Source organism: Hyaena hyaena, unplaced genomic scaffold (assembly GCF_003009895.1).
Source record: "Hyaena hyaena isolate Hyena2069 unplaced genomic scaffold, ASM300989v1 scaffold_1076, whole genome shotgun sequence".
NCBI lineage: Eukaryota > Metazoa > Chordata > Mammalia > Carnivora > Hyaenidae > Hyaena > Hyaena hyaena.
In genome coordinates this window covers 313483-385571 of record NW_024081712.1, presented here as the reverse complement: position 1 = coordinate 385571, position 72089 = coordinate 313483, and the positions used below count along the sequence as shown (strand labels likewise).

The 72089-nt window shown below is 36.8% G+C and overlaps 1 long non-coding RNA gene across 1 annotated transcript; it reads right to left on the bottom strand.

The window, feature by feature from the left end:
- Nucleotides 1-43397: 43397 nt before the first annotated feature.
- On the bottom strand, nt 43398-63019 carry LOC120223974. The gene is made up of 3 exons (XR_005526433.1): nt 62831-63019; nt 47359-47482; nt 43398-43624 (listed from the first exon to the last, which is right to left on the bottom strand). It is a non-coding gene; the product is annotated as an uncharacterized LOC120223974 (long non-coding RNA).
- Between the last annotated feature and the right edge of the window lie 9070 nt (nt 63020-72089).

Here is a 72089-nt window from a genome sequence, read left to right as displayed (position 1 = left end):
ATTTAAGATTTTATTATCACACATATCCTGTCTTTAGCTATCTGAGTGGACAGCCCAATCAAGAATGATACGGATTTCATCATCTCTTCCTTGTTGTGCAATTTTAATAACAGCTCCAGTAGCAATCCCACTTTGTACATCAAGAATGCAGCAGCTGGATGCACAGTTAGATGAAGCCATCCAAAGTTAGAATATTTCCTTCTTTTTCTAATTCCAAATTGTTTTTGCAGAGTAAATGAGCTCCATTAGACATCGTGGTCAAGAATCTGCAAAAAGCCGTACCTCTTTTTCAGCTACGTTGAAAATTCTCCAAAAAAAGTATCTAAGGGACGATGGTGGAATTACAAGTATACTTGGTATTAATAAATGGTTCCCACATCTTTATAGGTTTGAAAGAGGCATGAGTTAATCTAGCCTTCCTCTTTGAATCAGAGACCAAGTGGAGACCTGTGGGGTTTCTTTTCTGATAGATATCATTTCATGATTCCTTCTCTACTTTGACAACTAGTCTAAGCTTTTTTTGCCCCGGCTATTATAATATCATTTTAATGGTTTTACCTAATTCCTTCTTTCACATAGTCACCACGAAGCTTTTGAAAAATGCAAATTTGATCACAGTTTCCCCCAATTTAAAATCTTTCAGAGGCTTCTTATTATCCTTAGGCAAGAGCACAAAGTCGCTGGCAAAGAAAGTTTTAAATGATATTACTTTTGTAGTCTCACCTCTTGGTCTGGTGGTAGATACACTTAGATAGCTTCAGGCGATTTTACACTTGTTTCTACCGAATCTGCTTCTCTACTTAGGGTCTTTCTCGTCTTACCCCTTTAAAAGATATATGAAAACACATCTTTTTAGGATTCAGTATAGTCCTAAGACTTTCCTTTCTGATGAGTTTCCTGACCCCATGGAAGATATAACCACTCTCTTCTTTTGCCTCCCTGTGTACAAGTCTTTCATGTGTCTGGTAATATATTGTGGTACAAATTGTTCACAGGTCCATAGTCTCTCTACAGACCTAATTCTTCATATTTAATATGTGAATCAGGTGTCTTTTTCTTTTTATGCATACTGATGTCTGAGAATCACTGACAGTTTTAGAGATCAATAAATGTCTGCCTTGCTCCTACTGTGGTTGATCACAAGCTCAGTTTGGGGCGGTGGTGTTCAAACTTATTGAATATAAGAATTGCCCAAATATGGATAATATTCAAATTACTAGAACCCCTAAGTAAATCAAATTTCTGATTCAAGAATACTGAGGAAGGAATCCAAGAAACTGTAATTTCTTTAAAAACATTTTTTTAATGTTCATTTATTTTTGAGACAGAGAGAGATAGAGCATGTGCAAGGAAGGGGCAGAGAGAGAGGGAGACACAGGGTCCAAAGCAGGCTTCAGGCTCTAAGCTGTCAGCACAGAGCCTGACGCGGGGCTTGAACCCATGAACTGTAAGATCATGACCTGAGCTGAAGTCAGACGCTTAACTGACTGAGCCACCCAGGCACCTCTAGAAATCTGCCATTTCTACAGGTACTCCAGAGAACTCTGATACAGATGTAGGAGGAACAAAATTTAAGGAAAATGACCCTTCCAGGTATTTATTGCTGCATCACCAGCTACCCTTGGTGGCATAAACAAACTACTTAGAGACCTAAAGAACAACTTCTATTATGGCCATGGATTCTAACGTCAAGAATTTGTATAAGACACAGCAGGAATGACTTGTCCCTGTTCCTTAACATCTGCAGTCTCAGCAAGGAAAACTCAGATATCTGAGTGACTTGAATGGCTGAGGGCTGGAATAGATAGGCCATAGGATCTCTTGCATTGTGGGTTTCTCACTTCCAGGCCTGTCTCCTTGGTCAGAATGACTCAAAGGTTGTGTTCGGCTGAGACTGTCAACAAGAGAAACTACGTGTGGCTTGGACCTCTCACAGCATAGCATCTGGGTTTGGAGAGGGACATTCCAGGGGAGCACACATTCAAAAGAACTAGACAAAAGCTATATGGCCTTTTATGACCTCACTTCGCTTTCCTATTTTTGCATGGCTTGGGCAATTGCAAGTCATTCAGATTCAAGGTTTGGGAATATAAACCCTACCTCTCAATGAGAGAAGTATCAAAAATATTGGAGGCCATGTTTTAAAGCTGCCACACTGATTTGAACTTTCTTTTTATATATGTTCTCTATTGGATCTGTAAACTATTTGAGGATAAAGATGGTGTCTTATTTAATTTTGAGATCTTGGGACCTCAGACAAGCCTTGGTACTTAATATAAACCCAGTAAATACTTGTTGCTTTTAACATATCTAAAGGTCAACAACTATAACCCTTCAATTACTGGGCATTATGGGGTATTGATCTAAAGACACTTTTTCAGCAAGAAATTCTTTATAGAAGACAAGAGACTTGCCTCATAAAACTTGGCTGATTGATTTTTCATTGCTGCATAAATCTCACTTCCATCATTTCATGACTGTGTGATTGTGGCAAATTCCTTTAACTCTCTACTCTGTTTACTTTCACTCATCTCTGATGTGGAGAAAACAGTCAGAGGTTTGGTGTAAAGATGAAATGAAATAAGGTTCTTTAATAATGAATAGTGTCACTCAACCAACTATTCATGTGGACAAACAGTTAAATTAGTGCAAGGCAATCTCATAAGATTTGTTTGTGTGTATAGATATGCACATACATGCTGATGTATAAGTAGTTTCAGAAAAGTATACTTTTTAGTAAAGCATAATATAGATTCAGCAAAATACACAAATTGTAAGTGAGCAACTCAATGAATTTTTACAGTGAACATTTACCTAGACAGACCATGTGGATTAAAAAAATGTTTTTATATCCAAGAAGCTTCTTTTGTCCTTCTACCGGTCATACTCCATCTTCTACTTTATTAGTCTTCTGACTTCTGCCACCACAAATTTTTTTTGCCTCCTTTTGAATTTTATATACATGGAGTCATGTACTGCATACTCTTCTATTCCTGTTCTTTTTTTAAGGTTTTTTTTTTTAATGTTTATTTACTTTTGAGAGATAGAGAGAGTGAGCATGAGCGGGGAGGGGCAGAGAGAGAGGGAGACACAGAATCTGAAGCACGCTCCAGGCTCTGAGCTGTCAGCACAGAGCCTGATGTGGGGCTTGAACTCACGGACCGCAAGATCATGACCTGAGTCGACGTCAGACGCCTAACTGACTGAGCCACCGAGGCGCCCCTCTTTTATTCTTGTTCTTGTACTTATAGGCACATATACGTATTCATTTTGAGGGGTATAGTAGATGAATTTCTAAGCTATAGAGTAAGACAATTTTCTGTTTTACCTTGCTGTTCTGAAGTAATAAACATACACACATATATGTACACATGCACATATACGTATATCTGAATATGTGTGTAAATATGTGTATACCTGGGCAAAAATCTCCTGTTGACTGTATGTATTACAAATATCTTTCCCTTCTTAGTGCCTTGCTGTTTTACAACTGTAAATGAATAGAAGTTCTTAATTTTAATAAAGATCAATTTTTCAGTCTTTTCCTTTACAGTTAGTGCTAGTTGTGTCATGTTTAAGAAATCTTTGTCTAGATTAAGATAATGGAAATATTCCTCTACGTTTTCTTCTAAAAGATTTGTTATTTAGCTTGAAAGGTAAAGTTTAGGTCTGCAGTTCCTTGGAATTGATTTTTGTCTATAGAGCATTGTAGAGGCCATTACTTTTGTCCTATATGGATTGACAATGAACTCAGCACCAATTTTTGGAAAGATTATCCATTTCCACACTGTAACTAAGCAAGTCTAGTTTTAGACTCTATTTTGATTAATGGGTCTAATATCTATCTTTGTCCCAATATCATACTGTATGTGTCTTAATTATGAGAGCTTTAGAATAAGTCTTAAACCCACCTAGTTTTTTTCTTATTCAGGATTATCTTGATCATTCTCAGATCTTCATATTTTCATGTAAATTTTAGAATTAGCTTCCTGATTTCCACACACATACACACAAATCCTACTGGGATTTGATTGAATTTTTCTTAAATGTATAAGTTAACTTGGGTAAAATTGACATTATTACAAATTAAATGGTATCCTAAGTATGAAATATCCATCCATTGATTTAACATCTCATAGTTTCCATCAGTAATGTTTTATTATTTTTAATGTAAAGACTTTTCTGTATTTCAATAGATTAATTTCTTTTTTAAATATGTGTTTACATTTTATTTCTTTATTTTTAAATATAATTTATTGTCAAATTAGCTAACGTACAGTGTATAGCATGTACTCTTGGGTTCAGGCATAGATTCCCATGACATCACTTATATACAACACCCAGTGCTCATTCCAACAAGTGTGCTCCTCAATGCTCATCACCCATTTCCCCCTCGCCCCCATCAACCCTCAGTTTGTTCTCTGTATGTAAGAGTCTCTTATGGTTTGTATCCCTCTCTGTTTGAAACTATTTTTCCCTTCCCTTCTCTCATGGTCTTCTGTTAAGTTTCTCAAATTTCACATATGAGTAAAAACACAAGGTATCTGTCTTTCTCTGACTATTTCACTTACCATAATACCCTGCAGTTCCATCCATGTTGTTGCAAATGGCAAGATTTCATTCTTTTTCATTGGTGATCAGTATTCCATTGTATGTATGTATGTATATATATATATATATATATATATATATATATGTGGTATATATATATACCACATCTTCTTAATCCATTCATCAGTTAATGGACATTTGGACTCTTTGCATACTTTGGCTATTGTCCATAGTGCTGCTATAAACATTTGGGTACATGTGCCCCTATGAATCAGCACTCCTGTATCCTTGGATCAATTCCTAGTAGTACTATTTCTGGGTTGTAGGGTAATTCTATTTTTAATTTTTTGAGGAATCTCACACTGTTTTTCCAGAGTGGCTACACCAGTTTGCATTTCCATCAACAGACAAGAGAGCTCCCCTTTCTCCACATCCTCACCAACATCTTTTGTTTCCTGAGTTGTTATTTTTAGCCACTCTGACCAGTGTGAGGAGATATCTCAATGTGGTTTTAATTTGTATTTCCCTGATGATGAGTGATGTTGAGCATCTTTTCTTGTGTTTGTTAGTCATCTGGATGTCTTCTTTGGAAATATGTCTGTGTCTTCTGCCCATTTCTTCACTGGGTTGTTTGTTTTTCGGGCGTGTAGTTTGGTGAGTTCCTTATAGATTCTGGATATTAACCCTTTGTCTGATATGTCCTTTGCAAATATCTTTTACCATTCCATTGGTTGTCTTTTAGTTTTGATTGTTTCTTTTGCTGTGCAAAGCTTTTTATCTTGATGAGGTCCCAATAGTTCATTTTTGCTTTTATTTTCCTTCCCTTTGGAGATGTGTGGAGTAAAAAGTTGCTGTGGCCAAGGTCAAACAGGTTTTTCCTGCTTTCTTCTCTAGGATTTTAATGGTTTCCTGTCTCACATTTAGGTCTTTCATTCTTTTGGATTTTTTTTTTTTTTTTTTTTTTTTGGTATGGTGCGAGAAAGTGGTCCAGCTTCATTCTTCTTCATGTTGCTGTCCAGTTCTTCTGGCACCATTTGCTAAAGAGACTGTCTTTTTCCATTGGATACTCTTTTCTGCTTTGTCAAAGATTAGTTAGCCATACATTTGTGGGACCAATTCTGGGTTCTCTATTCTATTCCATTGGTCTATGTGTCTGTTTTTGTGCCAATACTATACTGTCTTGATGTACAACTCTGTAGCATAGGCTAAAGTCTGGGACTGTGATGCCTCCAGCTTTGGTTTTCTTTTTTAACATCACTTTGGCTATTCAGGGTCTTTTATGGTTCCGTACAAATTTAAGGATTGTTTGTTCTAGCTCTGAGAAGAATGCTGGTGTTATTTTGACTGCGATTGCATTGACTCTGTAGCTTGCTTTGAGTAGTATTGACAGTTTAACAATGTTTGTTCTTCCAATCCATGAGGATGGAATATTTTTTCATTGTTTTTGTGTCTTCAATTTCTTTCAAAAGCTTTCTATAGTTTTCACTGTACAGATCGTTTGCCTTTTGGGTTAGGTTTATCTCTAGATATTTTATGGTTCTTAGTACAGTTGTAAATGAGATTGATTCCTTGTTATCTCCTTCTGTTGTTTCATTATTGGTGTATAGAATGCAACCAATTTCTGTGCATTGATTTTATATCTTGTGACTTTGCTGAATTCATGTATCAGTTCTAGTAATTTCTTGGTGAAGTCTTTCAGGTTTTCCACATAGAGTATCATGTCATCTGTGAAAAGTGAAAGTTGACTTCTTCTTAGCCAATTTGGATGCTTTTTATTTCATTTTGTTGTCTGATTGTTGAGGGTAGGATTTCCAACATGATGTTAAACAACAGTGGTGAGAATGGAGATCCCTGTTGTCTTCCTGATCTCAGGGGGTAAGCTCTCAGTTTTTCCACATTGAGGATGATATTAGCTGTGAGCCTTTCATATATGGCTTTTATGATGTTAAGGTATGTTCCTTCTAGCCTTACTTTCTTGAGGGTTTCTTTTAAGAAAATGTGCTGTATTTTTCAATTGCTTTTGTTGCCTCTATTGGCAGAATCATATGGTTCTTATCCTTTCTTCTATTAATGTGATGTATTACATTGATTGATTTGCAAATATTGAACCAGCCCTGCATCCCAGGAATGAATCCTACTTCTACATCCTGAATAAAATGAATAATTTATTTAACAAACTGTTTAATTCTGTTTGCTGGTTCTTGTTGAGAATTTTTGCATCCATATTTATCGGGATATTGCCCTATAATTCTCCTTTTTAGTGGGGTCTTTGTCTGGTTTGTGAATCAAGGTAATGCTGGCTTCATAGAATGAGTCCAGAAGCTTTCCTTCCGTTTCTATTTTTTTGGAACAGCTTGAGAAGAATAGGTGTTAACTCTGCTTTAAATATCTGGTAGAATTCCCCTGGGAAGCCATCTGGACCAAGGTTCTTATTTTTGGGGGGATTTTTGATAATTGATTCAACTTCTTTGCTGGTTATGGGTCTGTTCAAATTTCTGTGTCCTCCCTTTTGAATTTTGGTAGTGTGTGGGTGTCTAGGAATTTGTCTATTTCTTTTAGATTGCCCAATTTGTTGGCATATAATTTTTTATAGTATTCTCTATAATTGTTTGTATTTCTGTGTGTTGGGTGTGATCTCTTGTCTTTCATTTGTGATTTTATCTATTTGGGTCCTCTCTCTTTTCTTTTTGAGAAGTCTGGCTACGGGTTTATCAAATTTGTTTATTCTTTCAAAAAACCAGCTTTTAGATTCATTGATATGTTCTACTGTTTTTTGTTTTGTTCCTATATTGTTTATTTCTGCTCTAATCTTTATTATTTCTATTTTTCTGCTGGCTTTGGGCTTTTTTTGCTGCTCTGCTTCTAGTTCCTTTAGGTATGAGGTTAGGTTCTATATATTGGATTTTTCTTGCTTCTTGAGATAGGCCTGGATTGCAATGTATTTTCCTGTTAGGACTGCCTTTGCTGCATCCCAAAGGGTTCAGACAATCATGTTTTCATTTTAATTTGCTTCCATATTTTAAAAAAATGTCTTCTTTAATTGCCTGGTTGACCCATTCATTCTTTAGTAGGATGTTCTTTAACTTCCATGCACTTGGAGGATTTCCAAATTTTTTCTTGTGGTTGATTTCAAGTTTCATAGCGTTGTGATCTGAAAATAAGCATAGTACAATCTCAATTCTTTTATATTTATTGAGGGCTGTTTGTGACCCAGTATGTGATCTATTTTGGAGAATATTCCATGTGCACTCGAGAAGGAGGTGTATTAGGCTACTTTGGGGTGAAAAATTCTGAATATATCTGTCAAATCCATTTGGTCCAGTGTATCATTCAAGACCATTCTTTCTTCTTTTTTTAATGTTTATTTATATTTGAGATAGGGAGAGACTGAGTGCGAGTGAAGGAGGGGCAGAGATAGAAGGAGACACAAAATATAAAGCAGGTTGCAAGCTCTGAGCTTTCAGCACAGAGCCAGACATGGGGCTCAAACTCATGAACCATGAGATCATGACATGAGCTGAAGCAGAATGCTTAACCAATTGAACCACCCAGGCACCCCAAGGCTATTGTTTCTTTATTGATTTTCTGCTGAGATGATCTGTCCATTGCTGTTGTGGAGTATTAAAGTCCATACAATTACATATTATTATCAATAAGTTTGCTTATGTTTGTGATTAATTGGTTTATGTTTGGGTGTTCCAAGTTGGGGACATAAACATTTATAATTGTTACCTCTTCTTGATAGATAGACCTTCATAATTTTTTTTAATGTTTTTTATTTATTTCTAGGAGAGAGAGAGAGACAGCGTGAGCAGGGGAGGGTCAGAGAGAGAGGGAGTCACAGAATCTGAAACAGGCTCCAGGCTCTGAGCTGGCAGTCAGCACAGAGCCCGATGCGGGGCTCGAACCCACGAACCGCGAGATCATGACCTAAGCGAAAGTCGGACGCTTAACCGACTAAGCCACCCAGGCGCCCCTGATAGACCTTCATAATTATGATATACTGGCCTTCTTCATCTCTTGTTACAGTCTTTAGTTTAAAGTCTAGTTTGTCTGATATAAGTATGGCGATTCCAGCTTTCTTTTGACTTCCAATAGCATGATAGATGGTTCTCATCCCCTCACTTTCAATTTGTAGGTGTCTCTGGATGTTTTATCTCTCTACTCATAGTGGTGGTTTGGACTTTCCACCAGGTGTGCTTTGATTTGTTCATTGAAGTATCCCTGTAAAAAATTAAAAAGGGGGTTTTGGAAGAAGTCTTATGCCTGTACAAAGAGAGAAATGATAGAGGCGGAGAAAAAAAAGAAAAAAGGAAAAAAAAAATTGACTAGGCAGAGAATCAAACATAATACTTTCATCCCGATAGGTTTCATCCTGAGAGAGAGAGGAAAATAAAGAAGGAGATCTGGAAGAGGTGTAAAAAGAATAGAGTAAAAATGCCTGATTAAGCAAACCAACAACCAGAACAAAGAAAGAAAAGAAAGAAAGAAAGAAAGAAAGAAAGAAAGAAAGAAAGAAAGAAAGAAAGAAAGAAAGAAAATATCCAGTAAGTATTGCCCAAAAGTCAAATCAAAAAGTGTAAAACCTCCGGGAAGTTGTGTGTTGGTGCCTTGGTACAGGCAGCTGCGCTGGTCTGGAGGAGGGGCCATCTGGTTCAGTCAGTGTCAATCTCACTCCAGTAGAGAAGCAGTTACCAGGCATGGAGGGGCGGGGTTTGGTGTAAGCAGGTCCACCCTCCACTGTGGGCCACTGTCCTATTTCCTGAAGCCCCACAGTGTTGGTGACAGGGGGAAAATGGTGACACCATACTGTCTTCTTCCTAGACCAGGTGTCCCAAACCACCAGTAAGTGCTGTTCAGGCAGTACTTACAGCACCAGGCTGTAAGCAAAGCCTTTTTGTCTTGCTCCACAGTCTCCCAGGCCTCCTAGGCCCCGGGCTGGGGTTCAAACCCCGATGTCTTAAAGCATCCTGCTTCTCGGCCGGTTCTGGGGTAGTGCCACTCTGCCCAGCGGACAAAAGGCCTCTGGTTGGCGCCTACAGGGTCTTTTGTCCTTGGAGAGGCAATATACCCTTTTCCCATAGCAATCAAGGGAGGGGACAGCTGTCTCCCAGTGTGCCTCTGAACTCACTACCACTGAGGTAGTGCCCCTTTGTGTCACTAAGCTGTCTCCGTGGGCCCCTGGAGTTGTTTTTGTCACTCCGGAGCTCAGATTTCTCGAATGCCAAGTGTTCTGACCTCAAAACTGTTGTGTTTGAGGGGCGAGGGAAATTCGGGTCCCCTTAGTCTCTGCCATCTTGACTCCTCCCCCTCAATGGATTAATTTCTAGGTATTTGATATTTTTCATGCAATTATAAATAACATCAGTTTAAAATTTTGCTTTTTTATTTTTGTTTATATTATTTGTATATGCAAATGATATGTTTGTATGTTTTTAACATGTAGCAACCTTGCCATATTCATGCAGTAATCTTAATAGCTCACTGTAGGTGCTTTTGGGTTTTCTGAATTCACAATCATATCATCATGAATAGTGATAGTTGTTTCTTCATGTTTCATCGTAACACATTTTATTCCTTTTTCTTACCTTATCATGCTAATTAGGACCAACAGTAAGGTAATTTACAGAAATTGGTAGCAGACATCCTTAGTTTTTCTAAGGATGAATGGAAAAAAAATGGAAAAAAATAGAACTGTTAATATTTAGCTAAGTATGAGTGTTGCGGAAGGAGTTTTAGAGGTATATTCAGACAGGTTGAGGTTTTCCTATGGTTCCTAACTTGCTATACATTTTTGAGATGAACATTTTGAATTTTATCAATTGAATTGTATCACTTGAGATGGTTATATATTTTTTCTCCTTTAACATGTGAGCATTCACTTTTGAACATTAAACTATATTCTGTAATAAAAAAATGTGATTTATAATTCTTTTTATACATCGCTGGATTTAACTTGCCAATATTTTGTTCAAGACTTTTCACCCATATTCATGAGAAAAATTAGACGATAATTTTGTTTTCTTAAATGTCTTTGCCAGGTGTTGATGTCAAGACCGTGCCAGCCTAAGAAAACAAGTTGGAAAATGTTCTCCCATTTTTGGTTTTCTTCCTTAGTTTGTGTAAGATTGCTGTGTGTGTGTGTGTGTGTGTGTGTGTGTTTCCTCTTCTGAAATGTTGGAAATAATGCAATAATGAGGATACCTGCACCTTGAATTGTCTTTGCGAGAAGGTTTTTATTAGGGATATATTTTATTAAATATATTTCAGATTTGCTATTGCTTTTCCTATGTCAGATCGGGTAAGTTGTATTCTCTAAAGTTTTTAGTTAATTTTACTTATTTATTCAAATGTATTGGCTATAAATTGCTCATAATAATATTCTTCTCATTATTTGTAATACCTTAATTAAAAAAAATTTTTTTAGAGAGTGATAGAAGGAGCATGAGCAGGAGAGAGGGACAGAGGGAGAGAGAGAGACTCTTAAGCAGGCTGGGCATAGATCCCATGACCCTGGGATCATGACCTAAGCTGAAATCAAGAGTCAGATGCTCAAGTGACGGGGCACTCAGGTGCTTCTGAAACGACTTTAAGGTAAGTGGTGATGTTTCTCTTCTTATTCCTGCAATTTGGTAATCTCTATAATTTTCTTTTTTCTTCTCCTTGTTCAGTTCTGCTAGAGTTTATCACTTCAAGTAAGTAACTTTTAACTTTATTGTTTTTCTCTATCATACATTTATTTATATTTTATTTATTTATGCTATCATTTCTTTGCTTGTACTTTCTTTATATTTAATTGGATGTTCTTTTTCTACTTCTTAAAGTGGACATCTGGATCATTGTTTTTTGTTTGTTTGCTTATTTGTTTTGCCTTTCTTCTTTTCTAATATATGCACTTATTATCAGAAGTCTCCCTCAAAACCCTCTTTAGCTGTATTCTACAAGTTTTGATACATTGATTTTTTGGTAGTATTCATTTCAAAATATTTTCTAATTGCCTTTTAAATTATTTCTTTTTTTTAGATTACTTTAGAGAAGAATTGCTAAATTCCCAAACATATCAGAATGTTTTGATTCTTTTTCCATTGTTGATTTCTGGCTTAATTTTACTCCAGTCAGTGAATGCAGTTGATTTAATTTATATATTCTGAAATGTTGGGGAATTTTTTTATTTCCCCAGCATATGGTCCACTTTGGCAAATGTCTTATGTGGATTTGAAAAGAAAAAATGGACTCTAAAGTAGTTGGCAATGGTGTTCTATATAGGTCATTTAGACACAGTTTGTTATTCAAATCTTCTATATATGTATAAAATTGTGTGTGTGTGTGTGTGTGTGTGTGTGTGTGTTTGTGTAGTCTTCTTATTCTATCATGTACTAAAAGAAATGTACTAAATTATACAAGTAGTTTTGTGGATTTTTCTTTTTTGTTCCCTCAGTGCTGTTAATATTTGCTTTATATATTTTTAATCTCTTTTATAGAATTGTTATATCTTTTTAAATCTCTTTTATAGAATTGTTATTATCTTTTTGGTAGATTTACTCTTTTATTTTCATGACATGTTCGTCTATCTCTAGCAATTCTTGCCTTAAAATTTACTTTGGTTGGTAATAGCAGTGTTAGGTCATTTTTATTTTGGTCAATGTATTCATGGTAGATAATTTTCATCTTTTGTATTCAATATTTTGTGTCCTTATATTTAAAAGTGTCTCTTATAATCATATAAAGTTGGGTTTTTGAGGAACATCTAGTCTGATAATTGAATTTTAAGTGAAATTTTGATTTATTTATATTTTAGGTATTTGATATATTTGGGATTAAATGGGCCATGTTACTCATTTATATCCATTTTCCCATTTGCATTTTTCCTTCAAATTTTCCTGTTTTTCTTTGTATTAATAAACATTTTTCATGATTACACTTCTGTCTCCATTAGTTATATTTTATTTGTGCTTTTTAAAGAATTACTTCATGGTTCAGTGGCTAGGAATATGTCATGCTTTCTTTATTATAATCCACTATAATGTAGTATTTTTGCCAGTTTATAGAAGATATGAGGTCCTTAAATCCTTTGCATGTCATTTACTTTTACCTACATTTGTGCTATTTTTTTTTTCAAGTGTGTAACTCTCTAGGGTTTAAACTTTCCCTAGGATTAAGACTGTTTTAAATAATCAATAATCATTTATGCTTACCCACTTATTTTTTCTGCTTCCATTTTCCTGTCTCTGAGATTATTTTTCTTTTGCCAGGAAAATGTACTTTTCATGTGGGTCGCCTGGAGATAAATTTCTCAGATTGTTTTTGTCTGAAAATATGGCCTTTGTTTTTGCTCATATAGAATTCTAGGTTAATAGTTACTTCTTTCAACTTGTGAAAATTGTTAGTTCTTTTTTCCTCCAAGTTAATTTAGTTTCTGTTGAAAAGTTAACTGTCAGCTTTATTATTTCTCCTTTCAAGTAATGTGCCTTTTTCTCTGGCTCCTTTTAAAATATTCTTGTCCTTATTATTTAGTAGTTCAAATAATCTGTGCCTAATTATGTGTTTGCTGTTGTTGTTGTTGTTGTTTGCCTGTATCTTACTTAGGGCTTTTTCAGTCTGTGACTTGGTGATATTATATAATTTGGGCAACTCTTTCTTCAAATATTGCTTCTGCCCTATTCTCTCTGTGGTCTCCTCTGGGATTCCAATTATGGATATGGTAGACTGTTTCCTCATGTTCATATGCTCTCTTTTATATTTTCTATCCTTTTTCTTATTGTATATATTTTACTGATCTTTACTATTCTTCACTTCTGGTGTATCTAATCTGTTATGGACTCTAATGAATTATTATTTTCAGTTACTTTGTGGTTTACTTCTAAAATGTTATTGTCTCATTTCTGTAGATTCCCATTCTTGGTGCATTCTCCATCTTATCTATTTTCTTAAATAGAGTAACCACAATGATTTTAAAGTCAGTGTCTGGTTAACTTCAAATTTATGTTTATTTGCAGTGTGATTGTTTCCGTTCTCTGTGTTTTTATTTTAATTTCGGTTGCTTGGACCTGTCTTCTGGTATGTCTGGTAAATTTGGATGGAATGCCAGAAATCCTGTGACTGAATTATTTTATTTTCTTCCAGAGGGAACTGGCTTTACTTTTGCCCAGTTTTTAGAGGCTTAGAGAATCATCTCAATTCAGTCAAGGGTTAAGACGATTCCAGGTCCTGTTTGTGCCCTTTTGTGCTGAGGTGCTTCTGGTTGGCCCTTGTTCCTAAATCTATTCCTTCATAGGTATCAGCTGAAAATTGGGGATATTTTTTATAGTCTCTTCATTTCTTCTCACTACGCAGTATTCTTTAACTTTTGTCTCTCATGCATGCTACTATTACAGAAATCTCCGAATAGTTTTTTAGCCTCTTAGCTATTGATTTCTGTTTGACTTCTCTGGCTCTCACCTTATGCAGCTTCATATTTTTAAATGCTAAAGAGAAAAAAATTTGGTGAAGAATGTCAAAATATTGAATTTCCTTCCATGTTTTTCCCTTTTCACCAGAATCTTGGTCCGTTATTTTTGATCAGCTTAGTAGCCTCATAATTCATTTTGGTCTTTACAGACTTGTGAATTTGCTTAAACCTTTGGGCTGTCATTTTCTGCTTGGCTTCTTGGCCCCATGCCATTCACTAATAGGCAAATTATTTTAAGAAGAAATGTGACAGAAGTGTTCATGTTCACCTGTGTGCTTTGCTTTGCTTTGTCTCCAGAATATTGATTGGCCTCTCCTGTCCTGATGTCTGGGTGAATCTCTGATGTCTTCAAACATTTTTGTTTGTAATGTTAAGCTTTTTTTCTTCTTTTTTTAGTAGTAGTAGTAGTAGTAGTAGAATTGGTCTGTTCTGTACAGGAAAAAGTATTCTGACAAAGAGTTCTGTCACAGGTGGAAGTAGCATTTTTCATATTGACCACTTTTGAGTGCTTCTTTTCAGAGATAAATCTCTCACTTTTTACTCTTTCTTTCATGATTTTGAGTATGACTTAGCTTGAGTGTGCTTTTCTTAGTTTTTGTTTTGTTTTGTTTTTTAGTTCTCATCAATTGGCAATAATTATGCATATCCTTATGTTTTTTGGTTTTAATGAATAAATATTGGAGCATCTTATCTAGGGTTGTGGTATATCTGAAAATAAAGATACTTTGGAATTAGGGTAAGAAATTAGCTTTTTAAATTTCCAAACTCATATATGATTTTATGGGACCTTTAGGTCTTCAAAGCTCTTGACATAGTTTTCACAGGAATTTGTGTCCAAAAGAGAGCACCAGAGATCTCACTCTTGGTAATACATTTTCCCTCTTTCTCAAGTACTGTGGAGAGTCAAGCAAGAGAGGGTTATTAAAAGCTATACCATGAGCTTTAGATGACAGAGCAGCGGCTTTATCATCTAGTTACCTGTGTTCCAATCCTGGCCCCTTTTCTGAGCAGTTATGAGGCCCTGGAGAAAACATTTAGTTGCTTGGGCTTCTATAAAGTGGCCTTCCCTCACAAGACTTCTGTGAGGATGAAATGAAAGACCTATAAAAAGAAATGAACACAATGTATAGCACAGAGTAGGTGCATGATGAATGTGAATTTCCTCCGTCTTCCATTCCATAAGTGTCCCTGTGACAGGAAAAATGACTCTTATGAAAGGTACATACATCACTGTTTGATGGCTAGTAGTCTAGTTCAGTTGGTTAGAACTATAATAACAAGGGCTGGGTCATGGGTTAAAAACCCCGTGTGAGCCAGACAGACTCTACTTCCTTCCTTTCTTCTTCTCTCTCCCCCACCCCACTCTTCCTCTTTTAAAATGGTCTCTACTTTGTGGGTATGAGGTAACAGAGGAAAATATGTGCACAAGGACTGTGGATGCCCGTTTCCAATGCAAGGAAAAAATAACTTAAAACTGTGGCTGGAAGGTGGGTCAGTACCGTTACCTTCACATATGAGGTGCAGTATAGGACAGAACACAAAGCTGTTAGAAACTTCTTTCAAGCCTATTCTGTCCCATGGCCTTAAGGTGGAAGACAAAGGAGCCCATGACACCTTTGAAAAGGAACAGAGGTGATCTTGTTACAACCCACATTAACTATACAGTATTTTTAAAGCTTATTCTTAGAGCTAAGGGGCAGAGCAAGCTCTCGCTGAGCAGTTAATGGTTCCATATTTGCCTCCCAAATCTGTGTACTTCTGGTGCATGACTCATTGCTTTCGGGTGCAATAACTTGAACTACATAAAACCAATTTTAATTCTAAATATAATTTTGACTCTTAGGGAAATAATATACAGCATGCATCACTTGAATTACAAAGTAGATAAAAATAGTTGGAATTAGGTTATCATCTGTATGTCAAACAGGGTGATTTCTCAGCTGCATTTTGAATCATGGCATGTAGCGATTTTACAAGGAAAGCTAATTTAAATATAGCACACAGGCACACAACCCTCTCTAAGGTATTCAGTTAATTGGAGAATGATGCAAGTTTTGTTCTAAGAGTTCACTCTTATTCTTTTGCTTTTTTTATTTTAATAAGGTTTTATCCTTTATTTCTTGAGAGCGACATATTTGCTATCCTTTGATATCTTACATATCTAAGTTGTAATTTCAAATTGGCAGCATTCACAGTGTTAAGAAGACTGACTGTTTTTTGATGGATCATTAGAGTTGGTTTTAGGGTTTTCCTCTCCCATTTACATTAATCAGTTTTATGTACCTTGCGTCTTGGTTCTTTTCCCCCATTCACATAAATATTGATATAATCTTCAATTGAAAGTTTCAAAAAAGAAATTAGAATGAGAAAGCTTGCCCCAATAGCCATCAGTTGTAAAATCTATTCTAGTCCTATCTATCAAAATTAGCTACTTTTTCAGTACATAAAATCCATTTATGCAAAAGGAAAATCAAATAAACTCTCATTAAAAAATCCTTGTTTTTTCCATTTTCATCATTAAAAATGACTTTCTACCACTACCAGTGAAATTATAGTATTTTTCTAACAACTTGTATGAATAATCTATCAGTTTGCAAAATAAATAATCTTTTTATGAAATTGCTTAACTGTTTAATTTCTCCATTCATTTTGGGCTTCTTTTAGTTTATGAGTAACTTAGTTTAAAATAAGATTATACCATAGCTTCATTAACATAGGCTGAGGTTTTAAATGTATCAATTTAATGAAGATATACTGGGTAGAAGTCTTGTAGGATAAGTGAGAATAAAAACAGTTTCCTGAGAGCTGAGCGCTCTGGAGTCTGGCAGGCTCTACACCTAAAGTGGCCAACACAGGAGCCTGAATAAGGAGGAGAGTTTGAGGGTAATCATATTTATCTGTCTAGAATTTTCTGACCTACTCTCCAAACTGCTTTCTATCCTATTTTGCCAGAAAGCTCTAAAAATGCCCAATATGGTAGTCATTCTGTGGCTATTGTTTTTAATAGACATTTATTTCTTAGAGCAGTTTTAGGTTCACAGCAAAATTGAGAGGATGGCATAGAGATTTCTCAGATTCCCCTACCCCTCTACATGCATAGCCCCCCAATATCTAGATCATTCAGCAGATTGGTACATTTCTTACAACTGATGAAGCTACATTGGTTGGTACATCATTATCACCCAAAGTTCATAGTTTACATTAAGGTTTACTCTTGGAGTTGTATATACACAGGTTTGGACAGATTTCTAATGACATGTATAAACCAGTTATGCTATCCTACAAAGCTATTTCACCATTCTAAATATCCTCAGTACTTGACTGTTCAACCCTCCCTCACCACTAACCCCTGGAGTCCACTGATCTTTTTACTGTGTCCAGAGTTTGCCTTTTGCAGAGTATCATATACTTGGAGTCATATTGTATACAGCCTTTTCAGATTGGCTTCTTTACTTAGTAATATGCATTTAAGTGTTCTCTATGTCTTTTTCATGGCTTGATACCTCATTTCTTTATAGTGCTGAATAATATTCCATTGTCAGGATGAATCACACTTTATCCATTCACCTATGAAGGACGTCTTAGTTACTTCCAAATTTTGGCAATTTTGTGCCAAGGAGCACGATTGCTGGATTGTATGATAAGAGTATATTTAGTTTAGGTTTTTAAAATGTATATTAATTTTTGAGAGAGAGAGAGAGGAGCAGAGAGAGAGGAGAGAGAGAATTCCAAGCAGGTTCAGCACTGAAAGTGCAGAGCCTGATGTGGGTCTCAAACTCACGAATTGTGAGATGATGACCTGAGTTGAAATCAAGAGTGGGATGTTTTCCTGACTGAGCCACACAGAGGCCCCAAGTGTATTTAGTTTTGTAAGAAACCACAAAACTGTCTTCCCAAGAGGCTGCATCATTTTGTATTCCTACTAATAATGAATGAAAGTTCCAGTTCTGGATTTTGGCTATTCTAGTGGATCTGTAATGGAATCTCATTGTTGTTTTAATTTGCATTTCCCTGGTGACACATGACAAAGGGCATTTTTTCACATGCTTATTTGTCATCTGTGTATCTTTTTCAGTGTGTTGTCTGTTCAGGTTGTACGTTCATTTTTTAATCGGGTTGTTTTCTTATTGTTGAGTTTTAAGTATTCTTTGTATATTTTTGATAACAGTCCTTTATTTGATATATCTTTCACAATTTTTTTTCCCACTCTTTTTATTCTCTTGACAGTGTCTTTCTTTCACAGAACAGAAATTTGCAATTTTAATGAAATACTTATCAATTCTTTCATGCATTGTGTCTTTGGTATATCTAAAAATTCATTACCAAACCCAAGGTCATCTGGTTTTTCCCCAATGTTATCTTCTAAGACTTTTATACTTTTTTCATTTAAATTTAGGTCTGTGATCAATTTTTAGTTATTTTTTGTGAAAGAGGTAAGGTCTATGGATAGATACATTGTTTTATTTTTCATGCAAATGTCCGGGTTTTCTCGCAGCATTTGTTGTTGGTTTAAAAAAATGCTTATTTATTTTTAAGCGAGGGAGGGAGAGGGAGAGAGAGAGAGAGCAAGTATGGGGCAGGGACAAAGAGAGAGAGAATTCCAAGCAGGCTCCATACTGTCAGCAGAGAGCCCAAGGTGGGGCTCAAATTCATAGACTGTGAAATCATGACCTGAGCTGAAATCAAGAGTCCGAAGCTTAACCAACTGAGCCACCCAGGCATCTCTCTAGCATCATTTGGTGAAAAGATTATCTTTTGTCTATTATATTGCCTTTACTCCTGTGTCAAAGATCAGTTACTATACTTATATGGATCTATTTCTAGGTTATCTACTCTGTTTCATTGATCTATTTGTCTCTTCTGTCACCAATACCATACTGTTTTGATTACTGTAGCTTTATAGTAAGTCTTGAAGTTGGGTAGTGCTAGTCTTTTAACTTTGTCTTTCTCCTTTAGTATTGTGTCGAGTATTCTGGATCTTTTGTCTCTCTATATAAATTTTGGAGCCAGTTTATTAATATCCACAAAATAACTTACTAGAATTTTTACTGAAATTGAATGACTCTATAGATCAAGTTGGGAAGTAGTGACATCCTGACAATACTGAGTTTTCCTATCTATGAATATGGATTATGTCTTCATTTATTTAGTTCTTTAATTTCTTTCATCAGAGTTCTGTAGTTTTCCTCGTGTATATCTTATACATATTTTGCTAGATTTATACTTAAATTGTTAATTTAGGGGGATGCTAATATAAATGGCGTTGTGTTTTAAATGTCAAATTCCATTTGTTTGTTGCTAGTACAAAGTGAAGCAATTGCCTTTTGTATAATGATTTCATATCCTCCAATCCTGCTATAATTATTTATAAGTTCAAGGAGTTGTTAATTTGTTTTTTGTCAGTTCTTTTTGATTTTCTGCATAAATAATCATGTCACCTGTGAAAAAAAAGCATTTTTATTTCCTCTTCTTTTTATATTGCATTAGCTAAGACTTCTAGTACAATATTGAAAATCAATGGTGAGGAGAGGCATCCTTGCCTTGTTCCTCCTGATCTTAGTGGAGGAGTTTCTCATTATTAAGTGTGATGCTAGTTGAAGGTTTTTGCTAGATATTCTTTAATCAAATTGAGGAAGTTCCCCTTAATTCCTAGTTAATGAGAGTTTTTATCATGAATGGGTGTTGGATTTTGTTAAATGCATTTTCTGCATCTATTAATATGACCATTTGATTTTTACTCTTTAGTTTACTGATATGATAAGTTATATTAATTGATTTTCAAATGTTGAACTAACCTTGTACACCTGGGATAAATTCTACCTGGTCATGAGATATAATTCTTTTTTTTTAAATGTTATTTGATTTGATTTGCTAATATTTTCTTGAGAGTTTCCCGTCTATTTTTATCAGACATATTGGTCTGTGGTTTCCTTTTCTTGTAATGTCTTTGTCTGATTTTAGTATTATGGTAATTCTGGCCTTATAGAATGAGTTGCAAAGTATCCCATCTGCTTCTATTTTCTGAACGAGATTGATGTAATCTCTTCCTTAAACTTTTAGTAGAATTCACCAGTAAACTCATCCAAACCTGGTGTCTTCTGTTTTGAAAGATTATTAATTATTGATTCAATTACTTTACTAGATATAATCCTATTTAGATAGTCTGTTCCCTCTTGTGTGAATTTTAGCAGATATGTCTTTCAAGGAATCGGTCCTTTTCACCTAGGTTATAAAATTTGTAAGCATAGAGTTGTTTATAGTATTTGTTCATTATACTTTTAATATCCATGGGATCTGTGGTGATATCCCCTCTTCCATTTTTGTTATTAGTAATTTGTGTCCTCTCTTTTTCTTAGCCTGCCTAGAGGCTTATCAATTTTATTAATCTTTTCAAAGAGACAGCTTTTGGCTTTATTGATTTTTCTCTATTGATTTCCTCTTTTAACTTCATTGATCTCTGCCCTAATTTTTATTATTTCCTTTATTTTCCTTAGTTTGGATTTAATTTGTTCTTTGTTTTTCTAGTTTCCTAAGGTGGAAGCTTAGATGATTGATTATAGATCTGTCTTCATTTCTAATTTGTGCATTCAATGTTATAAATTCCTTCTGGGCACTGTTCTCACTGCACCCCACGAAATTTTGATTTTGTTTTTATTTAGTTAAAAATATTTTTAAATTTCTCTTGAGATTTTTTTCTTTGATCCATGTGTTATTTAGTCATGTTTTATTTACACTGCAAATATTTTGATGTTTTCTAGCTGTCTCTGTTAATGATTTCTAGTTTAATTTCATTATAGTCTAAAAGCAGACATGTTATGATTTCTATTTTTTAAAATTTGTTTAGGTATGTTTTATGGTCTAAAATGTGGCCTATCTTAGTGTATATTCCAGATAAACCTGAGAAGAATGTGCATTTTGCTGTTTTATGAAGTAGACTCTATATGTCCATTGTATTTGGTTGATTGACGGTATAGTTGAGTTCAATTGTGTCCTTATTGGTTTTTGGCTTTCTTGTCCATTTTTGATACAAGTGAGTTAAAGTCTCCAACTATAATAGTGGATTCATCTATTTATCCTTGCAGTTCTACCAGTTTTTGCCTCACATATTGTGACACTCTTCTGTTAGATGCACACAGGTTAAGGATTGTTCCATCTTCTTGGAGAATTGATCCCTTTATCATTCTGTAATGCCCCTTTTTGTCCCTGGAAACTTCCTCTGCTGTGAAATCTGCTTTGTCTGAAATTAATGAAGCTACTCCTATTTATTTTTGATTACTATTAGAATACATACCTTCCTCCATTCATTTACTTAAAAAAATTTTTTTTAATGTTTTTTTGTTTTTTTGGTAGACAGAGAGATGGAGTGCAAGCAGGGGAGGGGCACAGAGAGAGAGAGAGAGAGAGACTCAGAATCTGAAACAGGCTCCAGGCCCGAGCTGTCAGCACAGAGCCCGACACAGGGCTTGAACCCGGGAAGTGCGGGATCATGACCTGGGGTGAAGTCAGATGCTTAACCGATTAAGTCACCTAAGTACCCCTTTCCATTTACTTTTAATCTGTTATGTGTCTTTACATTTAAAATGGGTTGTTTGTAGACAACAAATGGTTGGGTTTTGTTTTATGATCCACTGTAACAATTTCTCTTTTTTAATTGGTGCACATAGATTGATGTTCAAAATGATTATTGGTATGTTTGTATTAATAACTACTATGTTTACTATTGGTTTATATTTGTTGTCTTTATTTTTTGTTCCTATTTTCTTCTTCCAATCTTTTGCTACTACTTGTGGTTTTAACTGAACATTTTATATGATTCCATTTTCTCTTCATTCTTAGCCTAGCTGCTTTACCTTTTTTGTCTTGTTTTTAGTGGTTGCACTAGATTTTGCGAAATACATTTATAACTAATCCAAGTCTACTTTCAGATAGCACTATACCACTTCCTGGGTACGGCAAGTGCCTTCTAATGACAGTTAATCCTAATTCATCTCTCCTGTTTTCTGTATCACTGCTATAATTAATTTCACTATTATATAAGCATATATTTGCATTTATACATAAACATACATAATTGAATACATTTCTTGCATCTACAATTTGGTGTCTGACATTAATTTGCAGACATTCTAGTCATTATTGTTTTGAAAATATCTTCTGTGTCTTTATCCTTTTTTTTTTCTTCTTTTGGTATTCCCAAAAGGTATTTTGTATAAAACATCTATCAAAAGGTATTTTGATTTTCTTTTCTCGGTATGCCTATGTTATGCCTTAATAGTTGTACCACTGTCCTTAGACATTCTATTTTGTCAGACTTTTTCTTTTTTCTTCTCAGTTTTAGGCATTTCTATTGAGATATCCTCAAACTGTGAGATTCTTTCCTCAGCCATGTCCAGTCCAGAAAGCCCATCAAAGGCATTCTTCATTTCTGTTACAGTATTTTTAATCTCTAGAAGTTTTCCTCTTTGCTTTGTTCTTAGAATTTCCATCTCTATGTTTACATTGCCCATCTGTTCTTACATGCTGCTTACTGTATCCATTAGAGCCCTTAACATATTAATCATAGTTGTTTTGAGTTCCTACTATGATAAGTCCAAAATCTCTGTCATATCGGAGTTCTGGTTTTGATGTTTCTATATCTCTTCAAATTTTGCTTTTTGCCTTTTATTATGCATTGTAGCTTTTTCTTGATAGCTAGACATGGTGTAGTGGGTAAAAGGAATTGCTCTTAAGAAATTTTAAGTAGTATGGCATAAGGAGTCAGGGGAAGGAAAGTGTTCTGTAGTATTATGATTAGATCTTAATCTTTTATTGAGTTTATGCCTCTTCACTGAATTTTACAAGCATTTCTCAGCAGGATGGCTAGGGTGGGCTGGACTACGTTTTTTTCCTTTCTCCATGTGGAAGACTAGAGATAGCTGAAGTTGGGTATTTGCCTTCTTCCAGAACATTAGGCTCTGATAAAGCCTTAGCAGGTTAGGCTCTGGTTAAACAATATTTCCTGAGCATAGACCTTGTCAAGAACAGAATACTCTGGCATAATTCAAAATGTTTTCTTTTTTCCTCCCCCTGCTGGAAGCCCGAGGGGATTTTCCTTCGATATTCCCCATGAGAACATAGTTGAGCTTCAGGTGGTAAAAACTTGCATGTGTGCACCCCCTTCCCTCTAATGTCTGGGTTCCCCCTCACTCCCAATGACCAGTTCTCCCTGAAAGCTTTTATCTGTCAGACTTGTTCACATTGAGTTTCTAGCAATTTGTCAATTATAGTTCAGGTTTTCCTACTTGGATATTGGTTTCCACAGAGATTGCAATTCCTCAGCTTCTGCTCAAGTAAGTTGTAATTCTCTGTATCTTCCTGTCAGTCTTTCCAATTTAGGGGGCAACAATGTTGCTCCTCTTATGGATCTAAGAAGACTTGTTGAGCTTTGTTTGTCCAGCTTTTTACTTATTGGTAAGATAGACTAGTGACATTTCAAGCTTTGTATATGTAGGACCAGAAACTGGAAGCCATCTTGGTATCTAAATTAATTAAAATTAAGTAAAATTTAAAATTCAATTCTATAGTAATATTAACCACATTTCAAGGACTCAAAATCCACATGTGGCTAGTGGCTACTGTGTTGACAGTGTGAGTATAAAACATTTCCATCATCACTGAAATTCCATTTGTATTACCCTGCTCTCTAATATCCCATAACTCTTCTGTTTGGCATGGAAACAAGTGATGAGCATTGGGAGAAATAAAGGAAATACTAAAGCCAAAGTATTGCCTATATTCAGAGTATTATCCTGGCTTCTTGGAAGGCCAGGATTCTGCCAGCCAGACTCTGAACCATTAATCTGGCTTCCACTGTCATTATTTTATTAATAATGGAGATACTCATTTTTGTTCCCCATTTCACTTCCTGAGTTCTTTCCTGAAAATACTTTGCTTGTAGGCTCTGACTTATTTAATGGATGATTGTTAACATTCTTTGGCTTTTCATTATGTTTTCCATCTGTGATATATTGTGGCTTATCAGCACACCAGGATATTCAGTCACAATTTTAGAGTGCTTTTCAACTACCATTCTGTTGCAATTTCTTTTCCCTTTTTCAAAATTGAGAAGAGGGTGCCTTTTTAGCTCAGTTGATTATCAGTCTCCAGTTCAACTTGAGAAACACAATGGAGTAAGTACTTGAAAGTTCAGCTTGAAAGGACCATGATTCCTGAAAATATGATTCCTTTGCAAATATGTTAGAAGGTGGCTCTGTTCTTTACCACACTCCTGCATCAGGCAGACTAGGAAGGTAGGATGGGTGCTCTTCTTTGTCCTCACTTCAATTTCCAAGCCATTATTTCTCCTCTCCTCCCTAAAATAACACCTTTGAATCTCCAGTTTTTTGGCCATACCCTCTGCTGCCCTTCTTAGTTGCCTCATCCATAGAACTCCACTTCACTTTCACATTTTCTCTGATGCTCCTCAGTGTGAAAGGTTTTAACTCACGCCTATATTCTCTCTAGCACTGCTCTCATCATAACTCCTTATGGCTTCTATACCAAACAGAGGATCTTTCAATTCCTGGCCTTTCAATTCCTTGTCCACTTCCAAGTTTAATAGTTGACTGCCATGGTCAGATTCTAGACCTTGTCATATTAATAACTTTAACCCTTCCACAACCACCATTTCAAGCATCCTCTTCTCCAACTACTCACCTCCTATCTTTCTTCTCATTTTCTCTAATGGTCTTACTTCAGAAGTACTGTAGGAACTATAACCCACCTTTTCCCACTGTTCATTACTTCCTAATATTCCCACTTCTTGCCTTTCATCAATTCCCTTTGCCTCTATCTCTGTTCCTTATACTCTTATACCATGTTGCCACCCAACTCTCTTGTCACCTCCATGTGGGTTCCAATTCAGGCTTGAAAAAAGTACCCAATCTTCTCATTTTAAATTCAAGTCTAATAACTTAAGATGATCTCTCAGTTTTGCCAGGCAATCAAACTACATTTCCCCTGTACGCCCATTGTCTCTCTCCCGGTGACTGTCTCATGCATTCTCTTTTATCCTCAAGCCTTCAGTCTCATTTGCTGATTTTGCTAAGATGAGAGCAGCAATCAGAAGAAAACTTCCATAAGTGCTACCATCCCATTCTACCCAGTTAGTATATTTGTGCCTTTTTCTTCATCCTTTTCTTGTTTTGCTGTGGATATTCCATCTGTGTTCCAACGGTGACTCTTTTTCTTTCTGTTATCAGTCAGTCCCATTCCATCTTGCCCAACCAGAGACATTGTTCCAGCTTCTCTCCCTTCTCTGTCTCACATTGTCACTCTTAAGCAGTGGGATTATTCTAATCAGAATAAAAACATGATATTATTTCTTCCACTCTTAGAAAAAAATCTTTTCCTCCCTTCCTATTTTTCCTCCTAGCCCACTACACTACTCCATTTTTCTTCTCCTTTTCAGAGCCAAATTACTCAAAAATGTTTTCTACATTCACAATATTAATTTATCTCCTTTCATTCACTCTCAGATTTAGTTCAATCAAGATTTTGAACCCCATGGCATAGAAATGGTGAAAATCATTATTGATTGTCATGTTATGAAATTAAATGATCACTTTTCAGTCCCCATCTCATTTAACCTAGCAGCAATGTCTGACCTGCCTGATCACTCATTCCTTCTTGAAAAACTTGCTTCACTCAGTTGACGGCAGATTTCAGTCTTCTGCATTCACTTGACTTCATGGGTCTCTCCTGAGTTTCCCTCGCTGGTCCCACCTCATCTCCCTAATAGTTACATGTCGAACTGCAACAGGCTTAAGATCTTGGATATCCCATTTTTCTTACCTATACTAACTTCTGTGAGGGTCTCATCAAGTCCAATGTTTTACTTTTACATGCTAATCATTCCTCAATTTCTATCTATTTTTATGGAACTAAAGACATATATCCATTTGCCTCTTCAGTGACAAAAGTAAGCTCACATTTACATGCACAAAACTCAGGTACTGATCATTTTACTCTCTCTACACCACTGGACCCTAGTTTCATCTTCATTTCCTTGAGGGAACATTTCTCCACATGAAGAAGACCAAAACAAAATAACTCAGAAAATAATAAGTAGGAATGGGGGCTTTAAGGGACAGAGGTGATAGATTATATACAGGGCAAATTCTACTAAAGTAAACCAGCAATATTTACCTGCATTAGTCTAGGTCCAGTTTTGAAGATGCCACTAATCTTTTCTAGTTGTGAAAATATCAAGCTTAAGGGTATAAGAAGAATTAAGAGTGGTTAAAAATATGGGATTGGAATCAGAATATTGAAACTCTCTTTGAGTGTCAGTTTTTTATCTTTTAAATGGAACACAATGACAGTATCTGACTCATAGGGCTTCTGTGAGGATTTGATAATATGGTATACATATTAGAGAGTAAAACCTTAATAAATGTTTAATATGTGATGAAAATGATGATTATGCCCCACTTTAGCTGTACATCAAGCAGAATATTCTGGAACACAGTGGCAGAAGGACCTAATACTGCTTAGAGAAATTAAAAATTGCTTCACAGAGAAGGTAATGTTTCAGCTGGCCTTTAAGGGTGAGCAGAGGTTGGTCATAGACTGGGAGGAAGGTACAGAAGACTAAATGAGCATATTCAGAAAATATTCTAAGGAAAATGTGTTAAGTGAGGGATTGGAAATTATCTGAAGTTGGAAATTGAAAAAATACATTCTTTATGCTAATTTTAAAGTCCAACATGTTGAATGAACACATTTCTTTAAATGCTTATAGCATCTCTTTATTTTTATTATGAAGGAAATTAATACATTTTAGGGAAAATCTGAAAAAAACAGAGAAACCATATATATACACACATATATACATATATACACACACACATATATGTGTAGATATGTGTATATCTATATCATGTATGATTGTATGTATATATACATATGTATATATGTATGATATGTATGTGTATACACAAATATACACATATATAATTTACAGGTGTCTTTTCTGGAGATAATCTCTATTTGATATTTTAGTATTTCTTTCTAGTCTTTTTCCTATATCCACATGTATTTTTATGTAAATAAATTATAGTATGTAAATGGTTTTGAATTTCCTTTCTTTTTTAATATTCTATAGTAAATACACTTTGCTGAGTGTTTGCAATGCGTCCAACTTTGTACTACTTATTACGTATCTTATTTCTGAATGACTATGCCTTTGTAAGTATCATGACAAATAGAAAGCTGAGATTTTTCATAGAACTAAATAAAGTTTTAGAATCAGGATTTGAACTCCAATTTGTCTGACTTCAGAGTGCATCCTTACAACTTTTAAAACCTTCATAATGATATTTTATCTCTCTATTATAGTATTTCATTGGCATGAATATATTGTAATTTACTCAATTATTTCTCTATTATTGAATATTTGGGCTGTTTGTAACTTGTCACTAGTATAAATAATGCCAGTAATGAACATCTTTGGAGTCTATATTATTTCTTATATTTAAGGCTGTATTCAAGATTCCGAGAATTCATTATGGGGTCAAAAGGAATGAACTCTCAGCATTTGACATTTTGCTTTCCAGAAAAATCCATGGCATTTCTGGTATTCCATAAACAGTTTACTGTAATGAAAACATTTCCTGCTTTGATTAGTAGGCTACAGATACAGTGCTTTATTGACCACCTTATAATGAATTCACTACCATAAATGACTCAAGTGCAGTATATTCTTTATTCAACCTGCAATTCACAAAACAATTACTGACCATTATAAACATAATTTTAAAAAATTGATCTTTTTGTAGGTATAGGTAAAACCCCAGGTAAACTAGATAGATTGTTGGGGAAAAAAACTCCAAATAACAAAAGCTGTAATAACGACAACAAAACGAACCCGAAATCTCTCTTTCCAACCATCTATATGTGTTTGGTTTCTGAATAAAGCATGTGTTATTTTCTAACAAAGCAGTTTGCCTTGTGCGTTTTGTGAGGGATGAATGTTCCTCGGAGGTGAGACTTTGATCACCCTTTCTATTTCTAGGACATGCTTATTCATTGGCAGTAACTGAAATTTATCCAAATAGACTTTCAAAGCTCCCAAGTGTTCTAAATTTATCTCACTCAGTTTCTTTGCTTTAGAAACTAGTTTGGAAATCTTACAAGGCCAACTTGTCTTCAGTAATTTCTAGTGCTTCTTGTTTGGGACAGGCTCGAAAAAGCTTTGAAAAGCTGCTAAATTTGGTTCTTGGCAGAAACCATAATACACAGGGAGAAATACATGAAGTGTAAAACCTAAAATATCAAAACTCTTTGACATTTCAAACTAATTTCAAATGTACAGAAATTATAAAATCATAACATCTGCATAAATCAGCTGTGTGCACAACCTATACTAGTGAAAGAAAAAAAGGAAGTATTAATTGGGATGTACACCAGTCATTTTATAAATCTAATGTTTGCATATGAATGGGATGAGTTAGCCCCAGGGAAAAAATCTATATATTTTTTCCTACTGATTAAAAACAGCGTTAGAATGTGCTAAAAATGAACATTTATTGCATGGACCTACAAGAAAGACTCATACTGGGATACGAGATAGAATTGCTTACAGAAGACCTGGGTTTAAGTCTTGGCTTTGCACATGCTTACTACATATAATTTAGGGGCCATTTACTCGAATTGTCTGCATCTTAACTGCTTCATCTGTGAAATGGAAATAACAGTATCTACCCACCTGAGAATGTTTAGGAAAGCACTGAAAAAACTCTAAAACCCTATATGAATATGAGGTGCTATTTTTAGTGCTGGTAATTGTTAAGTTAAACCAAGAGTCCCTGAGATTAACTGAATGTAAACTTCCCATGAAGTTGAAAAAAGTTTTTATCCTTTGAATTTGGCAAAGAGTAATTGTTAATTAGATTGGAATGTTGTATATGATTATCTCTGAGGTATAGAAGCTTAGGCATCTGTTAATAAATTGTAATTGCTCCCCCCACCAAAACACAGACACTATTCCCCCTTCTTCTAGTTAATCACAGAGGAAATGCAGTTTTATTATCCAACTGTTCTTTTCAAGTGGCAGGGAAGGGGGCAGTGACAAATGAATTTTCCTCAATAGCATGGACTTGTTCATGGCTTTACATGATACATGAACAGATAAGAAAATGGCTGAATTCTAGGGCTATATTTAGACATTCTACTCCCTCCCCCACCATAACAAAGTAATGTCACTATGAATAGAGAGAGTTTGGCAGAGATGATACAGTAGGAAAATGACTGTTCAGTGTTTGGGGAAGTTCCAGGCAAATTGGATATTAAGGGAAAACCCATAGATAGGTATTTGAATTCAGGCCCATTGCTGGTCCTTAGGCTCCCAAGCCAAGTTCCTTGGAAGGACAAGTCAACAGTGTCCTCTGATACTCAGATGTCTTTTCAAAGGCAGGATGTGGATGGCCAAGAGGAGATTTTGATTATGGTTCTGCTGCCTTTGGCTGGAGAGCTCATGTTACTACTAGTAATAGGCTTTTATTCAAATATCTGTCTGTGAGTACTTGCAGTCAATGGAAATTGCTAGTGAGTAACAGGGGGATGGATTTGGCATTGCATTCTGAAGACTGGAACAACTGCTTAGTATTTATTCTGCCTATAAACCTGTACTTCAAATATTTGTTAGTCATCCAGACAACTTTTCCTTGGTAAATATATTTACGAAACCAACTTTTTTTTTTTAATTTGTTAATTTGTTGTCTTCTTCCAAGATTTTTGAATGGCCTTATTATTTCAGGATTGAATCTCCTAGGCAAATATAAATTAAATGTTATCTTCTTTCACCTTGTTAATACAAGATTTCCCTTTCATATCCTTTGTGATAAAAATATATTCTAATTTTTTAATATTCTTGCCAGACAAAAGCTAGTGGAAAAGTTGTTTAGGTATAGAGTTTCAGTTTTCTAAGAAGTAAAGGGTTCTGGAGATGGGTTTTATGCCAATGTGAATGTACTCAACACTATTCAACTGTATTCTTAAGAATGTATTTTACGAAAATAAAAATGGTTTAAACTTTTTTGTGAAGTTAATGGGATAAAAATAAAAATCTCTCCTTTATCTATGTCTCAATCCTACTTTCCTTCCGAGCTCTGGTTGGTCTTTTGCATCGTCTTTAATACCACTGTAACCTTGAAAGCAGTCACAGCCCTTGGGAGAAAGGCAGCCCCACTTTGATGGAAACAAAACTCCTCCACAAAGAATCTTATTAGTAATAGTGGCTAAGAGCTCCATCTTTAATGACATCATCTCAAGTCATTGCAAAATGAATACATTTTTCTGTTCATATTACTTTGGTGACTGATTCATTTTTATTCAGTGGAGACATTTTAAGATCATATGAAACACAGAGTCACAGAAACCCTCAGTGGGATTTTCCTTTTCTATGACAACCCCTCAGGGACCCAGGGCCACCAGTAGAGGAAAAGAGAACTTATTTAAACTTGTAATCTAATTAGTGCATATTTTCCTTTTATAGTGTCCTCATCCCCATATACCTGTCTGTTCCACATTATTGACGAAATAACTAGCAACTTGGGTGCTCGTCTGCCTGCCTGGGGTGAATCTGCGTGAATAACTGTCGCATGCCCTGCTCCTTGTTCTCTGAGTCATCCCTTCCCCAACTGCGTGTTTTTGCCAAGACAGTGCACAAACAAGTTGTTCATTGTTTAATCTGTCAGTGAAGCCAGGACCTGAAGCTTCTACAGCTTCAGGTATTCAAGTCTACTCTTTCTCGTCTTTTTTTTTTTTTTTTAACATGTTTTTGACTTCAGAGGGAATGTCTTTCACATAATTTTCTAAAAGGGGAAATCCCTGTGTGCAAATTTCCCATTAAAATAAAATTTGTGTTTCCAGTTTTCCTTATTTGTTGCTAGAAGAACAAATATTGGGAGCTGTGGTTCATACCCGTTTCGCAACAGTGTGCTTACTAGATGCTTGGTGTGAGTGCAAAGTGTGATGTGGTTGCTAAGGATGTCACTGGAATTTAGATGGCATATTGGAGAACTGCAGGGGAGAGGGGAGAGGGGGAGGGGCATGCAGCTCTGTATAACCAAACCATACCTGGAGCATGGTGATCTTCCTGGGGCATCACCTTAATTTCAGAGTGAGGGGCTCAAAATTCAGGTAGCTGGGTGAGAAACCTGAAACCTCTTCCCCATTAATTTATTCATATGTATTGAATTCCTAAGTCTTCTCTGGGCAATGGGGATTGTAGCAGTGAGACAATTCTGGGTCTTTATGGAACTTACATGCTGGCTGGGGTGACAGCTCATAAACAATCAGACAAATCAATAAGAAGCTATTACATAGTGATACATGCTAGGAAGAGAAATGGGTAGAATACGGGAACTGAGAGGGATAGGGTGTTATAGAGTGTTTGGGGAAGGCCATTCTGACAAGGTGACACTGAATAGACAGCTGAATGCAGTGGGGAAAGGAGCCATGGAATACCTGAAGACAGGGTGCTCCAGGTAAAGGCAATAGCACATGAAAAGGGCCTGAGATGGTGCTATAGATTGAATGGTTGTGTTTCCCAAAATTCATGTGTTGAACCCTAATCCCCAATGTAATGGCATTTGGAGGTGGCCTTTGAGAGGTGGTTAGTTCATGAGGAGGTGCCCTTATGAATAATATTAGAGCCCTTATAAAAAAGACCCCAGAGAGCTCCCTCATCCTCCCATCATGTAAAGACTCAGCGAGAAGATGGCTGTCTCTGAACCAGAAAGTGGGGTCTCATGATACACAGAATCTGTTGGTGACTTATTCTTGAACTTCACAGTCTCTGTAACTGTGAGACATTAGTTTCTGTTGTTCATAAGTCACTCAGCCTGTACTGCTTTGTGATAGAAGCTTGAACGGGCTAGGACAGGTGGGAACATAGAAGCAAGAAAACTTTGAGACCAAAGCAGAACGGGAAATTAATGGTGATAGGAAGTGAGATTGGAGAGATAGATTTCTGGGCCCTGACATGAGCACTGCTTTTGTTCTGAGTGTGATAGGAAGGTTTTGAGCAGAGAAATGGTTGATCTGTTCCATAGGACCAATTCAGCTGCTGTGCAGAGAAGGAGCGATAGGTGGGTCTGACTTGAGGACACTGCAGATGTTCAACTGGTGAATGAAGGTGAGGGGTAGAGAGAGGAACATGGCAGCTGCTTCAAATGTTCTCTTATGAGAAGGAAGGAGTTTGTTCTTTTCTATCTCCTCAAATAAAATATGCTTAAGTTATTTTAAAAAAGAGAAATTTTAGTACAATTCAAGGAAGGACCTACTCTAAATTTACTTTTTCTCTGAATGCAGAAGTCACAATTTTTTTTAGAAAGTGTGTAAGAAAAGAGTAAAGTATAAATAAAATATACTACTCATAATCCTACTGCTCAGAAATAACTATTAACATTTTCTGTAAGTTTCTGGACTTTTTTCTGTGCATGCAAATATGAGTTAAAAAATATTTTGTGCTGTGCGGATATTGTTATACTGCTCTATAACTTAACTTTTTACTTGCCAATATACCATGAAATATTATATATATAAAGCACAAGTTTTAAAGGACTACATAATCCTCTTATATACATGCACCATCATTTGTTATAACCCTTTTATATAGTTGAGCAATCAAGTGTTTTTCAGGTTTCTTTCTTTTTTGCTGGTATAAATAAGATTGCAAAGGACAACCTAGAATAGACATCATCGTGTATATCTCTGGTAATTTCTTTTAGGTAGATTTTTAGGGTTACCTGATTAAAGGTTCTTGATTTATTTGGTGAAAGTTTATACCAATTTCACACCTCAACCAATTAGCATTTTCCATTGCTTCTCAGTTTCTAATCTGAGAAAACTAAATATGGAACAAGCTCCATTAGGAGGAAATGAGTTCCATGTTACTGGAGGCATTTTAGTAGGTGCTGGAAGGTTAGGAAGATGAGATATTATCCAGGGAAATCTAGTTGAGTATTTAAAGTGTCAGTGAGGTTTCAGAATCCCGCAGAATGGAGGTAGATGAAAAGAAAGAGGGAGGAATGTTGAATAATTCTGTTACCTGTACTCTGTTTTATATATACAGGAGTTGGTTGATTTTGGTGCTAGTTCACATGAAGCCGTAAAAAAGAAAAAGTAAAAACAACAGTGGGGTGCTTGTAAGCAATTCTCTATAACTTGTTAGGGGTTGGAATCAACAAAGGCCAAGTAGGATGACTGAAGTTGGAGATGTGCTTCAATTAATAAACACTCAATGTAAAATGAATGTTACATAGATGAAGAAAAGAGAGCTATTAATTGTTCTTAGACTTTCTTATGTGTAAAACACAGCAGCACATAGCCCAAGTATTACCATCTCCATCATTTATTTAGTGGTCTATTGATTTAAGTATACACTAATTAAAAATATTATCAAATACACTAATCCTAGGTAGTCTGCTGGGCTCTGGGGATACAACATCAAATAGAACATGATCTCTGCCCTAATGGACTTGTAACCTACAGGGGGAGACAGGCAAGTAATTCAGTAATTTTAGAATGCTACAGTCAATATGCCATAGCATCCACAGCATGTTATAGCAAACAGTGGAGCAGTATATCATACAAATGTTCATGGGGACAAATCATGCTAGAAAAAAAAAAATAAGGAAAGAAGGACTGGGAGATCTAAGTTTACGTTCTCTCTTGGATTCTATCTGGTTGGATGAGGTTGGGTAGGTCCTTTAGCCAGACCTAAATTAAATGGGAAAAATAATATTTACTGAATGTGGTCTATTTTTTTTTAATTGAACAGCATGTGAGCACGACTAGCACAGTAAAAGGCATGCATGAAAGCTTAGTATATGTTAGCTGAGTCATTGAGTCATTTGAATAATTAGATAGAATAGATCTTCCCAAGAAGTAATTTCATGCACATCCCACCAGAGAATCACAGAGTGAGACAGTATTTATTGAAACTGGAAATAGATTCTTTTGCTATAAACCAGTGCATTTTTGCCAAATACTATAGCCCACATAAGTATGAGGTTAAAATCATGAATTGTGTATGAATTTTCATGAAGTTAAGATACAAAGTAAGATGGATCACAATTGGACAGAACTCAGGAAGTCAAATAAAAGTTTTCTATTCATAGCACACACTGGCAGGAGGAATTTCTCTCCGCTAATTATCTCATGTCCTGAGCAGCAGCACAGAGATGATTGCTTTGTGCCTAATGATTAGGAAGGTCAAGTTACATTTACAGATAAATAGAGGGAGCATTCAATCTACCAAAATACCTCTTCATGGAAAGACAGAAGTGCTCCCAAGCAGGGAACACTTAATAGAAGTTATTGTAGGGTATGTCTGTGGGGGAGGTGAAATTCAGGATGTTAGCCTCCTTGGAGATGCTCCTGTGTCCTCTCCAGACTGGCTTCTCCCTCATGACATCAAGTCTGACGAACAGAGGAAGTTGGTGCTGTCTCCCAGGCTGTGCGTTGTGTACTGGGGACACGGCACCGAACAAGACTGCCAAGTTCTGGGCGTTGTGAAGCATGGAGTCTTGCAGGAAATACATCTATTTAAAAATAAGCACCAAGAGATGACGCAAGTGGAAGTCTAGGAAACTATGACAGGTTCTGGTGTAAATGGTACCTGGCCCAGAGTACTTTTGAAACAGGGAGTGAGCTGAAAAGTGGATGATTGTAAATTTGGGGTCAATGAGATTATTTTAGTTTTCACATGGGATGGGGATACAGCAAATGCCAGAAACCTTCATGCTGCTCTGCATGCAGATGGCCTGAGCTGTTGATTTTGACCTAATGTGAGTTCAGCCTTTGATCCCCCCAAATAAATAAAACCAAGTGACAAAGGGGAAAATACTCAATGTCACTAGTAATCAAATAGATGCGAATTTGAATGACTCTGTTTTTTAAACTATCAAATTAAAGATTTAAGTGATAATTTTCAGTAATGATCCCAGTCAAAAAACACTCATGGCTGGCAGGAATGAAAATTAGTATAATCTTTTTTAAAGACAGTTTGGCATAAATGTATCAAGAACTTTAAAAACTCTATAGCCTTTGATCCATTCATTCTGATCCTAAGATTTGATCGTTAAAAAGAATCCAAAATATAGGGGGAAAATAATTTTATACAAATACGATCATCGCAGAATCATTTGGAAACACTGAAATTGTGGAAATAACCTAAATGTCTAACAACAGAACTACTGATTACATTGTGTGCATCTAATGAAATCTCCATGGGATGTGGAACCAAAAATGATAGCTGTAATTTTTTGTTCTAGTGTTAACAGAAAAACTTACTTTTGGTTTCCCATGAAAGAAGGAACTTCTAATGGATTTATAACGTGCTTGCATTTATCTAAGAATGTGGTACCTTGTTCCATGTCACATCTAGTACTGTTAGTTTTAGTGTTTAAATATGCACTGTTAATTAATACGATAGTAACTATGTCAAACAAAATCATAAACACCAAATTTTGTAAAATCAAAAAGAAAATGGGAAAAAAGGCACCATTTTAGTAATAATGGTTGACTCTTAGTGGTGGGTTGTGTGATTCTTTTCTTCCCTTCATTTTTCTTCATTTCCCAAATACCAAAATTAGCGTATATTACTTTTAGAATGGACATATGGACATGAAGCCTGAGGAGTTCTCCCCTCCGCCCTTTTCTGAAAAAGCTGTCCTGTTTTCTGGACTGTTGTCTTTGGTGAAAAGAAAGCCTGAAGCAATAACCTGATAAATAGGCCTCTCATGGTTTAAGAAAGTCAGAGACCCATAGAATCCCAGGGTTGAGAGGTCACTAATTTCAAGTCAGTACCACTTTTTCCAGAGCGAGAAGACAATTATTGAGTACCTACTATGTGTAAAATCCCCTTTGCACCAATTGCCTACCTGCTTTCCACAGGCAAATTCTTACTCACTCATCTTAGGGAAGAGTCAGGCATCACCTCTCTTCCATTGATGTCCTCATTTTTCTTGGGTATTCCCCCTCCCCTGCTCCAGGCGATCTGGGCTATGGCCCCTTCTGTTTCAGAGGAGATTATTTAATGAGAGCTTTCTGAAGGCAGGGGTGGGACCCGCAGCTGCTGGTACACAGTGAACTCATAGACTGTTCAATGAATAAGTGAATCAATAATTATTGGAGGCACTATTTTAGTGCTCTGGAAAGATAGAAAACGGTATGAGAAATGGTATTTTCCCTTAAAGATTTTATGAATAATTGTAATGTAAAAAACTAATTAACAGTGCATATTTAAAAACTAAAAAAGACAGCAAGCGATGTCAGATGGTTCAATGTACTTGTTAAATAAAGGGTAGCATGCAATTAATGCCTTAGGAGTTGCTGCTTTCATTGGAAATCAGAAGATATTCAGAAAAGAAGACACCAAATGGCTCAAATGTACCTCTTCACATGACTGAATTATGTGTTTTTATTTTATGATTTTTTGAAATCAGTAAAACAACAAACTATTAATAATTATAGCTTTTACATATACAAGTTTACAAAATCATCAGGAAACCTTTCATACTTTTTTCTCAGGGCTAGTTTCCCATTTAATTTATAGCTGAGCAAGTGTCAGGAAATGTAATGTCTTTTTTAAAATATGTGTATACTTTTGGCAGAATTGTGTGGCTGTTAGTCTTTATTAGTTATTGAGTTGCCTACCACGTAAGTTAATAAGGTCAGCTCTTTGGAAGGTTTATGACTGGTAGGAGAAAACTCTGCTCACGTTAGTAAGCATAAGTCTTCTTTTTCAAATCTAGAAACTGCGTGTACTTCTGGTTGGGCAGAAGTGGTCTTTCCGCTGTTGTCATGTCTGTGAGATGGTTTACACATCACTGCCACAATGAACAAAGGAGATCCTCTAGTGCAACTGTTCTCTTCACTGAGTGGGTGACTTGGCAGATTTTCTAGAGAATGTCAATTTACTTTCCTTTCTCCTTCAACATACAGGCAGGAGTGCTAAGGGTAGCCTTTCCAAACTTTCTATTGTTCCTCAATGTAAATAATGCCAAAAATTCAAGTTATGTTAAAATTTTATTTAATTATAGAAAAATAAATTTCACTTACATATGTCTTTAATCTACAAAAATAGGCCACAGCCTCTTAGAGAACTAAATAGATGATAGTAGAGTTTAGCTATGTGGAATCTATACTATGGGCTTCTTTCTAGGATGGATAGGGCATGATGTGGGCTCAACTATATCTGTCCATAAATATCCCCGAATAATATAGATGTAGGCATTTTTCCTCATGCAAAAAATAAATTTATGACAAACACCATCTATCAGAAATTTAGATGCTAACTCTAAACTAAGAAGAATATAAACATTTCAATACTGCCTAGGAAAATGTGTCTAACAGTTAGAGAGAGAGATTAACAAACAGAAATTGTTTCTAGTAGAAAATTGTAAATAATGAATTTTATGCAAACAAGACACTGAATTACTATAAAGTAATCATCAATTATACATAAACTTTAATATTTTATCATAGCATTTTCATTAGGATGGCAGGAAGCTGGGATCCAGGAATCCAGTGGGCTATGGGGTCCTTTGTCCACCACCTCAGTAGCTCTTGATGCTGATGGAAAATGGGGAACTAGTGGAGCATGCAGAAGTCCTGAGAACTCAGAGGAGCACCATGGGATAGTGGGAAAATTGTTGTTCACGGAAATCAGAGAACATCTAGAGTCCTGGGGACGTTGGCAAGCTTGACATTCTTTCCCAGTGGAGGAAGACAAGGTTGATGAGGAGACTGGACAACGGGCTACCTGATGTCAAGAGGAACATGATTTGGGGATCCTGGGTGGCTCATTTGGTGAAGCATCCAACTTTGGCTCAGCTCACAATCCTGTGGTTCATGGGTTTGAGCCTTGTGTCAGGCTCTGTGTTGAGCTCAGAGGCTGGAGCCTATTTCAGATTCTATGTCTCTCTCTGACCCTCCTTCACTTGCTCTCTCTCTCTCTCATTAATAAATAAATAAATAAACATTAAAAAATTAAAAAAATAAAAGAAGATGAACATGATTCAGTGCAGTCCTTGATAGGAATTTTTCAATTCCTGAGTAGCTGCCATATGGTAGAAGGAGTAGCCCATAAACAACAGTAAGTTTTCAAAACACAGAGCTCATATAAGTGGGTGGAAAAATTAGGGAGGCATATTTTGATTTAATATTTGTGTACCTATGTGTTGCATGTTATTTCAGGACATAGCATGATGTAGTGAAGGGTCAGAACAATTTTCAAATCCTGTCTAGGTCCGATTCACAGCAGCAATATCTACTGTTGAGGCCAATGGTTGGTCAGACACATACAGCCATGTGATGATTTTATGGCCTTGGTTTTCATCCCAGCTGTAGTCTGGTCTTGTTCTCTCTCAAGAAAGAGCTTCAGCCCTGGTGTGCTGCCCATAGTCAGCTTGTGTCTTACTCTCAGTGCAAGCTGAATCCAGTCGGTGTTACCCTGTGATCTTAATGTCCCATACAGAGATTTGTTTTATTTTCTTTTTTCTTTTTTCTCAGTGTGCTTACTGCTTCAAAGGACTCAGTCTATTGAGTGCATTAGAGCCCACTGGGCTAGAGGGAAATATGGAAGACTGACAATGTGGTCTATTCAAAATGGCCTTACATCTGACACCAGCTATTGCCTTTGGGTCAAATTTATGTTTCTTGAATCACTCTTCTATTGGTTAGCCTGACCCCACCACCTCCACTGGTTTGACAAGCCCATCTGAATGAGAGCGTTGCTATAGCTCAGTTCTTAATTTTAGATTCCTGCTACATAAAGAAAATGTTTTAATAATTAGAGTCGGTCTCAAGAGGAATGACGTAGCTCAAGAAAAAATAACCTCCTTCCAAAGGAAATATGCACACAGAGGCTCAACACCCATGTGAAGGATGTGAGGGAAATAGTTCCCTATGAAGGAAGGGCAGGAGTGTAGGCTAAGTCTCCAATAAGGTTCTTCTCATCTATAATGTTTTATGGGTCTCTGGGCAATTCTGCCACAACGCTAGTACCCCTGACAGGGTAAGTAAGATGTCTATGAGCAGCAAGAGTGAGAAGATCGAACAAATGCACACAGGTGCACACACAGGCTCATGGAACCCCTATATAATGCCCTTTTGTCAAGAACCGGTTTGGTTATTTCTTTAGTTTTCTCTTAGGGATTATTTAACACTGTTAAAAGATGTTCAGCAGCCTTTAGTACACCCAGTAACTTAAACATAGAAGGTACTAAATATGTGAGTAAGTGAACCTGGAAGATTGCCACTTTCCATTCATTTACTACCTTACACTACAAGGTATCTTGTTAAAAGTTCATTTGCCTTGCCTTTTCAAATGGAGGGCAGGGCTCATGGCTAACCTTTTCTTCCTTGAGACTCTCAGGGCTTCCAGCTTTTTGCCCAGCCTCAGAAGATACTCAGTTAATGATTGAAGTCCACCGTTTCATCCACGACAGGCTGTAATACTCACTGTGCTAGATCTAAAATGGCTCTGCTATGATCTCTGAGACCTGGGAAGGTCATTTTTAATGTGCAAGAAATAAGAATTTTGAGTTGTACAGAATTTTGAAATTTTTTCCTGAACCATGCAACTCAGAAGTAAAATGGTTTAGATGAAAGTGAATGGAACAAGAAGAAAGGGGACCTTGAATTCTAGTTCCATTTCTACCAATTTCTAGCCATATGGTCTTGAACCAATTAATTAACTTCTTTTGAATCTCTGTTTCTTCATCTGTAAATACCATTCAAATTGGTATTATTTGCTTACTGAAGGACAAAGAGATGTTTATGTACCACACTCAAAAGGTCAAACAGATGGGATTATTTTTAGATTGAAAGTGCATGTGTAGGAGTCATGCCTTTTGTGAGCCACATAAATCCCATGGGGTCTGGTACCTGGCTGTGTACCCAGCAGGAACCCAGAAAGTCTTGTGATGGTGGTAAATATGATACCATTAAATGAAACCACATTTAACACAAAGGAAAACCTAGGACAAAACAAAACAAAAATCTAGACTTCATCTCTAGGTACTTTGTGTGACTTTGGATAGGTCACTTGACCACCATCAGGTCTTTAATCAATTCATGAAAAGAAACAAATGCTAACAAAGGGAAGGAAGGTATACAATAGGAACAGTAGAAAGTATTAAGCCAGTGGGTGGGGAGTCGAGTACTCTGAAATGCATGGCATACTGAAATTCCTGGCTTCCCACATCCGTTCCCCTCAAAGGGTTAGACTTCCCATAAAAGTTGTTGCTGGACAATGCTGGTCGAGACATTTATGGGAGTTGTTTAGGATACGTGGTATGTTTGAATTGGGAGCGAGCTTAGAGATATTTTAGGCTAACCTCTTAATTTTATAGATGGGAAAGTAAGTCTGACAGAAGTTATATGCGTTCTTCAAAGTTATGTAATTTATGAGAGTGCTAGAACCAGATATGCAAGGCTGTGGGCCATTGGGGGAATTCATCTCCCTGTTCTGACCTATTTTGCTTATTTTTAAGTTTAAGTCACAGAAGATAATTTTATTTTCTTAATGTCTTAGTTTTAGATGGCCTTCTTAATGTCCTTTCATTTCTTGTCAGTAGAAACAAAATGAATCTAGAAAGGAATTAATTTCATAATCATACTGCCAGCCAGACACTGCCCATTGTTGGGCACTGGAGTTACAATCTTGCTACAAGGTACTTGCTGCCCTTGAATAGATTTCTTTTTCATTCCTTCACTTTTTGGTGTTCAGCAAGCTGCTTAGTCAGGAAAAGACAACACATTGTACAGATATATGCATATAGAAAAAAGAGGAATTTAATTCGTGACTCATTCCTACAGTGGCCTACATTTAGCACAGGCCAAAAAACAATTTCCTCCATTGGACATTAACTGCTGTCAATTTCTTCTTTCATTAAATAAACAGATTCTGTCTTAGAAACAGACATTTTCTCTGTTAATGAGTTTTTTATTCCTTGAAAATCTTCTGTTTAAATTTGAGACTAAAGTTAGAAGGAGTGGCTTCATAGGTAGGAGGGAATGGAAATGACAGTAGACCCTACCTCCCTCTCCATCTGTGCATGGATGTGGAAAAAGGCTTAGAAAAAGACAGTACTTGGGGTGCCTCAGGTGACTCAGTTGGTTGGGCATGAAACTCTTGATTTTGGCTCAGGTCATGATCTCACAATTTGTGAGTTTGAGCCCTGCATTGGGCTCTGCACTGACAATGCGAAGCTTGCTTGAGATTCTCTCTCTCTCCCTCTGTCTCTGCCCTTCCCTGTACCCCATCTCTCAAAATAAATAGATGTTAGGAGAAGAAGAAGAAGGAGGAGGAGGAGGAGGAGGAGGAGGAGGAGGAGGAGGAGAAAGCAGAACCTCTAATAGCACAGTCCAGGAAACTGGGTGTCAAAGTCAATGCCTATGTCAGGAGGGCTGCCCCTGCTTCTTGTAATGTTTTTTTGTGAATACTTGCTTGGGTGTAAGACAAGTCAAAAAGAACTGATGATATCTCAGCTGAGAAAGAACTTGTAGCCACTTGTATAAAGTATAGCAAAGAGAACTGTCTCTTAATAATAATAAAAAAAGATTTTCATTTAGGTCTGGTCTAGGAAACATTCCCCCTTGAAGCCCTTTTTTTTCCCAAAAAGCAAAGTGACCTGAAAAAAATTAAATGAGCAAAGTGATGGCTTTCTGTGTTCTTACTGATCTCCATTTATATTAAACATTCCACATAGATTCTGCACGAGAGGAACGATTAACTGAGTCCCAGCTGACACAGGAAGATGCAGGACAGGCAAATGAAAGTTGTCCCAGGGGAGCAAATAATCTCTCCAGCCCTGAAATGATTTGCATCTGTCCAATAGTTTGATTCTCCCAGAATCAGATTTCCAAAACAAATTAGTCTGCCTCCCCAAAAAGAATACTAACTTTCCAATTGGCAATTACAAGAATGCCCCAGTCTGCATGCATCTGATGAGTGAGTGTCTAGGTTATGGAAACAGAGATACCCTCTCCCACTGTGATGTTTGTGTTGATAGGCTCTGTTTGGAAGATTAATTCTCAATGTCATCATTTGTGAATTACAGGGAATGGAAAACAAGAGGAAGAAAGCAGTGAAGGATGTGCTAATGTTATGATGTTTTGAGAATATTTTCAAACCCTAAATTCTTCTACCAATCAGACCATGTCATTTAAATTTAAGACTGTAATAACATTGGCTTACAGAAATATTTTCACTTGCGTGACTTCACCCATCCTTGATGCCAGAGTTCAAAAGGGTGTGTAAATAAGGTGGGGGGTACTGTATCACTGACCACCACTACCACTAACAAAAACAGCTCAAAACTGTTAACACATCTAAGCTGAGAATGACCTGAGGCTTTTGAAAAACACTAATTAGTACAAAAATGACTTTAAAAGCAATGCTGAAAGAAAGAAGAGTAATGGGGACCCAGTCACGACACAAATAGTGTAACCTTAACAAATGTCACAGAGAAAGCAGAACTACTAATTGGTTCTATTGACATTTTCTCTATCAAGGATCTTCACATCAGAAAGGCATGAACATACATCGCCATTATGATTCTAAAGCCTTAAATTGGTAATGTGATGATAAGGAAATATCTGTCTTTTAAAAATCATGTTAAATATCTAAACTCAGAAAAGTACATTTTTAGAACACAAAAAATTTTAATATTTGCTTACACATTGAGTTTAGTATGGAAAACTATGGAAAATGGGAAGTATGTTCCCCCCACTTTATGGCAACTCCAGAAAATAAATAGAAGATGGTGACCTTCATATTATTTTCTAAAAACTTTCTAGAAAATTATACTAGGCCTATTAACTTGTTTTCATGCCTTGCAAGTATTGAGAGTTGAAAACAGTGATAATTAGAAATCAATCCTGACTTACTAAAATAATTAATGACAGGGGCACCTGGGTGGTTCAGTTGGTTAAGTGTCCAACTTCAGCTCAGGTCGTGATCTCACAGTTTGTGGGTTTGAGCCCCATGTCAGACTCCATGCTGACAACTAGCTCAGAGCCTGGAGCCTATCTTCAGATTCTGTGTCTCCCTCTCTCTCTCTGACCCTCCCCTGCTCATGTTCCTATCTCTCTCTCAAAAATAAATAAAACATTAAAAAAAAGAAAGTTAAAAAATAAATAAAATAATTCACGACAAAATTAGCTCATTTCCTTTTTATAGTCTTCAGTCCTCAGTGTGGAATTTAATGCAATATTAGGTTATACATGTAGAAATATGTGGAACTCAAATCGGGGGAGAGCATATTTATGTGAATCTCTAACTGCATGTTAGAAGTGTATAAAATAATCTATGCCCAATGGAGAGGGTCTCTATGGGAATGTGTCGAGAGTCTGTACTTGGATGTCTTTATTAACAAGTTCAGTGAAGAAGTAGGAGTAAGTCATGCTTATAAGTTCTGTGTCATTCACCAAACCGGGCAATTGGCAGAGTCCACACTGTGTGACTTGTGCAGGGCTTGAGGCTCAGAGGTGAATTTGAATTCCAGCTCCGTTTCTGCCTCCAGTTGTCTAGCCCTTGACCTCCAGTTTCCTCCTTTGGAAAGTAACCACCTAGTAAGGTTGTAAAGATCACATGAGTTAATATACATAAGTGCTGAACTTGATGCCTGGAATAAGTAAAGGTCTTTTTCCCTTCTCTTTCTCCTCCCCTCTTGCTTGGAATATAGGTTTCTAGAATAAACTTAACTGAGTCAGCCAGTGATCTGGTTTATACAGAAGTAGAGTCTTTCTTCTTTTTAAGATTTTTTAGTGTTTATTTATTTTTGAGAGAGAGAAGGGAGAGAGAGAGAGAGAGACAGAAAGAGAGAGAGACAGAGAGAGAGAGAGAGAAGGGGGGGAGGGACAGAGAGAGAAGAAGACACAGAATCCAAAGCAGGCTCTAGGCTCTGAGCTGTCAGCACAGAGCCTGACAAGGGGCTCGAACTCACCAGTGGTAGATCATGACTTGAGCCAAAGTTGAACACTAAAGTGACTAAGCCCCCAGCCATCCCTACAGAAGTAGAGCCTTAAATAATAATCAATGCCAGTGCATGAATATCTGCATCCCTTACATGCCTGGTCAGAGAGGACTTTATTGTTTGTGAAGGCTCAATTCAAATATCACCACTAGTAGTTTCTGGCTTATTTTTCAGTGTTTTTACTTAGTAGAAATTCACATAAAATATTTGTTATGGGCTATTTCCCCTTCTTTCTACACAAAAGTTAACATAACTTTCTTTCACAAACAGTGCCATATACACTGTTAAGCACTTTGCTTTTCTCACCTAACAGTATATCCTGGCGATTGAAGCACTGACAGTGTGAGTTTACTTTCTCTGTAATGGCCCCAGTCACTCAGTCTAGGTTTTGCAGGGTCAGTAAGAGTTTGACACGCAGATGGTAGAGGGAGTGGCTTTCCAATACGAGGAAACTGAATGTATCATGACTCAGTTATTCAATTTGTTCGACAAACGTTAATTGCTAGTTTATATGTGCCAGACCATAGGCTGAACATTTTTTTGTTGTTATGTCCTGTAATTCTCATCATGACTTTATGAGGTAAATAATATCATTTTGCTCATTTTATGGATGAGGAAGTTGAGGTTAGAACAACGAAATACATCATCCGAGGTCATAAAGTTACTTAGTAGGAAAAGTCAGCTTCAGAGCCAACGTGTTTTATTCCAGAGTCATGTTCTTAATCACACATTTGACTTCCGAATACAGGGCAGGAAATGATCATCAGAGAGGGTTCTAGATGTGGGGACGTCACTGTCAGTTTCCCTGGTGGTATAGGTGTGTGACGTGTGGAGGAACTGAAGCCCTCCCTCTGTTGAAGCAACTATGAGTAATACTAGTACTTGTACTGTAAGAGCAAAGTAGGAAAGGTGGCAGAAGATGGACAGAAGTTCTTGTCATGGCAAGGGATGGAGAGCCTAGCACTGTAAGGCTGAAATCTTATTTCTTGTGCGTGGGCCAGATCACAGTGTGAGCTTCCTCAGCCCTCAGTGGGAACCTCCTGGAGAAACCTGTTTTGTCAGGTCCCAGGGCTGGAACTGAGAAAGAACACAAAGTGGGGCAAGGCCGCAGGCTGCATAGGGTAATTTATCACAGGAAAACAATTCCAGTTTGGGGGTGACTGGCATCATTCCTGATACTCATCTGGATCTGGCTTCTGCTGGGTTAGGGCAGCATACTCCATGTGGGTCTATCCTTTCAGCTGAATACCAGCTGTGATGGTAATGTAATCACCAAGCACCTTCATTTTTATCCCTCACTGTCTCTTTAAATTGATTCAGTGGGGAAAGCTTTTCCCTTTAGAGTGATTGGTAACCTCCATGAAATTCTGTGGTCACACTGATCTCTATTTTAAGTCACCAAACATTGTCACATTGGAACCATTAAGATGTCCCACATCAAATCCGCTGTGAGGTGAGGGGGAGTAAGGTTGGCCTCTGTGATTTTTGGTCAAGTGGTGACTTCCCCTTCTCGTCCTTCTTTGGTTAACTTCAGATTCTGAATCCCTCCTAAACTGGGGATGAGGGAAAGTGGAGAGAAAAAGGCAGCGAGGAAGTCCTCACTCACCTGATACTCTCCTGATGATCATGCGTCCCCTCTCCCTGAACTTGGCAGGTTGGTGAAACCGTCTCATTCTATCATCAACACGTTTGTGCACTTGTAGGAGACCTTCCTCCTCCCCTTACCTCCAAATCAGTGAGGGTCTCTCACGTGCACGTCTGCTTGAGAAGGGCAAGTGCAGTTTGGCTGAGCCTGATTCCTTCCTCGTCTGTAGTTCCTATGTATGCAGCATAAGCTCCAGCTCCTGCCAGCATCGCAGCTTCTGGACACTGCTGCAGAGATGTAGGATAGCCCTTTGCTGGCTCAGCTCTGTGCACACTTCCCCTGCATGGCTTCCCTCAATCCTCACACATTCCTGGTCAGGCCCCATCTCAGCACAGCAGGCTCCTTCGTATGCCTGTGGATGACCAGCCGATCTTTGTCCTTTAGGATTTTGGATGGGTGTCAGACAGCACCTAAACTGCCGAGGACAAACATGTAGTCCTAGTGAAGTTGCTTTTCCTCAGTGTGAATTAGAGGCCAGCATCTCCTACTGCTGTCTCCAGAAAATTCTTCCTTGAGTCATTACCTTGAAGCTGTCTGGCTAGATTTGAAGCTAAGGCTATCTGCTGCTCTCCCGGACCAGAGATGGGGTGGGAGTGACTCAACAAAGACTCCTTCAAAGACATCTTCTCCTCTCCAAATATTCTCTTCTAATCTCCAGCTCTTGAGTCTTTTATACTTCCATGTGGTTGAGGCATCTAAGAGTCTTCTCGAGTAGATCTTAGACTCTCACTTTGAAATACTTTTACTTCTTGGTCTATCTCCCTGTTTTGAAATATGCCTGGGTTGAAATTCTATTTTAATATCAGATACATCATAGATATTATTACCAAAACAACATTTTCCCTCTGCTTCAATCAGTGTTCTTTTTAGAGAGCAAATATGACTCTCCTGCTTAGAACCCCTCTGTGAGGACCTCTGCAATGAGGCAGATGGACAGCGCACAAGCAGACAAGCAAGTCGTTACAAAATCGGATGCATAGACTGCTCAGGCAGAGAATAAAGGAGGAAGAGGTGAGTGGGGAGGAGTCAGGCCCTCTGCCTCCCATCCTTAGAGCAACAACAAGTAACCAACAGGGTTAAAAGCATAAAGTCTGACCCCACAGTGCCTGAGTTCAAATCTCAGCTCTGCCACTTACTAGCTATTTGGTCTTGTGAAGTTACTTATTCTTTTGGTGGGGCCCCGGTTTCCTCATTTGTAATGGGTATGATAATAGTTCCTGCATATACTTGTATTAAAGGAGCTACTGTTTTTGAAGGGATTGGAAAAATGCCTGGCATACAATAAGTGCTAACTAAATATAAAATGTGCCCCCCAAACCCCGCCTTTGTCTACAAGTCTTAAATCTTTGCCCTGACTGATTCAGAATTACCTTTCATTATTCAGCTTAGCTATCCATGGCCTCTTTTGAGAAGCTTTAAATCATCCTCAACCTTCATTCATGCATTCCTTTTATGTGCTATCAAAATGTATATATACATATCAATATCACCACAATTACCCCACTGTATTGTAATTGACCTTTTCTCTCCCTAAACTAGAAACACTTTGTTGAAAGCAGGGGCCATATCTTAATCATAGTTGTACAACCAGACTATTGGATACCCATTACATACGTGATGAATGGATAAATAAATAAATGGGCCATGGAGAAATTCTGATAAGGAAAATGTTACATACTTACAATTTGATATTTTTCTTTCTATGAAGGTAAGAAGAGTCTTCTCCAGTTGGTTAGATATTTCACAGATCCTACTTGACATCATTGTCTCCCAAGTCATTTGTAAAAGAGGGAAGAGGAGGTGCATCTAAAATTTCGATTTATAGGTTGAGTTTGATTAATTATTCCACTTAAGTATTTCTTTCCCACTTTCATCCAATATATTGAAAATAGGATTCAATTCAACAAACATTTATTGAATGTCTTTCTGGGCAAATCAGCATGAAATATAGAAACACAAATAAAATATGGCCCCTGACATCTAAGAGTTTATAGTCTGGCAGAGAAGACAGACACACAGAGACTCATGCAAGGTGGGATATAACAAAAGTGAAAGACTGGGGGTTCTCAAGAAGATAGGTTTCATTTATTACTATTTCTTTTTTTAAAATGTGGTTTTTAAACGTGAAGTCTCATTCCCAATTACTTTGTCGCTTTTTGATTTGTTAGTAAAATTTTTCACCTCTCAAAGTTACTGTACTAACTGAGCCTGAGGAACAATTTGTTAATGATATAATTCACACAGAAACCAAAAGACTATTTTACAACAGCCCTTGGTTTTCCTTTTTCTAAATGCAGTTTTCTCATCTTTTGAATGGACCTAGACTAATTTGTATAGCATTTGGGGTCCCAGTACAGGATATCAATGGTGTCAGTGTAGAATTTTAGAATTTAGAGCTCGAAAGAATTTCAGAGGTCATCCAGTATAAAGTCTCCTTCCCTCTCTTCTTTCATTCTTTCCTTCCTTCCTTCCTTCCTTCCTTCCTTCCTTCCTTCCTTCCTTCCTTCCTCTTTCTTTCTTTTTCTTTCTTTCTTTCTTTTTCTTTCTTCCTTTCTTCCTTTCTTTCGTTCTTTCGTTCTTTCATTTTATTATTATTATTATTATTATTATGTATACATTTTTCCCACAAAACTCTGAAATTGGCCTAACATGATTAGCAAAGCTAGTCACTAGAACAGGCAGAAGAAACTCTGACATCCTGATGCCCAGTACAATTATTTTTTCCATGAATACCATGCTGCTTTTAGAATAATTTTAGACTATAGGAAATGCAGTCCTGGGGAAGATATTTATAACAAGTCTCTGGCTCATTTAGCATGCTGTTGTTTGGGATAGCCAGCTGCATACTTTGTTCTTGTCGGTAATAAATTATTTCCTGGCAATTTGGTTGACAAACGGGATCCCAGCCCTAGTGATTTGCACACATCTTTTAAAAAATGATCAGGTTAACTGTTCTAAATAGACTTTTTGTCCTTCACTTATCTTCTAGCATGAAGAGAAGGAAAATTCAAGATCTTCAATAAGAGTATAAATCATACGCACAGACAGAACTCTGTTTATATAACATTTAGGGTGAAGGTACCCTTTTATGAGCTTTTGTAATCCAATGGAGATTCTCTGAAAGCCACAGAATCTCTCCTCTGCCCCGAAACTAACTAAGTTTGCTTTTCTAACTTCCCAGTGGGCTAAGATACAAAGTATGTGGACATTTCAAATGTTTGAAAAGCCAAACAGAATCAGGAGGTGGGGGTGGGCAGGGGAATGTAGGGGTGGCCAATAAGGATCCTTTTACAACTCATATTTCTCTATTGAAAACTGAGATTTCTAGTCACATCAGGGCAGAATAATTGATAGCAGCTGCAGATGGGGAGGTTTGAGCATGCATCTCCCCAGGCAATATTTTCTTTGGTATTCTCTATGGTATGCTGTAAAGTATAGCAGTTCAATATTGAACCATAGTTTCTCTAGTTCACTTAGTAGACTAAAACTATTCATTCGTTTTTCTTCACAAAACTTATCTTATTCTGTATTCTTCCTTAGCCCAACTCTCGTGGCCATGACAGTTGTCTGTCATCAATATTAGTGATTGTCAGGAATACCTCTGACAATATGCAGTGAGAAGCAGAAAGTAAATGAACACAGAATGAAGACAGACTGGCACAGTCTTGGTGGCAAACTGACCTCTTGAAATTAAGAAACCCATTGGCCTGATTAGTGGATAGAAATCAGACTTAAATGAATGCCTTCTCCTTCAGCTGCCATTGTTAAAAGATAATGGAGAGTAGGTTGATCTTTGAGATGTTTGAAGATAGTAAGCAATAAGGCAAATTGAAATTTAAGATATAATAATGACTTAAAATGGTGAAAAAACAGTCCAGCATATTTATAAACTGATGAGTTGAAAGGAGGAAGAGGGGAATGTTTCCAGTGTGGACCCTCTTAAAAGGGTAGGTCTCTGATTTCTTTAATAAAATGTTTCTTTAATACCTTCACATCTCTTTCCTTTACTGAGGAGTTCTCATTTTAAATGCTCTTATTATGATAAATAAAATGGAAAGGGTATGAAAAAGCTATTAAAATAATTACAGAAGTTCAGGTCATAAATTATCTGTTGATTCAGGCTGTCAGCAGGTAAGTCAATTGCTTCAATGTTAAGACTAATTGGCTGGACTAGAGAATTGGCTATAAATGACTACAGACATCTGGATCAGATGTAAGCCATCAGCTTGGCCAGTGGGATCCAATCGGCAAGGGGCAGAGAAGGAAAAGTTTGGACAGGATGATAGTTTTTAAGTTAGGTGTTTCCCTCATTTGAGCAATAGACATTAAGTATTATTGAGTTACTGAAATGTTGTGGTATCAGTTTGCCCCTCTGCTGCAAAGCATGATGGGAGAAAATACAAGCACTATAAGAATATGGGATCACATGACTAGGTGCCAAGGTCTCTCATCTGAGAAAACATGGCCAAATCAAAAAGGTAGCTAGTGAATGTTTACCATGAACTGAGTTCATCAGCTAAGTAAACTATTTTCTGATTGATGTGCTCAAGAAAATGCCCATTTAACTAGTTTTGCATGCTCTCTGAAATACCTAACTTAAAAACTATCATCCTGTCCAAACTTTTCCTTCTCTGCCCCTTGCAATAACATAAGACCAAGAATGTTTATACTTCCATTTTGGCATGCATGTATTTATCTATCAGTGGATTGTGTGAAAAGAACCAGCAGGTTTTTAACATAAAGAATCTTCTGAGACTAGAAAAATGCAGGGTATAGCCAAACCTGGAAAGGAAGTCAGCGGCAAGGCACCCCTCTCTGACTTAACTCTCATATCTTTTTGACTCACTTAGCTATTGTCCTCTTTCTGTAAACATTGTTAATTGGTTAAAAAGCTATGACACCAGGACAGTCAACAACATTCTTCCTTAGTTATTCCTTTGGTCTCATGACCAGTGAAACATTTTCAATGTGACAACAGGATTATTCTCTTCTGGATAAAACCTCTAGTCCTTTACTTGAACTTCCTATAACTTATTTTAAATTTGTTTTTTAATGTTTTTATTTATTTTTGAGAGAGAGAGAGAGAGAGAGAGCGTGAGCAGGTAAGGGTCAGAGAGAGAGGGAGACACAGAATCTGAAACAGGCTCCAGGTTCTGAGCTGGCTGTCAGCACAGAGCCTGATGTGGGGCTCGAGCCCACAAACCGTGAGATCATGACCTGAGCTGAAGTCAGACACTTAACCGACTGAGCCACCAAGGCACCTCCCTATAACTTTTTATTTCAGTGGGGTAATCACTGAATTTTAAAATGATATCAAGCCTAACATCTTCTATAGTTGTGTGGAAAGGGGGTGTTCTGCAAAAATAAATTTCCTCAATATCTAAAAGTTACACTTTTCAACTTTAAAACTTAAAAAGAATCTGTTTTCCTTTGGAAGCATTTATAATTATATTTGAAAGCTTTCTGCTTTCTTAAAAATATAACATTTTATGACTCAGGTATAATTATAAATATAAATGTACCAATGCACTTATGGCCCATTAAAAGTATGGAAAAGTTTTGCCTTTCAATAAATTTCTATATCATCTCAAATTACTATATTTTATTTGTCTGCTTTTAGTAGCCTTTCTGTTAGCTATTTATTCTTGTCATTATTGGGGTGGTTTTTTGTTTCTATCCCTTTTCCATTTACAGCTACTAATCTGCCATGGGTCTAGGAAGTACATAGCTAACATTCATAAAATTGAAAACAGGAGAGTAATGCCTTATGATGTGAATGGACTTTACCACCTGGATGTCAGGAAAACTATTTTGGTTCCCCAGAGGCCTCATTTGCCTATGTAACTGAGGGACAAAAATTATTTGTTTTCAGATGACATTAGCTTCCTTTTGGGGGCAAATTCTTTCATACCTGCATAACTCTACCGCTAATGTTCCAAGTGCTTCGATACTCTGGTGAGTGTAGAATGAATATGCTTATGATACTAAGGGCTCTTAAAGGCACAGAAAATGTACATCCTGGCATATATTCGCAGGTGGATGTAGTGGGAGGAAAAAGTGTCCGAAAATAAATGCTAAAAAGGTTGGCACATAAATATTGTGGTGTATATATTTTGTTTTAATACGAACTTAGCTATTTTTAGTTAGAATAGGTCCAATAACGGTCATCTGCTTATTTGTTTCTGCTTACACATTCTAAAAGAGAGCATTAAGCCAAAATTCATTGGCAGAGAACATAATGAATTAAATGAAAAGTAGAGATGGACAACTTATTGCCATATAGAAGGATGTAAAAATCTCAAAATATTTATATATGGGAGGATTCCATGAAATCTCTCACTGAGTTATTAAAAAAGTGTTTACTCACTTGATTTAACATTTTCCCCTTTGCAGAGCAAATGAAACATTTAATGTGTGGTTTTGACTTATTCACACTTAATAGAACAGTCTTTTCATTATAAGAGAACACTTCATCCAAAAATCCTAGGATGCTCTGTCTGATGTCTAAGGCATATTTCAGACTTTTAACACGTATTTATATTCTTTTATTTCTGATCCAGGAAGCTTCTTTTAAGTAGGTAACAAGTAAACTTGAACTTTAATTGCATTTGAAATTAAGAGCATGTTCAAATGGTTGTTACTAAAGCTGAAAAACAATGTATCAAGTACATTGTTTCCCTTTTCAAATAGAAATTTTGCAAAATCGTTACTTAGAAAATTGCCCTAGAAAAATATATGTGAATTTGTATTCCTTTAGAAAATTATTTCGTCAAATTGATTCCTCCTAAAGTTTATTTTATTTTTGAGGGAAAGAGAGACAGGCATTCGTGGAGGAGGGGCAGAGAGAGGAGAGAGCAGAATTCGAAGCAGGCTCCAGGTTCTGAGCTGTCAGCACAAAGCCCAATGCAGGGCTTGAACTCACTGAGCTGTGAGAGATCATCACCTGAGCCTGAGTTGGACACTTAACTGACTGAGCCACCCAGGCACCTGAAACTGATTCTTCTTTAATATTTTCTACATTTTTTTTCTGTTGCTAAATTGTATCAGTGTTGTTGATGTTGTATGGTTCCCTCTGGCTCTTTGGGACGTGTGTACGTGTGTGCGTGTGTGTTGTGGGTGGGATGGCTGGAATATGGAGCGTGGGTCTTGAAGGAGAAAACTGAGGTTTAGAAGTATGTTAGTAGTCATGTGTTCAGGTCGCTGATGTCAACCTTGGGAGGTGATTGCCTTCAGTTTGACTGACAACAGTTATTTTCCTTCCCTTCCCTCCCTTCCCCTCCCTTCCCCTCCCCTCTCCTCCTCTTCCCTTCTTTTCCCTTCCTTTTCCTTCCTTTATTTCTTTTCTTTTTTTCTAAAAAAAAAAAATTCCCTAACAAGTCAAGAGGTCACAGGATCAAATTAAATACATTTGGTGGGAATTGCATTCAGGTTGCAATGAGCTGTGAGAAGAGTGGATTTAGCCAGTTCTGGGGTTAGGTCCCAATCCTGCTTTGTCACCACACACAGTAGTTTCTTTACCTCTTTCCTGTGGCTAAAGATGAACAATAGTAATACAGAAAACTTTTGTTCTGCATTCTGCCATCTTTCTGTGTATTATGTAACGGTTTGGCTAATTTGGCAGAAAGTTACTGAGCTTGACTCCCAGGAGAAAAGCCAATTATGTGTATCTTATTATAATGTTCAGCAAGATCAACTGCACTTTAAATATTACAGAAGTGCTCCTTTAAGGCACTTTTTCTGACCTTTAATGCAATTCATTTTACAGAACATGAAAAACAAATCATCAGAACAAACTTCCTGAATGGTATTTGTGGGCTAATTCTCAATCTACTTATAAATATTATTAGGAGTATTGGCTAAATGCTACCACATGTTAGGGCAGAATGTTTAGAATCACAATACCATACACATTACAAACTAAATGGAGTTAGCTATATCTATCATCCTTAGTTATTTCAACTTAATATTTGTTGTGTGTTATGAAGGCGATTCCCCTCTAAAGGAACATGTGCTGTGTGTAAATTATTAACTCATTAATTTCTGAGGTCCTTATGCCCCAAGGACACAACAGTTTATTTTTCTCTAGCTTGCTGGTCTCATAAATGTAAAACCTGAAAGACTTATAGCAGGAAATCAGTGCTGGAGCCAAAAATAGAATTCAGGTCTTTTAGTATTTAGTGTAGAATTGAAGAGCTTTTGCATAGAAATAAATTATTGCTATTTGTGGGCATGACATCAATTAAGATTAGGAAAATTGTTTTTGACCTACCATTATTTTTAATTATTTTAAATTGCTTTAAAGCATAAATATGACATTTTGGTTTGGGGGAAACATATTGCCCTTAAAGCAGTATCATTCAATTAGAATTCATTCAGTGAACTTACTAGGGGCAAGATAGAGTTTGATGGAGTGAATATGACCAAGTTTGCCCTTCCAGACACATGCGTACCACAAGTCCAGTGGGAACCCACTGTGCGATGCTTGGTGAAAGAGGGGTCAGGGAGTTACTAGAATCAAGAGGAACAAGCCCTGAAAGGAAAAAAGAAAGCTTATGATGGCTTTTGGATGATATCTTTAAGAATTCTCTGGAGGCCTCTCAAGCTCTTTGACTTTTTCTGAAAATAGACTTCCTAGCATATATGCTATAATGATATGCTTAATAACAGCCTGTTTTAGGATCCTCTGTGAAGAATGCTTTACAAATACACTTTGAGGATATGACTATAATAATAACAAAACAGAAGGTAGCTGAATATAACAGTAATTTGACAAATACTAATGAAGAGTTTACCAAAGCAGTATTGATTTAAAGGGTGCCAATAAATCTAAAGATATAATAAGAGAAAGAAAACTCAAGTGGGTGTCATTTGTGTCTACAGTAGAATACTTTGGGCAATATTTTATATTTAAGCATTTTCTAAAGACTAATTCTTTAAGGTCATTCTAAGCATTACTGTTATTTAATTGCTGTGAGAATCAGTGCCATTGTATTCCTACTATATAAATATTGTACCAGTCACATGAATTCACAAATTAAGGGAACAAGGCCAATGACCAATAGGTAGGGCATAAAGAGAACTGAGAGGTTTTACACTGAGGAGATCAAGGTAGGGAAAAAAAGAGGAAACTATATTTTTCCTAAAGATGTTTTTCCTTTACATACGTAGATTTGGCATCTCAGCTGTGAAAATTAATGGACATTCATAATTATAAGAAAATGTAATCCATAAGTGGTCATATCCATAGTAGAATGCAACTATTGATTGTTTTCCAGATAAGCTAGATTTAGCTAGTTAAAGGCTATGTGGGTTGGGTGCAGAGATAGGGGTAGATGAGTAGTGAGGGCTCTATGGAGGGATTAATGAGTGATGCTCTTGGTTCCAGTGGTCCTTCATACTGGCTATTCATGAGAATCATCTGAGAAGCTTTAACAAATTTTACAACAGGTATGTCTGCCATACCCTTCTCCCTATCCCGCCCCTCCAACAGCCTCAGTGGACCATATTCTGATTCAGTTGAGATTGGAAGACAAACAAAATACCATCTTTGTGCAAGACTGAAAGAGCAACCTTTGGTCTGGTGACTAGCACTGGAGATTACCTAGAAATAGTGATGAAAGGAAGAACCATGGTGAAAATTATAATAAAGATGGGACCAAGATAGAAAAGATAATAGATTGGCAGAAAGAATGAAAAAGAAGTATGCCATTCATGAACAAATATGGCCAAGGAATTTAATTAAGATGAATAGAATGTGAGGCACCTGCATGGCTCAGTTAAGCATCAGACTCTTGATATCTGCTCAGGTCACGATCTCAAGATTGTGAGATTGAGCCCTGCCTCTGGCTCCGAGCTGGGTGTGGAGCCTGCTTGAGATTCTCTCTCTCCCTTTCCCTCTGCCCCTCCCTGCTCGCTCGCTCTCTCTCTCAAAGAAAAAAAAAGATGAATGGAATGTAAATGAATATTTGTAAGAGACATATTCTTTTCTACGTATGGATGTAAAATAGATCATCGGTATTTCTAGGTTAATCTCCCCAAAGCCAGCTTTTTCACACTAAATTTCCAGCAACTGCTAACAACTTCCACTACCCATTCAGTTAGAAGGCTCTGAAATTGGTACCAGACAGAGAAAGCCCTCAGGCATTCTCAGCAGGCCACAGTATTCTGGATCAATTAAGCAAGGAAGGAACAAAAGCACTAAATTGGTAAACCATTGGTAAGACTGAGCATATCTATGAGGTTTCTGCCCTGAAACAAAAATAGCTCAAGAGTTATGCAATTTGTGTGAGGTTTCTGAGGAATCTTTATTTTGCAAGATTTGTAACACTATGTTATTTTGGCTGAGGCTACCATAAAAACAAAGTCATTTCGAACAGTTCGTGAAAATCTTTGTACTTTTTTCTGTGTTCCAAGCATAGGGCACTACCCACCATTCTACACATATCTGAGGCCAAACTACCTTTGCTCTTGTTGTTTCTCTTTTTGGATTGTCTTTGCCCCTTAGATATCATCTTTAAAATCTTACTCCAAAAGGCACATTCTCTGTAAAACTTTCTGTAGTTGATGAAAACAGTATTCAGGTATGCTCTCATCCAGAACACACACATCTTTAATACCACTTTTGTGTTGTTCTGTTTACTTATCTGTCCCTCTTTCTGGATGGACTGAGAGTAATTCAGGGAGGATTTATAGCCAGTGTCTTGCAGAGTGTCTGTTTTTAATTGCATTGGAAAGCTAACCCTTCTGTTGGGTAACTAGAACCCCTAATGAGAGCTCAACAAATACTTGTTGCATTAAATCGACACCCTTCGCCTACTTGGAAATGTTCCCTTTGGCCAGTCTTGTTGAAACAACTTTAGTTATGTCAGTAGAGCCTGTCCTGTGGTGTGTTTTTGTGTGAGTGTATTCATCAGCCTCCAGGGGTGTATGAATCAACTGAAAATATATGAAAAATTTTCTTGTGTGTACAGCACATGCATTTGAAGGAAGGAGAAAGAAGATCTATAACTTTTATTAGATTCCTAAAGTGGTCTAAGGCCCCAAACAGATGATAAAACACTATCATAAACAATGAAAAACTAAAGGCTTTCTCACTGACTTCTGAAATAAGAAGACAATGACCATTGTTATGACTGCATCCTTATTGGAAAATAAAAGGCAAAATGTATATCCTATGGCATTATGATAGTTCACCTAAGAACAAAATCAGACTACGATGACAGAAACCAAATGAAACTTTACTAAAACTCATAAAGTTTAGGAAAGCGGCTAGAAATAAAACATGAATTCAAATATTAATAGGCTTTATGATATTAGGAAAATCACTTGGAAATATAATGAAAAAAATTCCCAGTTCATCAACAATAAAATATATATAATACATAGAAATATAGTAAGAAATTTGCAAGGTATCTATCAGGAAAATAATAGAGCTTTGCTGAGGGACCTAAAGAAGACTTAATAAAGCTGTCCCATGTTCCTTCGTAAGAAGACACAATATTGTAAAGAATCCAAGTAAATATGTATAAACAATCTCTGCATAAGTAAAAATGCAAATTTACACAATAATGAAATACATTTTATCTTTCAAATTAGCAAAACTTAAAAATAGGTGGAGTGCATATTTTCTCATACATTGTAGGTTGGAATGTAAATTACGACAACATTTTTGGAGGTAACTTGGAAATAGGTAGCAATATTTTAACTTTAACTCCTTAGTTCTGTTTTTAGAAATCTATCCTCCAGAAATATCCAACCAAGTGACTGTAATATTGGTATATCAGAAACACTGTAACCATTTGTCAATAAGAATTGGTTAAAAAATTACTTTCCATCAATGTATTGGATTTCAGCGAAATACTGGACAGACATCAAAAGAATGTGGCAGTTCTATACATCAAACAAAAACACTGTCCTTGATATACTGACAAGTGTACAAAGCAAGTTGAAACACACTGTTTGACATGGCTCTATTTTTGTTTTTCAATAAAAAATTGCGTGTGTGTGTGTGTGTGTGTGTGTGTGTAAAAATGCATGCAAAGTGTCCAGTAAGGAATAGACCAAAAGGTGCCCATGTCTGCAAGTAAAATTTCAGGGATTTTTCTCTTTGTACCCTGCGCATTGCCACAACTCTTGAAGATTTTTACAATGATAATTCATTATTTTTTAAATCAGAAACAAACATGACTATATATGTGCGTGTGAATATATGTATAATAATTCTTTAAGCTTTCGTCTTATGATTGTTGTGGCTTCATCTTTATTTTCCCCATGCTTAAAATTGAGGACACAGCCCCTTTTGGGGGAATTGCCTATAGACAGTCCCTTGCGAGGACACAGAGAACATTCATTATTTCAGAGTTGAGCAAAATTAATGATAGAAAGGCCGGTAATAATGACAAGAGAGGGCCCGAATTTTTTGGGTCAACTTTTACGGTGTTCCCTTTCCCTCCCTTTTGTCTTCTGCCCTGAGTGGGAGTCTTAGAATACATGTCATTAAAGTTCAATGAATTTGAAGCGCGTATATGAAAAAGGGAGAAAAGAGTCACAAAGATAGTTCTGCTTCACCAAAAGAGAGACACATTCCCAGAGTATCACTGCTTGCGAAGGCTTCTTTTAGACTGAAATTTGAAATTTCAGATTGAGAGCTTTTCTTGATAAGGGGAGAAAACCTTCCAAATTGAGCCCAAAATTAAATTGGCACCATCAGCAGTATTTAGAGAGCCTTCGTTGTTGGTTTTCAAAGTAGGTACTAACTCCCCAGGCTACTAGAGTTTTTATTAAAAATCTTTTTCAGAACTATCTTTTCAATGCATAACCTATTGGGCATAAAGAGAATGTTCTCATTGTTATCAAATACTGAAGCACCTTGAACAAACCCCATCGTTTCTTTAATTTTATTGCCATTTTGATTGCACGATTATTTATTTCAACATTAAAGAATATTTCTGCTTTTAAATTCTCAACCGATCAAGCTCACAATGAGTTATTTTAAAACACATTCCAAATATTTTATTTCGCCCAGCTTCATGTTGACAGGTACAATAGTCCCATCTTAGCTTCTGTTCACACAGGAACACATTTTGAAACCCAATTAATAAAAGGTAGAGCTCTGTGAGCCCTGCAGAGCCCAGCACCTGCTGAGCAAACTGTCAAATGTTTGCCACGGTACTTAGAGCTGTATTATGGCAAAATGAAAAAAAAAATAAGCATGGGAATGAAATTAAAAACTCACAATGAAATAGTTGATTAAGAAAATTAAGCCATTTAACACAGACCCATGCCTCTGCCTCCTGGAGGAAACCTTGGGAGGTAGCTGTGAAGCAGAGCCAGTTAAAATGTTTGTCTTCTATGGCAATGACTGCTTAATTTTATTCACAAAGGACTCCTTTGGCATTCATCTAAATTTTCAGACCCCCTTTCAAATTTATTCATAAGTTTCCTCTTTCCCAGTGACCCCAACATACTTGGTGCTGGGAAAGGGTCTGTCAACAAATGGCAGATCTGCACCTAAACCAGAATGAAGCCTTAGGGGTCCAGAGGCCCAATTTTAGGTATGGGCTGGGGCTGAGCTCTCTGTCTCTCTGGGCCAGACATTTTAATTGCTAGATTCTTTTTTTTTTTTTTTTTTTTTTATCATGTAAGGGAGGAGGGGGAGGAAAGCGTGATAAGGGAAGGTTTGAAGGAATAGTGATGAATAGACCTGGCTCAACATTTTCCTCCTCTGCCTGGGCTTTGTGTTAAGGATTCTTAACGTTCTTCTGAGCAAAATCAATGTTGATTTCTGTCTTTTAAATGCTTCATGTTGTAAACTTGATCAAGTTAATCTTTTTCAGGTTGATTTCCAGGAAGCTTAGAGCCTCTTTTGAGGTTGTTCAGCAAGTTACATCAGCAGAATGCCCCTAAGCCATGACAACATCCCATGTGGACTGGGATGAGTTTTACGAGGCATGTTTATAGTGTCTTTCAATATAAATGAATGTCACATCAACCGCTATGCAGTAAAAGCAATTCTACTGATATCTATACAATGAGTTCCATGAATGTAATTTTTCCCTGTCTGGCTAAATTCGGGTATAGATTTGAGAGGATGTGCCCAAGTTGAAGGACTGCTCTATCGAGTAAGTTGGGCTAGTTGGTGTAGTGGTGGCAAATAACCAACAAGAAAGTCTTAGCCACCAAAAATGTTAATGTTTATTTCTTGTCCATGCTATATATTTATCACACTTTGACAAAAGAGTAATGCTCATTGGAGTCATCCAGGAACCCAAGTGATTATCGGCTCCATGCTTTCGTGATCACAGAGGCTGGGGAAAAACCACAGCAAACCACACACTGACTCTTAAAACTGCCCCCAAAGCCTTGTTACATCTGCTGACATTTTACCAGCTGAAGTAAGTTGGCTGTGGAGCCAGGCCAGTCCTCTATAGGATGGAGAAGTATAATCCTCCCACAGGGACGTGCATGGAATATTGTGAACAACAGCACAAGTCATGACAAGTGTGCATCCTTAACAGAAACCTCTAAGGAATGATTTTCTTAGCAGACATTTCCCAAGATCTTGGGTGACAAAAACCTCCAAATTGTCTTATTTCCTATGGACTCCTTGAAATGCAGTATTCTCTCCTGGCAGTTAAAAATGAGAACTGTCTGCTTTCAAGAGCAGACTAGCTGGAGGTAGAATTGATATTCTACCCTGAAAACATAGCAGCCCATCAAGACCCCAAGCCAGAATAACCTCCATAACTAATATTTGTATTGTCTTGACAACACGTACCTTGCTTTTTCCCTCTTACAGTTACAACGTATAGGTAACTAGATGCACCTACAAGCACATGTAGATATAATGGTGGTGTCTTTTATGATTCACTGTGACCATTCTTGTGACTCATCCCATTAAAAACATTCAGTGACTCCCAGTGGCATTCCTAACATATTTGACACCTTGACAGGGTCATTTCTGTAACACCCTTTCCACCATGTGACAAAATTATTTTCATGTAGTAAATAATAATCAACATGGTTTTTTTTTTAATCTTTTCCTACAACAAATAAAATGGGTGGTTTTAATTTTAAAGATTTCTCAGATTCATAGAATATTTTATGCGTGAGCTCAAATTTGCACTTTTCAGGAAAAAATATTACACCTGTGTTTTTCATTTAAATAAAAAAATAGAAAGCTCCAAGTGATCCCATACAATGACATAGTGAAGTTGCTTAAGTTCTGATTTTTTAACTTAACAATCCCAGCTGTGTCTGCCCAAGGCAAACTCAAAAATTCCCAATTTACTCTTGGATTCAGGCAGTTGAGAGTGTGTTGGGGGCTAACTGCATAACTGTGAGTTTGTGGAAATAACTTCCATGTAGAAGAACACAGTGCTTAGTAAAGGATAAATAATTAGAATGTGATAATTGAAACCTTACAGTGTATTTTTAAAACTCAACATTAATGGCAGCAATTGTTTAAGAGGAAAAGAGGAAAATTTTTATTTTTTTGAAAAGGAGGGATATTTGATCACTTCCTTGTTTGGAATTTTAGGCACAAGGTGATGATTAAAATCAGAATGACTGGGTTTTATTATTGTTTTTCAAAATAATCTATAAAAGGGGTCCCCACCACACACACCTATTGCCCTGAGCCCAGGACTATGCTTAACACCTCCATATTTAGTCAGCCACTGGTAACTCCCCATTGCTGACATAACTGGGTACAAAGTGATGACCTGTAACAAAGTTCTCCACCAATGGCCTCAATCTCTTTTTAGCCTACCCCTCCGTAGCTCTTCCCTTCTGAAAGGAAGGAGTCAGTATCATCTAGAATAGTGGAAATGTTAGAACTCCTGAGCTATTTCTCCCCCTGACAACTTAAGTATAAAGAGCACAGGCTTTAGAGCTAGAATTTTCTGGGTTTAAATTTTCTCTCTATAGTTTATAAGTTGTAGGATCTTGGGCAAGTTATGGAACCTAACAAGGCCTTCACCTCCTCACCTGGAAAAATAATGACAAAAGCCCTCTTTACACATAGTACTAGATGAGATGAGAACCTAAAATACATGTGAGATTGTCTGTCACAATAACTATCTTTTAATCTTTTATCGCCCTTGTTAAATTTCATGTATCTGATACAGAGCTTTGTTCAAAATAGGCTCTCATGGGAGCAACTGGCTGTCACGCTGGGTTGAGTATCTGACTCTCGATTTCAGCTCAGGTCCTGATCTCAGGATTCATAAGATCAAACCCTGTTTTGGGCTCCTCACTCACAGCACAGAGCCTATTTGGGATTCTCTCTCTCTCTCTCTCTCTCTTTCTCTCAATTTCTCTCTCTCTACCCCGTCCCTGCTTGCATGTGCATGCTCTCTCTCTCCCTCAAAATAAATAAATGTAAAGAAAAAACAGACCCTCCTAGAACTTGAGCAACTGAAATGAATTGATTAAATCTTTAAAAAAATTTTTCCCCTTTTATTTTTATTTTCTGAGGTTGCCACAATAAAATAATTGCTTAAGTAATTAAAAAAATTAAGAGTATTTCTTAGGTTGAATAGAAAACATAATTCCAAAATAAACTTCAACGAGCTGAAGGAGGAAGAGCAGGCAGGAAAATGGAGCCCTGGAGAAGCCTACCCACGTAGCCCGGGCCGACCACCTCGGCCTGAGCAGGCACCTTACCTAACACTGAGCCTCGAAGCTCTACCTTCCTCTGGCTCCAACAGAAGGTATACTCCGGGGAAGGAAGAACAGGGGACGTTTCAGGAATACTCCCTAGGTTGGGGCCCTTGGGTGGCTCAGTGGGTGAAGCGTCCGACTTCAGCACAGGTCATGATCTCGCGGTTCGTGGGTTCGAGCCCTGTGTCGGGCTCTGTGCTGACAGCCAGCTCAGAGCCTGGATCCCGTTTCAGATTCTGTGTCTCCCTCTCTCTCTGACCCTCTTCTGCTTGCTCTCTCTCTCTTTCAGAAATAAATATAACATTAAAAAAATGAAAACAAAATACTCCCCAGGTTACTTGAATATAAAATGCGATGATATTTAAATGGGATTCAATTTTATAGCCATGTACTTAGTCCCCAGGGGGGAGAAGAGACACCAACACACTGGATGATACACCAGCTACAAAGGTACATGCTAGAGGCTCATGCTCCAGTCCTTTCTATAATTACCTCAGCTGTGAGCCTTGAGCATCATCATGAGAAGAAAATCTCGGCTATTTCTCAGTTGCCCTTAGTTCCTCTTCTTCAGCTGTCGAGACCTCTCTGGTTTGGAACAAGCACCGCGACACAACGGAGAGGCTGCGTGTAACTGGGAACCGTAACCACCCGGGAATCTGGATGAGGTGTCTATTTCACCTTCAAAACCATCTTAGCATTTTGAGCTGCTCAGAGGTCAGGAATGCTGTTGTCATCAGGGTGAGGGCTGCGTCCTGAATAAATACCAAGTTAGGAGGAAGATGACTCAGCCCTCAGAGCTGCCTAAACCTCGTACTCCTCTGATATTTTAAGCAACAGAGAGTGGTAAGCAGCTGTTAGATATCTTTGCTTCTTTGTTCAGGCAAAGCTTAGCCTGTACCATTTGGAAAGAATATATTCAGAATTTCCAGCCCATTTAAAGTTCTCCCTTCTTAAAATTGTTATTGCACACATAGCCTGGACCATACAACTTAGTTTTATGCAGTTTCATCTCATTTTCTTATTACTTCCTGATCCCAAGTAGGTACTAGGATTGTTGTAGGAAGAGATTCTACCTTGCATTCTTCTCACATTTTCTCTAAACTTAAAAATTTAGTGCTGGGTGCATAGAAGGTCATGTATACGACACTAAAATGAACAAGTTACTTCAACATTCATTCTTTCCTTTGAACTTTACCATGATCCCCTAAAGTAATTGTTATTATCTCTATATCATAGGCCAGAAAACTAAGGTTTGGAGAGATTAAGTACACTGCCAAAGATCATATAACTAGTAATTAGCAGCGCCTGAATGTACATATCTTTTTCTGAAAATGTATTTACATAATATCAATTCTGTAAATTTATTATAAATTTCATCTTAAATTTTATGTAATGAGACCTTAATTGAAAGAATGTTCAACATATATTTAACTTCCTCAAGGTAGTGGATGCTCTTCTCTTACCTTTTTCCTCTGGCTCTGGAATAAGAACACCTTTATTTATTTGCTGTTTGTTTATTATTGAGAGAGAGACAGAGCATAAGCAAAAGAGGGGCAGAGATGGGGAGACACAGAATCTAAAAGAGGCTTCAGGCTCTGAGCGGTCAGCACAGAGCTCAACGCCGGGCTTGAACTCACAAACCATGTGATCATGACCTGAGCCGAGGTCGGACACTTAACCGACTGAGTCACCCAGGCGCCCCTGAACACCTTTTGTAATTTGTAAATCTGTAGGTTTAGAACTTTATTATTTATACACGGAAAAGTATATGTGTGATATGTAAAAAGAAATGGCCCAGGTAAATTCCCCACTAATTAGAAAACAAATTCATTTGTATTTTTGGTTAATATGTTTGTAGTAGATGTTCAGAGAATTCACAATGTTTTGGGGCATTATTATTTTTCTTAAAGGTAAGGAAGATCAACAACTATCTGTGCTGCTGTAAACTGTATGTAAATAGTTGAAAGAGTTAGACTCATTTGATTCAGTCAAAAGGTATTTATGAGCATTCACATTTTCTGTCATGGCCAGAGAGTGGTTTTGAACACAAAACTGGGAAAGGTCAGATACTCAGGATGTTCAGTCTGGTTTTATACACCAAAATGACTCAGGAGGGCCTCAAGAGCTATCCAGCTTTATCATTTTGGTCTCGTGCTGCAAATGGACAGCGACTCTGAGACTAATGGAAGACACTTCCCTCAATTATTATGTTATGATTCATAGATTCCTGGTATAGAATATAATTGAGTATTTTGCCTTTAGAAGCTTCCTCTTTCAGTTATGGCTGGGCTAGAGTAAATAAACATGCTATTTATATCAACAAAGTAATAATTTAAGCAAATGTTAAATGTTAAAACCTATTAAAACTGTTAAAGAACTTGAGTTTCAGTATGGGTAAGTCTCAGCACAACAATTTAGTCTTCATTTGAGAGATTATTGAGTATGATGTGCAGACATTTTATGCTGCTTGTATAATTAATGTCCTTGGTAATTTACCACACCTTTCACTTTATTTGTGAGCATTGTAAAGGATTAACTGTAAAGAGATACTTGAAGAAGTTGACTTAATGGGTCACCAAAGTAAGAAAGAGTGGTCCAAGGAGGGGTGGGGAATAGGAGAGCACGCAGAAGATCGCTATTGTAGCTACAGAGACATCTCTATTTCTGTCTCCTGGTTTGATCCCTCCGTCCTCCTCACCGTGCACTAACCTGGAATAGATCACTGTGCTTCTCTGTTAAAAATAATGTACGGACATTTAGATTGATGATTACTGCTGCATTCAAGGTTCTGTAAATAATGATAACATTACTGTCTGGCACATTATATAAGATCACCTAAATTATAAGTAGAAGATGTATCATGTCATGATCAAGTCTAATATATGTAATTTACAGGCTTAATTTTCACTGTCATAAGTGTCTGTTGAAGAGGGCAAGAGAAATCACTCTTACCCAGAAAAATATGGGAAGGAAGCCCATGTCTTTTTCTAAATCTGGAGTTTAAGAATTGTGCAATTGAAAGGAAAATCCCTCTCAAGGGGAAAAATGAAATCATTTACAATCACCCCCTCCCACTAGATTTCATCAAGCACATTTTGTGAACTTAGCGTGTATTGGACACAATGCTGAGTATGCTGGGCTGGAGGAAGGAGGAGGAAAAAAAAAGTGTTGGACATCTGCCTTGCTTTCACCAGCACCACTAGCTCATTGAGGAAAGTGTGACAGTCTGTCTTTTTGTTTTGGTTAGGGAGTATCCTGAAGTGTTATTAAAAATTCTTGTATTTAATATTCCTTTTGTCCTCTGAGATTTATCCATTTTGTTGTTGTTTTTCACTAAAAGCCTACTTAGCTAATTTTACCCTTTCTTAGTTATAATTATTTATTTTTAAAATATTTCTTCCTCTCCCCAAACAGCTTTATCATTTCTTATGTATCTGTGTTCTCCATAACAACTTTGAATTCCATCTACCAAGATTTTTCCCATTTGTTATAATTTTGTAAGTGAGTCTACAAACCTACCACCATCATTACCTCTTGGTGTATACAACTGAGTTATTTCCAGTTCATAGCTTCTCACACATCCAGAAAAGGCCATCCTTTCATTTTATTATATTCTTTAGTCCATTCCTCTATAGCTGTTCTTCCTTCACAAGTGATCATTCATCACTTAGTGTATTGGATTGAACTTTATGAAATTGATATTTATGTAGGTCAAAAACTGTCAAATATCAGCAAGTTCATGTGGTTCAACCAAATTTGTCTTTTCAATCCACGTTTGTCATTCATTATATGTATATAATTGAAAAATACACAATGTTTTATGTATATGCATGTGTATCTCTTTCTTGATTTAATGAGTGGTGTCAACCTGAATTAAATACAGAGTCCATATAAATAGTCCATATAAACTCTTCCTGGGCTCTGTATTCTCTTCCACTGGTGTTCACTGCTACACAGTTGTCATGAGAGACAATAACTTTGCTTCTTCCCCTGGTATTGTTTTAGATGTCTATGGGTCTTTATAGTATTTTCAATTAATAGATTTTAGCTAATATTCAGCAATTGATCCTTTAGTCATCTCTTCTCTTAGTCTACTCTAGTATCCTATAGATTTCCCCAGTGTTAATTTCAGATCACAAGTTGCATTTTTATGTTGACTATTATAATTTTCATAGCCAAGATCTCTATTATGTTCTCTCATTGTCCCTTTGTGACTGAAATCTTGTTCTTGATTCATGGATGCAATATCTTATCTTACCTCTTTAAAAGTAATAATAGCTTTGTTTGTTTCTTTGTTTAGTTTTCTTCTCCTTTCAAATCTCTTTTTCCTCCAACTTGCTTCTCATCTCACTCATCCCTAATGCCTGGTCATATTTAAGAGTTACGTTTTGTCAAGATGATTGGAGGCTCTGTGTTCATGGTTGGAACTTGTCAACTGTGGGGTTTAGTGTCACCTAAGCTGGCTGTCTTATCAGGCAGGCTGCAATATCAGTGTCTTAATGGCTCTCCTCTTTGGTCTTTCAGTTTTCTCAGAGACAAATCTTCTAATTTCCAGCTGCAATGTTCTAAGGCTGGGCTATTAGCATCCCTCACTAAGTAATAAAGTGGAGAGAGGAATGGAGATCTCAAATTCAGTATGTAAACCTTGCATTAATTTCACTATTTGCAGCATGCCATTTCTTTTTTCCACAAGACTTGGTGCTCCCGAAGTCTGGGAATCTTTGTTTCACTATCTCTAGAGAGTAAGCTTCCAGTTCTGCTGTTGGGTGGGGTAAGGAGTTTTACACAGAATGAACAAGGGCCTATAGACATCTGCTTCATAAACAGTCTTAATCAGTCATCTTTTGTTTTTGTTCGGCTCCACCTTCACCCTCACTTTTAGGGATGCAGGTGTTGAAAACATCTGAGTGTAAGGGAGGTTTTGTGAGACAAATGAAAGTTTCTCGAATTTCTCTGCTACCAGTTTAGGATTCTCTTCCTTAGTTTGCTAAGTCATTTAATACTTATTCTGTTTTTCATCATCTGAAGTTTTATTGCTATTCTTTCATCCTCTGTGCTCTTTGTCTTTATAGATTTATGCCTCAAAAGATCCCTTCGCCATTGTTTTATGGGGTTTATGGAGGAGATGGATAAAAGGCACACATCCAATCCCCCATCTTTAACTGGCATTCCCTGCTGTTATCTTTTATTATTTCCTTCTTGTTTCCTTGGTTTACTTGGTCACTCTTTTACTAGCACTTTGAGTAGTCACTTACCTCGTTTATTTAAATCTTTCTTGGTTTCCAATAAATGTATTTAAAATGAAAACTCTTCTCTCTGGAGTAAAATTTCTTTACTTCCAGAATTTGACCTATAAATTTTCATTGTTATTTAACTGTAAGTGTTCACAATTGTTCTTGTCTTTTTCTTCATATTACATTTACATTGCATTTCCTGGTGATATGTTCTCTAGTTTATAGTTATATGGAATTTTGAAAGTTGTCACTTGCTAATTTTTTTTTAATTTACTGAATTGTAATTAGATCAAAAGCTCTATATGATACTGGGTTTTTTTTTGAATTTATTACAGCCATTTTGTGGCCTTTTGCATGAGAGTTTTTGGGTAGTCTGTGAATATCTGGGGGAAAAATGTGTCCTCTCTGTTGAGTGAAAAGATTTCCAGATAGTTATACATCAAGTTTACTCATCCTCATCTTTTTTACTCTCTACAACTCCATGGTCCTCCTTCATGGTTCTTCTATCTGCCCACAAATCTAAAAACCTCTCCTTTCATGTCTAGCATCTGCAGGATTACAGAAAGACCCAGTAACTGCTGGAAATTATAATAGCTCTCCATTCTGTGAGTTTTCCTGATCCTTCTTCCATTTTATTAATACAATGCAATTTTGGCTATTTGTATTTTTTCCATTTGGCTGTTTGCTACAGGAGGCCTCTGTTCTTTGTTTATTCTTTATATTGTCTATTCTTATGTTTTCAAAGTACCCCCAGTTTCATCCAGAAGTAGTACCTTCGAGTTCATCTTACCAGTATTTTAGAATTAAATTTGATTAAGAGATCATCCTGTCCAGATGATTCTTACATTCTAAAATCAAATAAATAATTATAGAGAGGTAGCGGACTTTAAAGAGACTCACATCAAATATTTTAATTTTATAAGCAGAAAAACTGAGGCCTAGAGAAATTAAATAATTTCTATATTGGTTAATCCACAACTGGTTAATGTAAGTTCTTCTGGTTAGTTTAACTGGGCTGGTAACACTTTGCTCAACTTAAAATTGAGGATAAGAAATGTTTTCACAGACCTAATGATAAAATATGATTATATTTGAAAATACTTTAAACAATGAAAATATATTTTAAAAATGTTTTTTATTTACTTTGAGAGAGAGAAAGAGAGTGGGGGCAGCAAAGAGAGAGAGAGAGAATCCCAATGAGGCTCCACACTACCAGTGCACAGCTTGATCGTACCAACTGTGAGATCATGACTGGAGCCAAAATCAAGTGTTGAAAACTTAACCTACTGAGCCACCCAGGTGCCCCAACAATGAAAGGATTTTTTATTATAGTTCTGCTAAGTTTCACAAAAGCAGAATTCATCTGAATGCCTCATGCATATATCAACTATTATTGCTGTTAATATGTATCAGGCATATTGTGAGGGTTTCCAATTTCAGGAATGGTTATATATTCTAGCTCTCTCAGAGCTCCTGGTTTAGTAGAGAAGGAATAAACATAAGAGAGCAACACAATAGAACAGGGCAAGTACTTTAGGAGAAGAAAGCTACAGATCAGAGGTTTTTTTTTTTTTTTTTTTAAGGGAGTGTCCATGTTACTCAGGAGGTCAAGGGAGGCTTCACAGAGGAGAGATTATTCTCTACCACTTCTGAGTCAACATTGAATCCCTTGCTCAAAATGACCATCTCTTCTTTATTACCTGAAGAACATCCACAGGAAATTGTAAGGTTTTTGGTACTTCTACAGAACATTGTGAGAGTGGAGGTGTAGCAGAAAATGAGGTTTCAGTGTTAAACTGTGTTTGGTTTTTAGAGAGCCTATGGATCATAGATCTTGTAGAAAATGGGAAGCCATTGGAAGGAAATCTTTATGTGTGGTAGTGGTGATGTCTTAAGTACTTTGAGATATTCAAAAATAGACTGAGTACCTTTGTCTGATGGACGTTCACAGGAAGACATTTTATTATCCATGCACTATCATTTTGCTAATAAAGCTATAATTAGAGTAAGCTGACAAGAATCCAGGTCAGGAAGAAAAGTGAGACAGTTGATGAAGAACCTGAGAAAAATTTAGGAGAGTCACTTAAATGTTCTACAGATTTATCAACCTCTCAACTTTCTTTCAGATTTTCCTTTATGTGTCATTTCTTCTCTTGTCTCTCCACTTCCTACCTCCCTTTTTCTTTTTCTTTGCTCTGTCTTTCTCTCTGCCCATTATTTCCTTCCTTCTTCCTTCCTCCCTCCCTCCTTCCCTTTCCTTTCTTCTTTTCCTCCTTGATTCTTTTTAAATTTCTTTCCTTCTTTTCTTCAACACAGAAACTCTTTCTATATTTTTGGTCCCTTCTAGCAGACCTTTTTGGATGACGATGGGGTTCTAGCAGCTCATATTCTGTATCATTACCATTGCTTGCTGGTAAACCCTGGACTATCTGGGGCTTATTTCAGGCTGTGATAGAGTCAGTATTCTAAGCATCTAGACTCAGATTTTTTTTTTTTTTATATTCCAGTAGATTAGACCTAATTCATTCAATGGGAGGAGAAGTCAATTTTCAAACAATAAAATCATTATCAACCTGAATAATTGCTTTTCTCAATCACTAAACAAAAAAAATTCTATAAGCAGTAAAATCTTATAGAACCCATGGTGTCTCACGTTGGTTCCAAATCACTTGGACTTGTATTACATGTAGGTATCCAGAATGGCAACCTTTGGTTTATTCAGTTATTACTCCATATTCTTCTCTAGTTATATACAAGTGGTAGTGGTGACATGATATGATTATTAGTCTGAGTTTGTATCACATTTATATTGCTTTTTGTTTTGGATTCTTCCAAGTTTGCATTACAGCTCCTCTTTTAAAAATTATATTTGCGTCTTTTCTTTGAATTAATCATATATGTGTAACATAAAAGGGGCAGCAAATTTTGTTTTCCGCCAAAATAATATGAAATTATAGTATCATGCAGTTTTAAATTATGAATAAATGTGTTAATAATTTTCAATTTGCTTACTTTAATAACGTTAAGGCTATTCTATCTTCTTTTACAACGTGTAAAAAGCCCAGCAGTATGGCTTTGTGTATGTTTGTGTGTGTGTGTGTTTATGTGTGTGTGTATGGGGGGAATCTCAATAGTGATTTATAGATATTAAGTGGTTCGTCCAATCTGTGAGTAGGCAGAACCAGAGTTGGAACCCAGATCTCAGTACCCCTAATACAACTCTTCCTTCCTCACAGTGGGATTATGTCCTGATAAACCAATTATGGGTAGAAAATATCAGTTGAAAATGTACTGAATACACCTAACCTATGGAACATCATAGGTCAGCCTAGTCTACTTTAGACATGCTTAAAACATTGATATTAGACTACAATTGTGCAAATCATCTAACACAAAGGCTATTTCCTAATATAGCTCATGCAATTTGTCTACTGTATTGAAAATGAAAACCAGAATGGTTGTTTGGTTGTCAGTGTACTGGTTATTTACCCTTGTAATGGAGTGGCTAACTGTGAGCTGAGCAGCATCACGAAGGAGTGTCACACCACATATCACTGGTTCTGGAGAAGATGAAAATTCAAAGTCTGGCTTCTACTGAATGCATCTATTTTTTGCCCTCTCCTGAGGTCAAAAATTCATAAGAAGAACCATGGTAAGTTGGGGATGTCTGTACACTGATCTTTCTTCTCTATTCTGCCTTTTATATAAATAACATACCCAATAGATTTCTAAAGTTTGAGTAAAATAATTCCAGCATGTGAATCTAGCCCAATATGAAAGTTGTGAAGGCACAGATCGAGGTGGTGATGACCATTAAAATTTTTGTAGTCACATGATAGGTCTTTTTGTGTCTGCCTGGGCATCAAGGTATAAATCATGGAATTTACAATAACAACTTATCAACACAGATTTTCAAACAAAATGACAAAATATTTTATTGGTTCAAATAATTTTTGGATAATTTATGGGGTTAGTTTATCCACCCACTTCTTTGAGGAATGAACTATAATAATGAAACTTATGTTCTTTATATCATAAAATGATGGAGATGGAATGGCTTGAGTGTTCGTTTATTTTAGTCCCTTGGACTAGGATAGTACAAAACCTTTCCAAGTAGATGGATACCTACCCTGTTCTTGAGAAGACTTCATAATCTTAATTCAATTCCAATAGACAGATACTTAGTTATGCTCTTATATGGGGCGCCTGGGTGGCTCAGTCGGTTAAGTGTCTAACTTTGGCTCAGGTCATGATCTCACAGTTTGTGCCTTTGAACCCCATGTCAGGCTCTGTCCTGACAGCTCAGAACCTAGAGCCTGCTTCAGATTCTGTGTCTCTCCCTCTCTCTGTCCTTCCCATGCTCATGCTCTGTCTCTTTCTGTCTCTCAATAATAAATAAATGTTTTAAATAATCTTAAAAAAAGCTCTTATAAAGATCAGTAAGAGATGGTCTCTGAATTCTCACAGAGTTTAAGATCTTGAGATGATCAATACTTATTATGATAATGGTCAAAAAA